Source organism: Bufo gargarizans, chromosome 2 (genome assembly GCF_014858855.1).
Source record: "Bufo gargarizans isolate SCDJY-AF-19 chromosome 2, ASM1485885v1, whole genome shotgun sequence".
Classification (NCBI taxonomy): Eukaryota; Metazoa; Chordata; class Amphibia; order Anura; family Bufonidae; genus Bufo; species Bufo gargarizans.
Window position 1 is genome coordinate 311,476,314 of NC_058081.1, and position 55,703 is coordinate 311,532,016.

Consider the following 55,703-nt stretch of genomic DNA (forward strand, 5'->3'; position numbering starts at 1 on the left):
TAACCAGATTTAAATTTTGCACTGTTCTTAAAAAAATATTTGAACTGATTAGGCCTCAGTGATGTTAAAATATCGTCACATTCTTTTAGGATTGGTGCTGCTACAGAAGCAGCTAGGTGTGGCCTAGATGAGTCATTGATTTGCAGAATTGGGCGTTGGGATTCCCATAGAGTTAAGCTTTACGTTAGACCTGATTTAATTTTGTCAGACTAATTTAATTTTTATTTTGCAGGTAGTCATTTGGTGGTATGGATGGTAGGCCACTCATTTATTTTTTGGGCTGAGAAGCGAGCTGAACAAAGAGCTCATTCACCAAATTTATCATTCGACAGCTCGTCTTTGCAGGTCTTTTGATGGGGTGTTAGAAGTTTACTTTGGAAATGATTAATTGTGGAAATTCGGAAATTAATTGCTAAATGGCCTGCCCCTGATGTTCTGTTAATACATGTGGGTGGTAACGATATTGGGAAATTGAAGACCTGTGATTTGTTATGGGAAATGAAACGGGATTTAGCTTTAGTACATTGCATGTTACCTAATACCAAGTTAATTTTTTCAGAAATTGTTCCAAGGTTAGTTTGGTTCAGAGAGGATGCATTCTTTTATAAAAAAATAAAAAAAGCGGGTAAACAGGGCTATGGAAATTTTGTGGCCATTTTATTCCAAAGAAGTTGTTGTGTATTTATTTTTACCGTTAAGTTATAGCATTGTAGAAGCGTGCCATTTGCCTCCATGTTAAATGCCAATAGATTTCCATTATTTAATGTAGTAACCTTCCTATGTATAGACAGGCCTGTTTAACATTGATGAACTTTGAAGCAAAGTAAGACTGTAAACAGCAAAAGTGATTCATATAATCACCTGCAAAATAAAGGTCTGCAAATAACTATTAGTTAAAGGGGCTTTTCAGGCTCCTGATATTGATGACCTAACCACTAGATGGGGTCATCAATATCCAATCAGTGGAGGACAGACAACCCGCACCCCCGCCAGTCATCTGTTCCCTACAGCCTCTGAAGCTGGAACTAGGACTGTGAACAGGAAGCACAGCTCAGTTCAAAGTGTAGTGGCCGTGCCGGGTTACTGCACCTCAGCTCCCATTCACTTTGTGGGAGCCGAGCTGCAATGACCAAGCACAGCCAGTGCTTCCCAAGCCACTCAAAATGCTAATTCTAAGTGTTAAGATACCCAATAATCGCTAGAATTAGTAGAGAGAAGTGCTTGTATATAGTGTTCTCTGTCTCCTTGCTACAGAGGACAGAATTGAGAAAGGCACATAGACCTCTACTGAGTCCATCTCCTGGACTGAGGAAAGAAAGCACAAAATACGAGTGCGTCTCTTGCCTTATTCGAGCAATAGGTGGGGGTCTCAGAACTCAGACCCCACTGTTCAAAACTTTTCATGTGTCTCTGTGACATATCAAACGGTTTTTTAAACCAAGTGTTTGTGTGTGGAGAGACTTCCTAGACTAGATCACATCCACTGTCGAAGGGTTTTATAAAGTGCTGTGTGTACTAAATTTACATATGGTTATGCAGCATTTTTATGAATGTGGCACACTGGATTTTATTTATGCTCAGTGGAATACAGATCAGTCGAGCCTAATACATATTGACTATTGCTGAGCTTCAGGAGATTGCTACAGATTCCAGTGCAAGGGAGCCCTCTGCAGGATCAAAATGGTAATTTATAATGCAGTAAAAATAGTCCATCTCACCCTTCACCGTAATATGTACATGTATATTTCCCAGTTTTTGTAATACGCATTTGGGGGGGAGGTGATCAGGGAGTGTATATGGGGTGATCACCCCCCTGTCATGCTCCATTCAGATGTCCGTATGTGTTTTGCGGATCCGATCCATGGATCCGTAAAACACATACGGACGTCTGAATGGAGCCTTACAGGGGGGTGATCAATGACAGGGGGGTGATCAGGGAGTCTATATGGGGTGATCACCCCCCTGTAAGGCTCCATTCAGACGTCCATATGTGTTTTGCGGATCCGATCCGTGGATCCGCAAAAAACATACAGACGTCTGAATGGAGCCTTACAGGGGAGTGATCAATGACAGGGGGTGATCAGGGAGTCTATATGGGGTGATCACCCCCCTGTCATTGATCACCCCCCTGTAAGGCTCCATTCAGATGTCCGTATGTGTTTTGCGGATCCGATCCATAGATCCGTAAAACACATACGGACATCTGAATGGAGCCTTACAGGGGGGTGATCATCCCATATAGACTCCCTGATCACCCCCCTGTAAGGCTCCATTCAGACGTCCGTATGTGTTTTGCGGATCCGATCCATGTATCCGTAAAAATCATACGGACGTCTGAATGGAGCCTTACAGGGGGGTGATCAATGACAGGGGGGTGATCAGGGAGTCTATATTGGGTGTTCAGGGGTTAATAAGCGACAGGGAGGGGGGGGGTGTAGTGGTGTTTGGTGCTACTTATTACTGAGCTGCCTGTGTCCTCTGGTGGTCGATCCAAGCAAAAGGGACCACCAGAGGACCAGGTAGCAGGTATATTAGACGGTCATCAAAACAGCATCTAATATACCTGTTAGGGGTTAGAAAAATCGCATCTACAGCCTGCCAGCGAACGATCGCCGCTGGCAGGCTGTAGATCCACTCGCTTACCTCCGGTTCCTGTGAATGTGCGCGCCTGTGTGCGCGCGTTCACAGGAGGTCTCGCGATATGATGCGTGACTCGGCCTGAGACAGCCGCCTCCGGACCACGATCCTGCGTTAGGCGGTCCGGAGGTGGTTAAAGGGAACCCGTCAACTTTATGCTGACCTTACTGAGGGCAGCATAAAATAGTGACAGAATTGCAGATTTCAGCGGTGTGTCACTCATGAGCTAAAAGTAAGTGGTTGCGGAGAACCAGCATCATAATCATTGTAGCCCAGGCCTTGAAAAGAGTCAAATCTACTTGAGAAGAGTCACGGTTATTTATAATCTCCTGCTCTCCCCCCATCTGCTGATAATTGGCAGTTCTCTCCTAGAGAGAAAACTAGGTAGAAGGCGGTCAATCATCAGCAGGTGGGCAGGAATTTATGAATGACCATGACTCTTCTCAGGTGGACGTGACTCTTTCCCAGGCCCAGTCTGCAATGATTGTGATGTTGGTTCTCGGCAACCACTTTTAACTTTTAAATGACCGACCGGTCGCCTGTCACTACTTTATGCTGCCATTAGTATGGGCAGCATAAAGTTGATGACAGGTTCCCTTTAATCTTTTTAAGATGCCGCTGTACTTATTCCTGGGTCAGACAGGGCACTTTAAATGGGGAATTAACTTTTACATTCTGCATTTGACCTGACAGTTTATTTTTTTTCAGTGAATACAGTGGAGAAAAAAATATTTAATAGCTTTGCTTTCTTCTCATCGCTCTCTGCAACTCCCCCCCCCCCCATCACTCTGTAAACTTTGGCCGCTTTTATTTGTTTTTTACATATTCTACTTTTTTCAGTGCTTCCTCACTACCCTCCGGTTTTAGTGATTTAAATGCTTTCTTTTTGTCATTTATTACCTCCTTCACAGTTCTATTTATCCACATTGGTTTCTTCTTTTGCCTTAACCTTTTATTCCCATAAGGTATGTCTCACAGTTAGATTTTAGGATGCTTTTAAAAATATCCCATTTTGTGGCTGTATTTTTATTTTTGAGGGCCTTGTCCCAGTTAGTTAAGCCTATGGCCTCTATTAGTTGGCTAAATTTAGCTTTTGTGAAGTTTGGTATTTTTGTTCCTCCCTGAAGAAACACTTTTTTGAATGATAATAGGAAGGTTATTACTTTATGGTCACTGTTTCCCAGGTGTCCCCCAACCTGCACGTCTGTTGTTCTGTCAGAACTATTGGTTAATACTAAGTCTAGTATGGCCGTCCCTCTAGCCGGGTCCTGAACCAGTTCGGAAAGGTAATTGTCTTTGGTTATTGCCAAGAATCTAATTCCTTTATGAGATGCACAGGTTTCAGTTTCGCATGCTTTATTAAAAGGGAATCTGTCACCTGCTTTTACCATTTTAAGCTGACACCATCGCTATGTTCACTAAAGTACCTTATTTCCAGCAGTCTTCTTTTTACTTTATTTAGTTTTGTTCTTTTGATATAAAAGCGCTTTTTATGATATGTTAATGAGGCTCCAAGGTGCCTGGAGGGGCGTTTTTTTCCTTCTCTGGTGCCCAGTGACGCCCCCCTGCAGTGCCCAATAACGCCTCCTGATCCTCAAATAAGGCTACTTTCACACTTGCGCTTGATCGGATCCGTTCTGAACGGATCCGATCATATTAATGCAGACGGAGGCTCCGTTCAGTACGGATCCGTCTGCATTAATAACTTAGAAAAATTTCTAAGTCTGAAAGTAGCCTGAGCGGATCCGTTCAGACTTTCAATGTAAAGTCAATGGGGGACGGATCCGCTTGAAGATTGAGCCATATGGTGTCATCTTCAAGCGGATCCGTTACCATTGACTTACATTGTAAGTCTGAACGGATCCGCTCGCCTCCGCACGGCCAGGCGGACAGCTGAACGCTGCAAGCAGCGTTCAGCTGTCCGCCTGGCCGTGCGGAGGCAAGCGGAGCGGAGGCTGAACGCCGCCAGACTGATGCAGTCTGAGCGGATCCGCTCCATTCAGACTGCATCAGGGCTGGACGGAGGCGTTCGGGTCCGCTCGTGAGCTCCTTCAAACGGAGCTCACGAGCGGACCGACGAACGCAAGTGTGAAAGTAGCCTAACCTCCCACAGCCCCAGCAAACGGTTCCACCCCCTCCCCACGTCATAGTCTACCTTCTAGAAATGCCATGTCATTCTTCCTGTCGGCGGCCAGAAAACTCGCGCAGGCCGCAGGCAACAGCGCTCAGGTTACATCACTGGGCTCAACGCATGCCCAGTGGGACTTTTGAGGCTGTTGCCCTCAGGAGCTTGATGATCGCGAAGGCGCAGGCCGCAGGCGGTACTGCGCCGGCGCGAGTTTTCTGGCCGCCGACAGGAAGAAGGACGGGGCATTTCTAGAAGGTAGACTATGACGTGGAGAGGGGGCGGAACTGTTTGCCGGGGCTGTGGGAGGTTATTTGAGGATCAGGAGGCGTTCTTGGGCACTGCAGGGGGGCGTCACTGGGCACCGGAGAAGGAAAAAAACGCCCCTCTGGGCACCTTGGGGCCTCATTAGCATATCATAAAAAGCGCTTTTATATCAAAAGGACAAAACAAAATAAAGTAAAAAGAAGACTGCTGGAAATAAGGTACTTTAGTAAACATAGTGATGGTGACAGCTTAAAATGGTAGAGCTTTCATTTGGTGGTATTTCATTGCTGCTGACATTTTAACTTTTTTTGTTATAAATCGAAATTTACCGATTTTTTTTGCAAAAAAATGACATTTTTCACTTTCAGTTGTAAATTTTTTCAAATAAAACTACATTTCTATATACATTTTTCTCTAAATTTATTGTTCTACATGTCTTTGATTAAAAAAAATGCAATAAGTGCATATTTATTGGTTTGCGCGAAAGTTATAGCGTTTACAAACTATGGTACAAAAATGTGAATTTCCGCATTTTGAAGCAGCTCTGATTTTCTGAGCATCTGTCATGTTTCCTGAGGTTCTACAATGCCCAGACAGTAGAAACACCCCACAAATGACCCCATTTCGGAAAGTAGACACCTTATTCGCTGATGGGCATAGTGAGTTCATAGAAGTTTTTATTTTTTGTCACAAGTTAGCGGAAAATTATGATTTTTTTTTTCTTACAAAGTCTCATATTCCACTAACTTGTGACAAAAAATAAAAACTTCCATGAACTCACTATGCCCATCACGAAATACCTTGGGGTGTCTTCTTTCCAAAATGGGGTCACTTGTGGGGTAGTTATACTGCCTTGGCATTTTAGGGGCCCTAATGCGTGAGAAGTAGTTTGAAATCCAAATGTGTTAAAAATGCCCTGTGAAATCCTAAAGGTGCTCTTTAGAATTTGTGCCCCTTTGCCCACCTAGGCTGAAAAAAAGTGTCACACGTGGTATCATCGTACTCAGAAGAAGTAGGGCAACGTGTTTTGGGGTGTATTTTTACATATACCCATGCTGGGTGAGAGAAATATCTCTCTAAAAGTCAACTTTTCCAATTTTTTTTATACAAAGTTGTCATTTTAGAGAGATATTTCTCTCACCCAGCATGGGTATATGTAAAAAGACACCCCAAAACACATTGCCCAACTTCTCCTGAGTACAGCGATACCACATGTGACACTTTTTTGCAGCCTAGGTGGGCAAAGGGGCCCAAATTCTAAAGAGCACCTTTAGGATTTCACAGGACATTTTTTACACATTTGGATTTCAAACTACTTCTCACGCATTAGGGCCCCTAAAATGCCCAGGCAGTAGAAACACCCCACAAATGACCCCATTTCGGAAAGTAGACACCCTAAGGTATTCGCTGATGGGCATAGTGAGTTCATAGAAGTTTTTATTTTTTGTCACAAGTTAGCGGAAAATTATGATTTTTTTTTTCTTACAAAGTCTCATATTCCACTAACTTGTGACAAAAAATAAAAACTTCCATGAACTCACTATGCCCATCACAAAATACCTTGGGGTGTCTTCTTTCCAAAATGGGGGTCACTTGAGGGGTATTTATACTGCCCTGGCATTTTAGGGGCCCTAATGCGTGAAAAGTAGTTTGAAATACAAAGGTGTAAAAAATGCCCTGTGAAATCCTAAAGGTGCTCTTTAGAATTTGGGTCCCTTTGCCCACCTAGGCTGCAAAAAAGTGTCACACATGTGGTATCGCCGTACTCAGAAGTAGGGCAATGTGTTTTGGGGTGTATTTTTACATATACCCATGCTGGGTGAGAGAAATATCTCTCTAAAAGTCAACTTTTCAATTTTTTTTATACAAAGTTGTCATTTTAGAGAGATATTTCTATCACCCAGCATGGGTATATGTAAAAAGACACCCCAAAACACATTGCCCAACTTCTCCTGAGTACGGCGATACCACATGTGTGACACTTTTTTGCAGCCTAGGTGAAAGGAGAGGTTAGCAGCAGCTCTGTGTGAAAGGGCCCTAATAGCCCTGTGTGCCTGTCCTGTGAGATGCAATTCCTATGCTAAGTGTACCTGTGTGTGGTACTTCCGGAAACACTCCCCTAAGCATAGGGCAGGGTAGTCAGGACAGAAATAGCATGTGTCACGCCTTATTCCACTCCTGCTACAGACACAACATCTTTTTCGGGGTGGCGCTTGGGTTGAGGTACAAGAAACGACATTGGGGAAATGTCACTCGTGTAGACGGCTCACTACACTGGGTGGATGGGGCCACGGAACCTCCTGGATACAGGAGGTTCTCGATGAGCTCTTCCTGAATTTGAGGAAGGATCCTGTTCTCCCAGCCTTACTGTAGAGAACAAAACTATTGTACATAGCCAATTGAATTAAATATATAGACTCTGTGTATCCAATAACAGTGTGTATGTTTAAATATCATCTGCCTCCGATATGAGACAATTTTTGAAAGCTTTGGAATATGAAGAAGCAGGGGCGTAGAGAGGGAGGGGAGGCAGCCGGGGCACGTGCCCTGTAAGCCAAGGCCGGGGGGGGGGGGGGCGCTGGGCTTCGCTTACCTTTGCTCCCCTGCAGGCCGCGTATTGCACTGCTGGCTGTGTAGGAGAGGCCAGCAGAGGTGTGTGTGTGTGGAGAGCTGTGCTGCTACTGGGAACACAGGACGGATGTGCCGATCATCAAGGAAACAGGTAAGTATTTTATTTTTTTCATGGAGCAGGAGAGGGGTCAAAGGGGGCACAGGGAGGACATGACTAAAGTGAGAGGCCACAAAAAGGACAAAACTACTGTGAAGTAGCACAAAGTGGGCAAAACTACTGTGAGGGGACCCAAGGACATTACTACTGTGAAGGGGCACAAAGATGGGCATAACTACTGTGAAGGGGGTCACAACTACTGTGAAGGGGCACAAAGGTAGGCATAACTACTGTGAAGGAGTTACAAGGAGGACATAACTACTGAGGGGGCAAAATGTGGTATTAGTACTGTGAGGGGACATAATATGGGCCAGCATAACACCCCCTTGTAGATATTTAACATTGACAGTTACTGTCCCTTTCTTATGTGAGTATTCTTTTTTCTCTATCACCACAGCCACCTTGTTCCAGATCCACTAGGACATCACGCCGACGCCAGTAAAACCCTGGATGAGGTAGGACCAGTTGGTTCTTTAATTTATTGCAAGTTCTACATTGGGAGGAGTGGATTAATGCTCTGTAAATTAGTGTTATGTGGCTTAGTGTTATGCAAATTTGAGTGGCAAGTGTGCAGCGGGGTGCAGGAAAGCCTAGCTACACCTCTGAAAAAGCATAACACGTGCAACAGCGCAGTGTATGGTTATACACGCTGTTTGTTAATGCCGTCAAACATGCACTCACCCATAGCTGTGTATGTTGGTGTCACTCAGACATGATTTACTGAGTCTTCAAGAGTTTAGGAAGGGGGAAGAGAAAAAGCAAAAAACTCATTAAAAATTAACAAAAAGAGATAACATGTTTTTCAAAAAAATCCTAGGAGTCCTAGGAGGCTTGAGGGTGTTATATACCAATTTCCAGGGCAATTGGAGTCACTTTGGTTTGGGTCCGAAAATTCGGCAACTCATGACCGAATCTTGAAAGGTTCACTCATCTCTAGTAAGATCCATTTGAAGTTTTTTTCCTTAAAATAATTCTGTACCAACATATGAAAATGGGTCTGCCTACCATTAACTTTCATAATTTTTTTTAAATTTACTTATAAAAAGATGTTAAACATATTTTTCTGAATTATTGGTAATGATAAACCTCCTGTTCCGTAGAGATAATTTCTGTAGACATCACTTTTCAGAAGTCGTTTCAGTATCATTCCAGGCAAGATTACAATAAAAGTTAACACATCTGTTAGCGGGAAGCGATGCAAATGACACAGGGTCCAGCTATCACAATAAGAGTTCACATCCTCCTATCCCATAGAAGTCAATGAGCCACCTCCAGTCTATGGTTCCTATGGTCCATATGGCTGTTAATAGCAGTTCAAGCAACATGAGCACCCCCATAATCATGTACAAAAAATAGAAAAAAATAATAATCAGAAAGTAAAAAACTATTTAAAAAAATCTAAGTTAGAAAATTTCACAAAAAGAGTTGCATAATATGATAAGTTTTAATATTCTAGATATTTATTGGATTAAATAGGTCTTCCGGGGAACAATTAGATATAAAATGGGCCAGGGACAAAGTAGGGGGCATGGTTTAGTGACAAGAGGTGCAAATGATCTTCATTTTGGCTTTACTTCTCCCCTGTACACCACTGGTGCAGGTGGTGATGTAACAGTATGTCATAATTACAGATGAGAGAATCAAATCCATGAAAGTGGAATTCGATCAAAATTTCAGGATAAACTCGATTTGCCGCAAAGCCGAATTTCTTCATGCTTCATGGTAGCGAATCGATATAACCTGAAATAGTGTAAAAAACTAACAAAACAAAAATCATATTTACCTTCTCCATTTGCTCGCAATAGGCTGGCTGCCGCGATCTTGATTGAAGATCTAGACCAGCGGTTCTCAACCTAGGGGTCGCGACCCCTTTGGGGGTCGATCGGCCCTTTTTGGGAGGGTCGCCTGAGGCTTCCTATTGTAGGGCGCCCGTGTAGCGTTATACTACCCTACCTCGTGAGCAGTGGCGTCGCCAGGGGGGGCCAGGGCCCCCCCTACATCATGCTGTGCCCCCCCAACTAAAATGCCCCCGTTCCCGCCCCCCAAGTGAGCCACCGCCGCAGTCAAGCACAGGGAGATGAGCGCTTCCATTGCGCTCATCTCCCTTGTAATCTGCCTGTGCTGCGGCGGTGCAGGGGAGGGAGAGGTGTGTCCCCTCCCCTTCCTCTGATAGGCTGCCGGCGCACTAGGCCGGCAGCCTATCAGAGGCCGGCGCAGGCGGCGCGATGACGTCATCACGCTGCCTGAGCCTTACAGCGCGGGACACAGGCCAGAAGAGGCCTGCATCGCATCGCTGACACTGAGGTAAGTATAAGTGTTTTTTTTATTTTATTACCATACTGGCACATGATGATGATGATGATGGGGGGGACTTAATACTGGCTGGCACATGATGATAATGGGGGGGGGGGGACTTAATACTGGCTGGCACATGATGATGATGGGGGGGGGACTTAATACTGGCTGGCACATGATGATGATGGGGGGACTTAATACTGGCTGGCACATGATGATGATGGGGGGGCGACGACTTTATACTGGCGCATGATGATACTGGCACATGATGATGATTGGGGGGCGACTTAATACTGGCACATGATGATGGGGGGACTTAATACTGGCACATGATGATGGGGGGACTTAATACTGGCACATGATGATGTGGGGGCTTAATACTGGCACATGATGATGGGGGGCTTAACACTGGCACATGATGATGGGGGGGCTTAATACTGGCACATGATGATGGGGGGGCTTAATACTGGCACATGATGATGGGGGGGCTTAATACTGGCACATGATGGGGGGTATGTAATGGGGGTCACCACAACATGAGGAACTGTATTAAGGGGTCACGGCTTTAGAAAGGTTGAGAACCACTGATCTAGACCGAAATCCTGCGTGCGGTGATGTATGATGCCACCACGCTGGCTGGTGTGATGAAGTGATCTCGGGACGTGTGAGATTTCGCCCAGATCTTCAAGCAAGATGGCGGCGGCTGGCCCGTCACGAGCAAATGGAGGAGGTAAGTTTGATTTAAAAAAAAAATTATGTAAATGTTACACTCAGATGCCACGATCATGTATGAACATATGAACACGGCATCTGAGGGGGGTACAATGATGGGGGGGGCGGGTGGCGCTATCGCAGCTCCCTGTCATTGCACCCGCTACTTCCCCCAAAAAAGTAATTAGTCATAAAGCAAATTTTTAATCCGTAGGCTAGGTTTACATCTGCGACTGTCATAGAACAGCCTGCTGGAGTTCTCCAGATCTGGCATTGCCGCAAACTGCTGCTTGTCCCCATTGATTATAAAGGGGTCCGGCAGAGATCCAGCTGCTACCACGCAACTATGTCAGGAATCGGTCAGACAAAAAAAAAAAAATTCTGAACGCAGCATTTTTTGTCAGGCTGATTCCCGGCATTCTATACAGAGGCAGCCTGCTGGAGAGGACAGCCGCAGGTGTAAAACTAGCCTTAGAAATACGTTTTATTTTTATGAAAGTAAGGTACTCGGTGGACCATGGGCGCGGCTCTTCCATTTGTTGCATCTGGCTTCCCATGTATTATCACTACCGGCTCGGAAATCTTAGGGACTGTCAATCAAATAACAGTGGGAGGTATTACTGGCAGTGCAATGGTGCAGCAAACAGAGCTACCCCACCACAATGCACCAAGAACCTTATATGCATAGAAATAAAAAGCATTCCTCAGGATTAGGCCTCTTGCACACAAACGTTTTTTTTCCGTTCCATATACAGAACTATTTATTTCAATGGATCCGCAAAAAAAAACAGAAGGTACTCCGTATGCCTTCCATTTCCGTTCAAAGATAGAACATGTCCTATTATTGTCCGCATAACGGACAAGGATAGTACTGTTCTATCAGGGGCCAGCTGTTCCGTTCCGCAAAAAAACGGAATGCACACGGACGTCATCTGTATTTTTTGCAGACCCCAAAATACTGAAAAAACCATACAGTCGTGTGAAAGAGGCCTTAGCGAACCGGATATTCTCAGGTAAGGTATGGTAATATTTCAGGATACCTGCCCTACATCGTGGTAAAGCACTGGGACCCACAGTTAAACACAGTGCAGGCAAATGGAATAGATCCTCAAGGTTCAGTAGCATTTGATGTCATCACAGACATAGCTTGACTGGAGCAAACATTAATTACTTGGTGAGATCGTCTGGCAGTAGTCAGAAATGTGTGCTGGCGTCTCCTCTGTAGGTCACTAGTACTGCACTGGGTACAGGAATGTATATAAAGAAAACAAAGACAAAAACTGGAATGTTTTCCTGGGTACAGGAATGGGTGTACCATAATGGGCACTGGCAATAAGATTGCCTTTAGAACCCTACATGTTACTATAAGTTATTATAGCACACACCCTATATGCTAATTACCCTTCAAGAGTCATCTGGGCAGAGCCATCATGGTGAAGATTCACACACTCAACTCCTGGTTTGGTTGACAATCCACGGGCCAGGATACATCACTTCTCCGTCATGTGTACAGCCTCAGCTTCATCTGTGTACCGCATAATGTCTAGCATATATATGGACATGCTGCACAGCAATACAACACTATGGTAGTAGTTTCTATAGGAACATCAAGTGACTCTGCTTCTGCCTCTCAACTATTGGGGTGCTACAGCGGTCACTTTTAGGGTATGCTCCCACATAGGGGTGCACGGGAAAGCTGATGTGAAGTTTTGTATGCCGTTTTTGATCGGTTTTCTGCAAATAAAAAAAAAATCTAAACAAGTCATTTGTTCAGTGTGTGAATGGAGTTGTAAAACATCATCTCATTGCAATATAACTTCTGACTATAGCAGCCATACCACAGTGACATCGCTGCGTGCGAACGTGCCCTATTAGCGTGCCAGACGACGCTGAAGGTGGTTTCTTATTCACATCATTTTTTGTATTTTGCGTTTTTGTTTTTTATTTAAATTTGAGGAAAACTTTTTACCAGAAAAAAATAAGTTGCAGTGAACCGTCCTAAAGTAAAATTAGTTGAAAGAGGCATAAAAACAGGAGTGATTTGCACACAAATGGGCTTCAAACTTGGCACAAAAGTTTTATTTACAGGGTTAAATTAATTCAGGCCACTTCAGTTTTTTATCACGCGTGTGAAAAACGCATTGCACCTGTGCGGAAAAAACTGAACAACTGAACGCAATTGCAGATAAAGCTGTCTGAACTTGCTTGCAAAATGGTGCGAGTTTCACTGACTGCATCTGGAGCCAATCCGTCACGCTCGTGTGAAAGAGGCCTAAGGCTAAGTTCACACTTCAGTTATTTCCATCAGTTATTGTGAGCCAAAACCAGTAGTGGAGCTACTCAGAGATCAGGTATAATGATTTGATTTCCTCCTGTCCTGTTTTTTACTCACACCCGGTTTTGGCTCACAATAAGGGCTCATGCACACAAATTTATTTTCTTTCCGTGTCCGTTATATTTTTTAGGCGGACTGTATGTGGAAGCATTAATTTCAATGGGTCTGCAAAACAACACAGAAGTTACTCCGTGTGCAATCCGTTTCCGTATGTCCGTTCTGCAAAGAAACGGAACATGTCCTATTATTGTCCACATTATGGACAAGGATAGCACTGTTCTATTCGGGGCCAGATGTTCTATTCCGCAAAATATGGAATGCACACGGACATCATCTGTAATTTTTGCGGATCCGTTTTTTACAGACCACAAAATACACACTGTCATGTGCATAAGCACTAACTGATGGAAATAACTGACATGTTACCTCAGCCTAAGGGCTCATGCACATGACCGTATGTATTTTGCGGTCTGCAAAACAAGGACCCGCACCTTACGGACAAGAATAGGACATGTTCTATTTTCTTGCGGAAAGGCCTTGCAGAAACGGGAATGAACTCAAAGTAATTTCAGATTTTTTTGTCCGGACCCCTTGAAGTGAATGGTTCCGCATACGGGCCACAAAAAAAGAAAAAAGAAAAAAAAAGAATGGAACGGACAAAAAATACATTCGTGTGGATGAACCATAAAATTTTTATGAATTGGGACCACTGATCTCACACTGCCAACATACAGGGGCTGACGCCCCACATTATATGCAGTTGAGCCCAGTGGCCCAAATTCACTTGACTCTTTAAAGGGAGTCTGTCACCACATTTTAGCATGTTAGACCGTTAAAATAGGGTTATGTGATCCAGCCAGAACATAAAAACGGTACCTTTGTTGTAGAAAACAGACTTTTCCTTTTTGCCAAAAATTAACTTATAAGATTATGTTCTGAGCCCTCTCAAGTGCCCAGGGCGGTCTCTCAATCCTCGGAGCCCCAGGCAGGCACCTCCTAAACGGCTCATAACCCCGCCCTCCGTGCGCCTCTGTCCGCCCGTTTACTCCCCTCCCCTGTCCTTTTCCACTGCTGCTGTGTGCGGTCCAAATCGTAGCGGGCGCATGCGCAGTAGGTATTGCGATGCCCTGCCAGGAGCGGGCATCGCATTGCGCATGCGCCCGCTACGATTTGGACCGCACAGCCACAGTGGAAAAGGACAGGGGAGGGGAGTAAACGGGCGGACAGAGGCGCACGGAGGGCGGGGTTATGAGCCGTTTAGGAGGTGCCTGCCTGGGGCTCCGAGGATTGAGAGACCGCCCTGGGCACTTGAGAGGGCTCAGAACATAATCTTATAAGTTCATTTTCGGCAAAAAGTCCGTTTTCTACAACAAAGGTACCGTTTTTATGTTCTGGGTGGATTACATAACCCTATTTTAACGGTCTAACATGCTAAAATGTGGTGACAGACTCCCTTTAAAAACACCAGTTATTCTAAATAGGAAAAATTGTCCGTCTGCCCATTTTGATGCCGGTTCTTGTGCCCAGAACCTGTTCGGACCAGGCTGAACTCAACAGAATTTGGTGTGGGCACCAACTGAGTGCAAGATCAGTGGCCTGAATTGTTTTAACCCTGTAAATCACAGTGTTTTGTGCCAGCTTCTATGCCCATTTGTGCGCCAGTCATTTCTGCTATCGTGCCTCTTTCATTTGATTTTACTTCAGGACAGTTCATTGCAACTTATTTCTCACCGGTGAAACAATTCTTAAAAATGAAACCTACAAATGACGCAAATAGGAAAGCGCCTTCAGCCGGGCTTGCAGCTATTTCGGGCGTAGTGCGGGCCACAGCACAGGGAGCAGCCTGGCTCCGGCCAGACGAGCAGCCGCAGTGACACAAGCGCCAGACTGGCTCCCGGGTGAGCGGCTGGTCTAGTTCACAGTCTAGTTCGCTGACGTCACTTCCGGGGCACAGCCAGCGTGTGTAGGGGGGCAGATAGCCCAGGCGAATGGTCAAAATGGCGGCCGCGCAGTTAACGGACGAGGAGCTGGTTTGTGAGCTCAAGCGCTCTGGCGTGATGCCGGGACCGGTCACAGACAGCACTCGGCCGGTCTACCTGAAGAAACTTAAGAAGCTCCGGGAGGAACAGAGGCCCCGACCGGGAAAAACGCGCCTAGCAAACAGCCAAGCTGTGGATGGGCACTCGGAAAGCCTGGGAGGCCGCCCGCTTTCTAGGGACGTGACGCACAGGCGAGGCGGCCGGCACTACCAGCAGGCGGAGGCCGCTAGGCAGTCTCCGCTCGTGGGCTTCAGCTCCGATGAATCGGATGTGGACGCTGCCTTGGGGGCACATGGCGGCCGCCGGGAGAGGAGCAGCACACCCCAGACAGAGAGGAGCCCGGCCCAGCGGGACTGTATGGACGAGGTAGACGGGCGGAAGGCGCCTGTCTGGAGGGGGACGTGCAGGCCGCACAGCCCCCAGCTTCGCCACGACACTGGGGACGAGGCGGCCAAGAGCAGGGCAGTGAACGGCAGCCGCCTCTCCTGCTGCAGGGATTACTCGGACTCCGACGAGGAGGGCTATGTGGACGCTGAACTCCCAAGCCGCCGGAGCAGGCGGCTGCTGACTAAACCAGCCCGGGGTAACGGCATGGACCCCCCGGGGGAGCCGGGCAGACCGGCCTGGGACAGGGAGGAGCCTCGGGTGTCTCCCAGGCATCGAGCAGCCGCCAGGAAATCTCCAGACGTAGAGACGAGCAAGAGCAACAACCACCTGGGGGCAGCGTACGGCTCCGACGGCCTCTACCTGACCGGCAACAGCCTTCCCAGCCGCCTGTCCCCGGCCAACCACGCCGGCTCCAACCACAGCTACTACCCGCACAGCAGCGGCAAGGAGCGGCCGCACAAGCTGCCCGAGCCCGAGGAGGCGCTGCTGCAACAGTTCCGGAGCGCCGAGACGTCCCCCAGTGCGGCCTTCAGTGCCCACTACCTGTCCATGATCCTGCTCACTGCCGCCTGCCTCTTCTTCCTGCTGCTCGGACTCACCTACCTAGGCATGAGAGGCACCAGCCTGACTGGAGAGGGGAGCAGTAAGTATACAGGGGGGGCTGTGGACCTACCCCGAGGACCACAGTCCCCTTGCTGTCTGTACACTTGTAATGTGGTGATGGTCCCTTTTGGCTAAGGGTCGTTTTGAGTGTGAGCCTACCCCTTAGTGTGTGGGGGTAAGTATTGGCGGTTCTTTCCTCTTGCCCAGTGAATGGCCAGCTTTAAAGGGGTTATCCCATCTTAGACAATGGGGGCATATCGCAAGGATATGCCCCCATTGTCTGATAGGTGCGGGTCCCACCGCTGGGACCCGCATCTACAAGGAGAACGGAGCAGAGAAAGTGGAGGAGGGCGCACTGCGCATGCGCAGCTGCCCTCCGTTCATTTCTATGGAGCCGCCGAAAATAGCCGAGCGCTGGCTCGGCTATTTCCGTCGGCCCCATAAAAAATGAATGGGAGCGTTGGCCGCGCATGTGCGGTGCGCTCCCATTCACTAAGATGGGAGAGACGGGGAGCTGTGCCTGGTGGTGGTCGGACCCTGGGAAACCCGGGGTCCTCCAGCCACAACTCTCCCCGGCTCCGTTCTCGTTGTAGGTGCGGGTCCCAGAGGTGGGACCCGCACCTATCAGACAATGGGGGCATATCCTTGCGATATATGCCCCCATTGTCTAAGATGGGATAACCCCTTTAACCCCCTTGCAGACGAGCGGGTCCGCAGCACAGCTCTCAGCGCTGACTGGGTCAAATAGCATTATATTGATTTGACACGATGTAACCCTTACAGTTCTGGAATGTATTGGATAACATTGGCATAATGCTATGTGAATCCCGTCAGGCCGGGTGCTGCGATGCGGACTCGCTGCGGGAGGAACGCTCGTCTGCAAGGGGCCTTAGAGTTTGGTACATTGTCGGGGTTCTATCAGACATCTCTAGAAGTGATCTGCTTTCTACAGCATTTTTAGGGCCCATTCAGACGGCTGTATGAACTGGTCCGCTCCCATTCCGCAACTTTGCGTAACTGATGCACACCATGTGATGTCCGCATCCGAGGTTCCGCTCCGCGAAAACGATAGCGCATGTCCGCAATTATAGACAATAGGCGTTTTCTCTTATGGTTACGGCCATGTGCGGTCTGCAAATTGTGGAAAGCACACCTCCAGTATCTGTGTTTTCCGAATCTGCAAAACACTACGTCATTTTGTATGCACCCTTTTTGTGTAGGAGAATGGGGTTCTTGCACACGGTACACCCAAATATTTTCTTCAGGCTGGCAGCAGCAGGCTATAGATACACGCCACAAATCTGCCATCCAATGTTTATGGGGGGAGCACGGCTGTTCTCCAAGGGTATGTGCCAGGGAAGTTCAGGGTGTCTCCTTTTGGATTTTATTCTCTGAGGAGTCTGGTACAGCTCTTCTTTCAGAAGACATGTACACTTGGCTGAGCCCAGCCTGCATGTGTATGGGGAGGGGTGTGGAAGCAAGGGCTTGGGGTTCTGCATGCAGTGGATGTCTGTAGTAACATTATTTCTGACTCTTTCCATGTCACTGGTCATCTGTTATGAAGTGGACTAGCAGTTTGTGGGTCCTCTTCAGATTTGGTTGTCTGGCCGGGGCGTGACCACCATTGCACGCTCCTGTAGGGCCACAACTGTAGCTTGCTGAGCAGTTGCCTCCATGGAGCATGAAATGCAGCAGCCGGGCATGAAAACACTTATGCTCAGTCATGCTGACTGGTCTGGCACGTGGGCACATTTTAATGGAGATAGGGGACTGACTTGGTGCCAACCGACATTAGCTTATTTCATAGGTTAGCACAAGATCAAACATGTTGGAAGCCCCTCCATCATTAGTATGGTGGGTGGTCCCCTTACCCTCCTCGCCTATATCATTTGCATTTAGCAGTTTGTGTGGTGCTCAGGCCAGCGCACCTTCTTGGAAACTCAGAATTCATGAGAATGAAGAAGGGAGTGTTGGTACATTCCAGTGAATGAGAGGTACCTGTGATGGGTGGGAGATTTTTAAAGGGGTTTTCCGGGTTCAGAGCTGAACCCGGACACACCTCCATTTTCACCCAGGCAGCCCTCCTGACTTGAGCTTTGGAGCAGTTCACGCAGGGCTAAGGCATTTTCTGGAGTTCCGGTGACGTACCGGGCTCTCCATGGGGCTGCCAGGCGGAGGCTTCCGCTCAGCAGTGAGCCCGGTGATGTCACCGGCACTGGGCGGGCTTTAGCGCTGCCCTAGCCTGTAAAACAGCCAGGGCAGCGCTAAAGCCCGCCCATCAGAGCCAGTGACGTCACCGGACACACTGCTGGGCGAAAGCCTCCACCCGGCAGTGTTATTGTAAATAAAAGAGCCCATGAAATGCTCCGATGCTAACATCAGGGGTCCTGCCTGGGTGAAATTATGGGTATGTCTGGGTTCTGCTCTGAACACGGACAACCCCTTTAATACTGATGACCTGTCCTCTGGCTGGGTCATTAGTACCTGATTGTGGTGGTCTGACATCCGGGATCCTCACCGATCAACAGTTTGAGAAGGCACTGGCTTCTGTGAGTGTTGCAGCCTTCTCTCTGCTTTTCCAAGGCCGAGTGACATACATGTTCAACGGACATGTGGCCTAGGCGCAGCACAGCTGTGTTCAAGTGAATGGGGCTGAGCACGATGCCAAGCACGGCCGCTATACTATGTACAGTGCTGTGCTTAGTGAGCTTTGAGAAGGCAGCAGCGCCAGTGCCTTCTGAATACAGCTGATCGGTGAAGGTCCCGGTATCGGACCTCCACTGATCCGATATTGATGACCTATCCAGAGGTCCCTTTTTGAAAGGTGTGATACTGGCAGAAGGACCAGATTCACCTGACTAAGGGCTCATGCATCCAGCCATTGCCCAGCTGTGGCCGTATTGCGGCCCGCATACAGCGGGTCCGCAATACACGGGCACCGACTGTGTGCACCCCTTATCACGGATGCGGACCCTTTCACTTGAATGGGTCCGCAATCCAGGAGGTGCGGAACGGAGGCACAGATCACAAGCCCACTATGGAGTGCTTCTGTGGGTTTTCTGTCCATGCATCCGCACCGCAAAAAGTAGTGCATGCACTAATGAATAGCACAAGGATTTCACTGCCATTCATGAGCGCTGTGAACGATAATACTGCTGGTGTCTGAAAGCTTCAATAGCAGAGCTCCGTACGGAGCTTTGTTATTAGGGAGGAGGCTGCTGATTTGTCAGTATCAACGGGCTGCCGGGCCATTGCCCCTCCCCCCCCCCCCTTCTCCTGCGCGTTGAACACACAGCGGCAACCGATTAATTATGAAAAAGGGCGGTGCGCGCCATTGCCGGCTGCTGATGAAGGAAAAGGATGGTTGGAATGGAGCCTCTGCTGAGGAAAGACAATGAGAGAAGTGTCAGGCTTGTGCCCAGGTGATGTCCCAGCATGCCCTGCAGGTTTCTATCTGCTGCTGGGAGCTCCATGTGGAGGTTTATGAATGGGAAACTAATAGCCAAAAGGCTACAGAAAACCCTTCTTCTGACCCCTGTGTTAAGGGTCCATTCACACGTCTGCATCCTTTCCACAATTTTGCGGAACAGGTGTGGACCTATTCATTCTCAATGGGGCCAGACTGTGCTATCCGCATTTGCGGATCCTCACTTCCGTTCCACAAAAAAATTGAACCTGTCCTATTGTCTGCAATCGCGGACAAGAAAGGGCATTTTCTATGAGAGTGCCGGCGATGTGCGGTCACAAAATGCAGAACGCACATTGCCGGTGTCCGTGTTTTGCGGATCTGCAAAACACATACGGACACGTGAATAGACCCTAAATCATAACTTTCATTTGATTGCTCTGATACCTAAATGCCTAAAATAATTTTAAAAACCTGCTGTTTCTCTAGATGACCTTATGTTGATAGTAGTGTTAATAGTCTCAAGGGTCTATAAAAGCCGGTACCCTACTTTTATAAACCTTTCTAACTCTATTAACACTACTTTCAACATAAGGTCATCTAGAGAAACAGTAGGTTTTTAAAATTCTTTTTTTTTCCTGTAGGTGTTTAGGTATCAGAGCAATCAAATGAAAGTTCTGATTTAACATAAGGGTCAGAAGCGGGGTTTTCTTTAGCATCTTGGCTATTCGTTTTTTTTTCTATGTAATTACCCTGCACCAGAGGTCTATTTTCCTGTATGGTTAATATATGGAGAGGACTACAGGGTACACTATATACTGTGTAACAGTCCTATATATTGTTTACGAGACTGTCCTATATCTGCCTCCTGTGCATTCGTCCCAGAAGCCACCCACTGCCACTAGACCACTACTGCTCCCTTCCACAATGACCAGACGTCCCTGTTCAATTCTTATTGCATTGAGTTTTGTACAATCTACAGCTCCGATCCCTTTTTGACAGATTTAAAGAAAAGGTAGGGATTCAGTCTTCTGAGAGAGAAATTTTAAAATGGTCAAAATTATAGCAACCTCCTAATGATAGATATTACATACATACATGCGGTCCCCAGCACAGGGTCGTGTGCATGAAGCCTAAGGGCTGTTTCACACGAGCGGATGCCGTGTGTGACATCCGCTCCGTGAATGACAGCCAAGACCCGATGCAGAAGCACGGAGCATTAACATGATTGATAATGCTCCGTGCCTCTCTATGATCTCTTTACTACAAAATCACAGTGAGATAAAGTTGTCACCGTGATTTTGTAGTAAAGAGATCACAGAGAGGCACGGAGCATTATCAATCATGTTACTGCTCCGTGCTGTTGCATCGGGTCTTGGCTGTCATTCACGCAGCGGATGTCACGCACGGCATCCGCTCGTGTGAAACAGCCCTAAGGCCTCTTTCACATGGGTGTCATGTTTTTGGCCCGGATAAGACGTGGGTGCGTTGTGGGAAAATGCGCCATTTTTTTCAGCGCGAGTGCAAAACATTGTAATGCAATTTGCATGCGTGTGAGAAAAATCGCCATGTTTGGTACCCAAACTTCTTCACAGAAGTTTGGGTTAGGTGTTGTGTAGCTTGTATTATTTTGCCTTATAACATGGTTATAAGGGAAAATAATAACATTCTTTTTTTAATCACGAAGTTTTTATTGATTATCTCCAAAAAGTAAAGTTACAATATCACATACAGGGCGTAATAGCGCCTAAACAGTAGTTATTCAATAGCCAAATTCTTAGCAATTATCACTTAAACAATAATACAAGCGTCAATTACACCGCAGAAGAGCATATCACCCCAGCCAGGGGTTCATTGAAGGAGTGAGATTTCAAGGAAAATAAATTAAAGTAAAGAAACACAAAAATATAAATGACAATGAACATGGAAAAGAAATAACAGTCTGAACACAAGGCTATCAGGTGTCTTGCTAACCGGAATCGCAGCTCGAAACCGACACTGACCTCAAGGAGGGCCTATGATCTATGGGTACTCTGGGACAATCTTCAGGAATTTAACACACATACCACTGACTGGAAATCCAAACTGACCATGCGGGCTGGAATTTTCCTAGGGACATAGTGCTAGTATGAGACATCTTTTCGTGCATACAGGTGGATTTTACTAGAGAAATCGCCTCCTGTAGGGGAGGGGTATTAGGGTCCTTCCAATGCTTAGTGATCGTTAATTTGGTTGCCATAAGTATGGACCAATACAGTCCTACAGCTGCTATCTATGGTGTCTATTCCGATGAATAGAAGTGCCAGTTTGTGTGATAGAGGGGGGAGTGTAGGCATAAGGGTGGCCAGTAGGTGCTGCACACTACTCCATAGAAGGGAAACCTTGGGGCAAGACCATAAGATATGGAGGAGGACCCCCCTGTGTCCACATAATCTCCAGCAGTCCGGAGAGGCAGAGGGAAACATCAGGTTTAGTCTATTCGGGGTAAAATACCATCTTAGGCTAGTTTTAAAAATGGCTTCTTGGTGTGTCACACATCTAAAAGAAGAGGTGGCTATTCTGAAGGCTGCATGCCATTGCTCTTTAGAAAACGTTTGATCAAGGTCTTTTTCCCATGCTTTCATAGGGGGCGGTTTTGTCCACTCACTTCCCTGAATCAGAAGATCATAAGAGAGAGATAGGTTCCCGAAAAGGGGAGGTATCAGCGGGAACTTGCCCTCCCTCCCCTTCAGAAAAGATCTTATTTGCAGGAATTTGTAGAAATCCACGTGGGGAATGTGATATTTATCATGTATATGGGAAAAGGATAGAAGATCCTCCTTGTCCATCAAATCTTGCACTGTTTGGACACCCTGGGAGATCCAACTCCGAAGGTTAATTCCCGGAATGTGATCAGCCAGACAATTCATGGATATGACCTGGGGTGGGATAGTCCCTACATTGCCAGTACTGCCCAGGTACAATTTCCACACCTTGAGGGATAATTTAACTGTCTGCAGAGGGGAAGGCCTAGTATCAAGATTCCATAGCGCGCTCATCATTGGTGAGCGGAGTGAGGAGAGGTTGAGAGACGTTCTCTCCATGGTTACCCAGTGTTTATCTTTGGAATCATTCCACCAGTGAACCAGTTGGTCCAGCAGGCATGCTGTTCGGTAGTGTTTTAGGTTAGGCACTCCCAGTCCTCCAATTTTTTTTGTGAGAGGTCAGGGTTGCATATGCTATTCTTGGGTGTTTAAAGTTCTAGATGAAGTCCATCATCTGTTTTTTAGCTTTGTTAAAGAAATGGTCAGGGATCGGGATAGGCAGGGCTCTGAAAAGATAGAGAAGTTTGGGCAGTAACAGCATCTTATACGCTGCAACCCTCCCAAACCAGGAGATCATTTGACTCTTCATATTTTTGATATCTTGCTGTATTTCTTCTAAGATAGGGGGGAAATTGGAGTGGAACGTTTTAGATGTTGGGTGGGTTAGTTGAATACCTAGGTATGAAATACTGTCCTGTTGCCAGTCCAGGGGAAATAGGCGTTTTAGTAGTAATAATTGTTCGGCTGGTATGTTTATAGGCAAGCATTGGGATTTGTCAACATTTAATTTGTAGTATGAGACCCGACCGAAGGATGTCAGTAGGTCAAATACCCCACGAAGGGAGGCTACCGGGTCTGTGCAGACTACTATAATGTCGTCAGCAAAGAGCGCCAGCTTAAAATAACATTCTTAATACAGAATGCTTAGTACACTAGGGCTGGAGGGGTTAAAGGGAGTCTGTCATCAGCATTTCACATTTTTAACCCTTCCCATAGCTTTCGAGCATGCTTACAGTTAATAAAAACGTTACCTTTAGCATCAATCCTGGACTTAAAATAAAACCGTCAAAAAACATCTTTGTAACATATGCAAATGAGGGCTCGCAAGTGCCCAGGGGCGTCGTTACCCTCGTAGGTGCCCTGCTAGCTCAGCCTTTTCTTTGCTTCCCTCCGCCCACCCATCCTTTCCCTCTGACCGCCTATCTACTAACTTGTTGTTTTCCCGAGATCTGTCGGCCGACGCATGCGCACTGCGATGCCCATTCCTTGTACGGCATCACAGTAATTAATGCGCATTAATTACTGTGATGCCATACAAGGAATGGGCATCGCAGTGCGCATGCGCTGGCCGAGGGACTGAGTTAGTAGATAGGCGGTCAGAGGGAAAGGAAGGGGCGGGGGGAAGCGAAGAAAAGGCTGAGCTAGCAGGCACCTACGAGGGTAACGCCGCCCCTCGGCACTTGCGAGCCATCATTTGCATATGTTACAAAGATGTTTTTTGTTACAAAAAGTCCAGGATTGATGCTAAAGGTAACGTTTTTATTAACTGTAAGCATGCTAGAAAGCTATGAGAAGGGTTAAAAAACGTGAAATGCTGATGACAGACTCCCTTTAAAAAAAATAAGTACATTCAATCCACTTGTTCACACAGCCCGGCTTCTTTTGTAGTCTTCTTTGTGAAATAGAACCTTTGACGTCACTGCGCTCATCACATGGTCCATCACATGATCTTTTTTTTACCATGGTGATGGATCATGTAACGGACCATGTGATGAGCGCAGTGACGTCACCACAGGTCCTTTTCCTCCTGCACAGCAAAGATAAAGACAGAAGAGAAGCTGGGCTGCGCAAACAAGTTGATTAAGGTGAGTTAAAAATTTTTTAACCCCTCCAGCCCTATTGTACTAAGCATTATCTATTAAGAATGCTAATATTTTCCCTTATAACCATGTTATAAGGTAAAATAATAATGATAGGGTCCCCATCCCGATCGTCTCCTAGCAACCGTTCGTGAAAATTGCAGCGCATCCGCACTTGCTTGCGGATTCTTGTGATTTTCACGCAGCCCCATTCACTTCTATGGGGCCTGCGTTGCGTGGAACACGCACAAGGAGGAGCATGCTGTGATTTTCACGCAACGCACAAGTGATGCATGAAAATCACTGCTCATGTGCACAGCCCCATAGTAATGAATGGATCCGGATTCAGTGCAATGCGTTCACCTCACACATTGCACCCGCGCGGAAATCTCGCCTGTGTGAAAGGGGCCTAAGTGTTTTGCGGTCCGTAGATCGCTTCCATGCAGGCACTCCTCAAAAGATAGTATATTACGTATACTTTGCCACAACATGGGGATCATGGACCTGTTGAAGTCAATAGGTTCTCATCATAACGCTGCGTGCACACAGCCAGTAACTAGAGATGAGCTAAGCGACATTGGATGCTACATCCGAAGCCGCTTTGCTAAAAAGTTTGTTATAATGCTGTACCGAGACAGATTAGCATTAGAATGAGGCGAAGTCTGTTATTCACAAAGTAGCGTGGTAATTAATTATTACAGTGAAAAACCTTGGAACCGAAGCAGTTTTTCTGTGACCTGCAATTATTTTCCTCTCTCCATGGTGTTCGGAGTCCTAGATCTGTGTGCTGCAAGCGTAAGCAGTCTCTTACATACCACGTGTGCTGAGGATAGGGGCAAGGATTAAGCCTGTATTACACAGGATGATTGAACAAGCCATTGTCGGGAGGGAAGCATTCCCTAGTGGAGGAGACCACTTCTATTATAGGCAGCAATCTCCTCTGTTGCATGGGGAGGAGCGATCGCTATGCCATCTCTCATCCCCCTGCTGTATAGTAGGTTTCCAGCAGCAGATCGCTAATGGGCCCCTTGCAGGCGAGCGTTTGTCACGCTGCAAGTTCGCAGCGCAGCTCCCAGCACTGAATGGGTTTCATAGCATTATATTGATTTATGATGCTATGTAACCCTTACAGTTCTGGAATGTATTGGATAATACTGGCAGCATTATGTCGGTGTCATCTAATACATTCCAGAACTGTAAGGGTTGCATAGCATTATATTGATTTTTGATGCTATGTGACCCCCATCAGTGCTGGGAGGTCAGGCCTGGAGCTGTGCAGTGGACTTGCACCGTGACATGCTCGCCTGCAAGGGGCCTTAGACAGCACTATCTGCCCTATCTGCCTCCAGCAAGCACTGATGGATTTTTTTTTCTCTTATGCATGCTTAAAAATCAGAATTGCCCGATGAATGAACGTTTGCTTGTTCATCGGGCAATCAGTGGCAGTATTGCACTGCTAGATGATTGCTCATACGAATGCTTGTGAGTGGCCTAGAAGTATGCATGTGTATGCAAATGTATTTTATACATTCCTTGAAGGAAAGAAAGAAGTTCTTCTAAGCTCTTATAGCAGAGAGAGGTAGTTGGGCAGAAGCTGCTGCCTTCTCCTTTGTGTGCTGATCTTCTGCTGAAGATAGGGCAGTGGGAGGATCCAGGAAGGGGCATTTATTGTAAAACATGATTTCCCCAGTAGAATCCCATAGTCATGTTTAAAGTTTAAGCTAACAATCTGAGTTTACAAGTTTTTATAGCCTAAGGCCGCATGCACACGACCGTGGTGTGTTTTGTGATCCACAAAACACGGATGGCGCCCGTGCAAGTTCTGCAATTTGCGGAACGGCACGGACAGCCTTCGTTAAAATGCCTATTCTTGTCCGCAATACACACTTGCTGTCCGTATCTTTTGCGGCCCCATTGAAGTGAATGGTCCCAAAATGGCGGCTCGTATGCGGACCCAAACAACGGCCGTGTGCATGAGGCCTTAGCTGAATGACAGCAGTTTTTCAAATGGTTTACAGCTTCAGTCTTGAACTATTGACTATCCTTTCCCTTCACTTATATAAGTGTCTAGTCCTGCAAAAAACATATACTTAATCAGTTATCAGTGAGAGGCTAGGTTAACCATGGGCGTTGCGTTCCCTGTAACAGCGGAACACAACACAATGGCAAGTATAAGTATTGCTGCTCCTTAACTGTGTGTTGTGTGCCATATAGTGAAGCATATGAAAAGCATGCTTCTTCATGGTCACTTAACGTGTTCGTTTTGCGGTAATGTGATGCACTGCATGCATTGGCCTTTATTCTTACAGTAGAGAAGTAATTATAACTTTTTGTGCATTGGGACATTTAGACTTGCGCTTTATTTATTTTTTTATTACTATTTAAATTTAGTCGGAGTCGGTTTATTTTTGCTGACTCCAGGTAGCCAAAATTGCCTCTGACTCCAACTTCGACTCCACAGCCCTGTAGAAGTCAATATAAGCAGACCAGAGCACTGGAGGAGGCTGGATCCTCACATGGTCCCCAGCAAAAACATAAGTTAGGGCTCATTTAGACACCCGCATGCTGTCGTCAAAAATGCGGATCCGTTTTTTTGTGGATTAGTTACTGTCCCATTCACTTCTATCGGGCCTTTTCTTCCATTGCACAGCTCATCAAAACAAATGAAACCTGTCCTATAATTGTCAGTGAAAATCAGGACATGGCCCTACTGAAGTCTATGGATCAGCAAAAAATGACACGCTGAACTGTCCGCAAAAAACAGATCTGCGTTTGTGCCGTCTGATTGAGCCCTTAATTTGTGAGGAGCTCTAAAACTCGGTTACCCTTTAAATACCAAAATAGGTTGCGTCCTTAAATGGGGTATTCTAGGATTTTATTGATGGCACATAGGTATAATAGGCCACAGCGGCTTCAATATAGCTGGCTCCAGAAATACTCAGCGCTGTCTATTGACTATTGGATGGGGCTGGTAAGTGTAGCTTTGCTCCCACTCAACCACTATTGATTGATTGGTGACAGATCCGTTTTCTATTGCGTCAGTGAAAACGGATCCGTCCCCATGGACTTACATTGTGTGCCAGGACGGGATCCGTTTGGCTCAGAATCGTCAGACGAACACCAAAACGCTGCAAGCAGCGTTTTGGTGTCAACCTCCAAGGCGGAATGGAAGCAGAACAGAGCCAAGCTTATGCATTCTGAGCGGATCCTTTTCTATTCAGAATGCATTAGGGCAAAACCGATCCGTTTTGGATCGCTTGTGAGAGCCCTGAACGGATCTCGCTAACGGAAAGCCAAAACGACAGTGTGAAAGTGGCCTTAGATGCACACTTTTTGTTTCAGGAACAATGGTGGTCTGTGGGGTTATCCACACGGATGTCAGATGTCAGAAAAATAGTTGTATTTTGTCAGTTTTCACTGATCTGCAGCTCCCATACAATTGGGACAGTTTTAACATCCGTTTCTCTTAAAGGCATCGGTGAAAAAAAAACTTCTGTGAAAAGTGGACCGTTTTGCCTTTTTTAACAGACTACGTGTGAACGTAGCCTTATGGGGCCAATCTATGGCTTTTTAATGTAAAATCTGCGTGAAGATTGAACATGCTAATTCATCTCATGTATTTTTCTTTTCTTTTTTTCTTGTTTGGAGCTTGGGACTATCATATGAAATACCCGGTCAATTGCATTGCATGTGGAGGGTTTGAGGATTTAGGTGTTGCCCATGTGAACAGGTCCTGAGTCAGAGCCTGAGCTTATACATATCATGCAGGTATATTTTGCATGAGCTCAGTACATATGCCTGCAAATATAATTTATGTATTTGTATTACTAATGGTGTTCATGGATTTATAGCGTATCAGTTTAGACATGTGCTAAATCTGTTCTGTATTGCTATATTGTGAGCTTATACTAAATCTTAGGCTACTTTCACACTAGCGTTTTTACTGGATCCGGCAGGGTTCATCAAAACCGCTTCCATTACTGATAATACAACCATCTGCATCTGTTATGAACTGATCCAGTTGTATTATCTTTAACATTGCCAAGACGGATCCGTCATTAACTCAATTGGAAGTCAATGGAGGACGGATGCTTTTTCTATTGTGGCAGAGAAAACGGATCTGTCCCCATTGACTTGCATTGGGGGTCATGATGGATCCGTCTCGCTCCACATCCCAGGACAGAAAGCAAAATACAACATGTTGCGGTTTGCTCTCCGGTATGGGAACGCAACTAAATGGAACGGAGTGCATTTTGGAGCATTCAGTTCAGTTTTGTCCCCATTGGCAATGAATGGGGACAAAACTGAAGCGTCTTTTTTACGGTATTGAGCCCCTATGACGGAACTCAATAACGGAAAACTTTAATGCTAGTGTTAAAGTACCATTACATGTCTGCGGCTTTATGCTGCTTTTTAAAGAATAATAAAAAGTGCTTCGTATTTAAAGGGGGTGGCCAGTTTGTTGAAATATTCAGCATTAGCCCATAATCTGTTAATGAGACCTGAATCTGTAGGAGCTGCGTTCTCTTCAAGAAGAATGTATGTTTCTGACAAGTGTTCCCTTAAAGTATGTGGACTTATAGAGCTTACCCATCGCTTGCCTTATAGATCTAAGCTTAAAGGGGTTGTCTCATCATGGACAGTGGGGGGATATTGCCATTGTCATATAGGTGCGGTACCACCGATAGGACCTGCACCTATATTGAGAACAGAGCCCTGCAAGTGAAGGAGGACACATGCTCAGCCTCCTTCCATTAATTTTTTTTATGGTGCCGGTGAAAATAGCCGAATACTGGCTCGGCTATTTCCGTCATGGTACGCTCCCATTCACTTTTATGGGGAGCTGGCTTGGTGGTGGCCGGACCCGAGTCCTCCAGCCACCACCTTGCGGGGCTCAGTTCTCGATACAGGTGCCACCTTCCCACCCCCTTTTGGGGCATATCCTAGCGATATGCCTCCATTGTCCCTGATGAGACAATCCCTTTAAGCTTTCATTTTTGGTTTGCAATGTTTAAAGGGTTTCTGTCACCACAATTATCCCTAATAAACAGGCTGACATTATACATGTGCAAATGTAAGCTGAATCTAACAGTGCTATTCTTTTTATTAAAATTAATTTTTATTATTTTTTGCGTATGCCCCCGTTTTTGTGCAATTCTAAGTTTTACTATATGCAAATTAACCTCTAGGAGCATGTGGGGTGTTGCTCCTGCTCCTAAAGGAGGAGAGTGCTGTGACGTCGCTGGATCCTCCTATATGGTAAGTATTTTCCGAATTGGCCAGTGCTTTATTCCCACTGATACCACCAATGATCAAAGGGGGCATTAAATAAAGCAATGTTTTATATTAAAAAGCAGTACTAATAATTATTTGATTTATGAACACTAGAACACCAACTAATCAAATTAATTTGTCCACCAGATAATATATACGGTACATTATAAAAAAAAAAATATAGAGAGAGAGAGAGATGTATACTTATTTTTATTTATTTGAAAGGCGTAGAATGAGGCGGGAGAACAGAGCAATGCCCCTTCTCCTAGAGGCTAATTTGCATGTAATAAAACTTATAATTGCACAAAAAAACAGGGGCATACGTAAAAAAAAATATAGATGCAGCTGACATTTGCACATGTTTAATTGGGATAATTGTGACGGAAACCCTTTAACTTTGGCCCATGCAAGAGCTGTTTGCAAGGAGAGACCATAATACACATTGAAGTGCTTGTCTCATTAAGGGATTATTCACACGTGCGCTGCCCATTGCCATATTGTGCACCGCACTGGCACCGTTCCATGTACCACCGCATCAAGGATGCAGACCCATTCACTTCAGTGGATCCGGAAGCACTGCAGAGTGCTTTCTGGGGTTCCGTGCCTCTGCACTGCAAAAAGATAGAGCAAGTTCTATCTTTTTGCGGAGCGGACTGATTGTGGACCCAATCAGTCTGCCCCACGGGTGCCCGTGCATTGCGGACTACAGCATGGGCTTCACACGGTTGTGTGAACTAGCCCTAAGGCAACTTATCCCGTAGCCTCAAGGGATGTGACCACCTCTGGGGTGGGTCTTCCCAATTGAATGGGGCAGCAGACTCTCAATCATGTCCGCCACAACATTCAACTCAGACATGCTACTTAGCCACTATCCCGTAGATAGGAGATAAGTTGGGATAAATGGGACAACCAATGTTTCCCTATGGGCATGGTTTTCACCTGAGCGTTTTATAGCACGTACGAAAGCGCTGTAAAACGCCCTACGCCCCAAGAAGTACAGGAGCTTCTTTGGGACGTATTGTGGCAGTTTTTCATTGGATGCATGTGTGGTTAATCACACATACGCGCGTACTACGTGCGTTTCCAAAATACAAAAACGCCTATCGAATACGCTGAGGTGTGAACCCAGCCTAAGTCTACTTTCACACGACCATGTGACGTCTGTTTTTAGAATATATTTAAGTCGGTAACGCTATTCACAGGGCTGTTTTTTGTGGCAGTCCAAAAATGTAATAGATTTTATTTTTTGTCTATTTTTATCGTCAGATGTACCACATTGAAATCAATGAGACCAGTTTAAATGGCTGTTAGGCACGAGTGCAAAATGGCACGTTATGGGTTTAAGTTTATTCACCTCATTCACTCCCACGCTTAGAGGCAATGGGTCCTCACTTGGTGCTAAAGGACTTGCGCTCAAACGTGATGTCATCATGCATTAGTACAGGTCCTTCGGCATCAAGAGAGGAGCTTCTGCATGAGAAATATTGTTTTGCTAAAAAGAAAAATCCACATTACAGATGGGGGCCACTTTATATACTGCAGAGGTTGGAATTTCATTAAAAAAAAAAAGCCAATGAAATCTGTTTTTAATGGCCGTTAAAAATTGATGCCAAACTACCATTAAAGGGGTTGTCTCATCATAGACAATGTGGGCATATCGCTAGAATATGCCTCAATTGTCTTATAGGTGTGGGTCCCACGGGACCCCGCAAGATAGTTGCTGGAGGACTCAAGTCCAGCCGCCACCAAGCCGGCTTCCCATAGAAGTTAATTGGGAGCATATACTGCGCATGCGCGGCCCCTGCTCCCATTCATTTCTATGGGGCTGACGGAAATAGCCGGGCCAGTGCTCAACTATTTTCGCCGGCCCCATAGAAAATGAATGGAAGGCGGTTGTGTGTGCGCCCTCCTTCACTTGCGGGGCTTCGTTCTCGATATAGGTGTGGGTCCCAGCAGTGGTACCTGCACCTATATGACAATGGGGGCATAGCCTCCATTGTCCATGATGAGACAACCCCTTTAAGGGCTCGTTTGGGTGCAGACACATTCATTTCAGTGGGACGGCAAACTGCGTGCTGTCAACATCTGTTGTTCCCACAGCCCCGCAAAAAATATAGAGCATGTCCTATTCTTGTCTGCAATTGCGGACAAGATTAGGCATTTTCTATGAGAGTGGTGGCCACGTGCGGTCCGCAAATTGTGGAATGCACATAGGCAGGTATCCGTGTTTTGCGGATACACAATTTGTGGACCACAAAACGCATACGGCCATCTGAATGAGTCCTAGAAACTTCCAGATGGCCAGAAAATGAATGCAAAACTTCTGAAAAATGGCATGAAAAACACTGTGTGTGTGTATATATAGCCTTTATCCAGACGTAGAAAACATGGCTGCTTTCTTCCGAAAACAGCACAGGTTGTGATATTACAGCTCGGCTTCATTCAGGTCAATGGAGGTGTACTGCATTACAATCCATGACCTGTGGACAGGTGTGGTGCTGTTTTGGGAGGGAAAAAAAGCAGTCATGTTTTACTACTCCACAAGACACTTTTTAATGTGTGGTTGACTATTCTTGCAATGCATACGCGTATTTACAGCCTTTATTTCTTATTTTTATTTTTTCCTAGTAAGAAGTCCTGATGATCTTCCTGGTGATGTAAGTATTTCAGTAAAGTATCTTTCGTATTTTAAATCTGTAATCTAAAAACTTAGTGTATTTTATTGTAATTTTATGGGATAGACCAACGCAAAGTAGAAAAGTATGTGTGACGTGAAAAGAAAATGGTGGATCGGTTTCAAAATTCCTAATAGAAAGCTGGAAAATGTGGCGTGTATTTGTATTCAGCCCCCTGTACTCTGATACCACTAAATATAATCCTGTGTGACCAATTGCCTTCGGAAGTCGCCTAATTAATACATGGGGCCCACCTATGTGTAAGATATTCTCAGTATAACTAGAGCTGTTCTGTGAAGGCTCCACAGGTTTGTAGGTGAACAATAGTGATCGAGCAGCATCATGAATACCAAGGAACACGCCAGACAGGAATAAAGTTGTGAAATGTAAAGCATAGTTAGGTTATAACAAAATCATGGAACACTGTTCAGTCCATCTAAAAATGGAAAGTGTATGGCACAACTGCAATCCTACGAAGAAATGTCCACCAAAATTGATAGCCCAGGCAGAGAGCAGTAATTAGAGAAGCATCGAAGAGGCCCATGGTCACTCTGGAGGAGCTGCAGAGATTAGGGTTGAGCGAATCGACTTCGGATGAAACATCCAAAGTCAAATCGCATAAAACCTATTTTCGATACTGTACGGAGCGAGTGCTCCATACAGAATTAAAATGTATTGGCTCAGATGAGCTGAAGTTGTTACTTTGCGAAGTCTCACGAAACTTTGCGTAATAACTTCGGCTCCTCTGAGCCAATACATTCTAATACTGTATGAAGTGCTGACTCTGTACAGTATTGAAAGGAAGTTTTATGCGAATCGACTTTGGATGTTTTATCCGAATTTGATTTGCTCATCCCTAGCAGAGATCCACAGCTCAGATGAGAGACTGTCCACAGGACAACTATTACTCATGCGCTCTACAAATCTGGCTTTTATGGAAGTGGCAAGAAGAAAGGCATTTTTTTAAAGCAAGCCATAAGAAGTCCCTTTTACAGTTTTGCACAGGCCATGTAGGGGACACAACAAACATTTGAAAGAAGGTGCTCTGGTCAGATGAGACCAAAGTTGAAGTCTTTGGCCTTAATGGAAACTGCTATGTGTGGCGGAAAACTAACTGCACATCAGCCTGAACACACCTTTTCTTCAACAGAGATGGGAAGATGGATGGAGCCAAATACAGGGCTATCCTGGAGGAAAACTGGTGAAGGCTGCAATGGACTTGGGCCGGGGGCAGAGGTTCACCTTCCAGCAGGACAACTACCCTAAACATACAGCGGGAGCTACAATGGAATGGTTTAGATCAGGCAAGCTCAACCTGCAGCCCTCCAGCTGTTGTAAAACTACAACTCCCACAATGCCCTGCTGTAGGCTGTTCTGGCATGCTGGGAGTTGTATTTTTGCAACAGCTGGAGGGCCTGCAGGTTGAGCATGCCTGGTTTAGATCAAAGCATATGTGTTAGACTGGCCCAGTCAAGGTTCAGACCTACATCCCTTTGAGAACTTCTGTACAGACCGTTGGAGTATTTAAAGTATGTTGAACTGTGCGCATTATGTCTAGTCAATAAATGCCTGATTTATGTGCGCTAGTCATATGGTATTTGATGTTGAAAGCTTTTTAAACGCCCTGGTGGTAGGGAGTGGACTGTGCTCCATGTAAGGGGATCTGGTGAGCTAACCCAATTGTTTATTCAACTCTTTGAGAATCTGTGACAAGACTTAAACTTCTGATCGGACACTCTCCATCTAATCTGACTGAGCTTGAGTGATTTTTATTTTTTTCAAAGAAGAATGGGCAAAAATGTCAGCCTCTAGATGTACAAAGCTGGTAGAGACATACCCTAAAAGACTTGCAACTGTAATTGCAGTGAAAGGTGGTCCTACAAATGCATGCCTCGGGGGCTGAATACCAATGCATTCCAGATTTGTATTTGAGAATTTTAAAAACCCTGTATTTTCTTTTCAGTTTACCCATACTTGCTACTTTCTGTTGGTCTATCACATAAAATCCTAATAACATACATATGATTACAACTTTAAGAACGGTCGCTCACTCTGGGCGAGATTATGGATTAGGTTCTACAAAACCCAAAATGGAGGGACACCCACCCTCTAATTGTACATATGGAAAATCAAGGAAATGGGTGAGCACTCTGCATTTGGTCTTGATAGTAAAGGTTTAATCAAACTTCAGAAATAAAATAATTATATGCCATAAAATTGACACGTGTATGGCATAAATAAAATACAATTCACATAATATACAATCCCCATGCATTTACAATTTATAAAGTCGCAGGTGGGAATAGTCCCTTATGTCCACCAACTCGCTGAGAGATTCTCTTCTGCTACAGAGTGGTAAAGTGCTCTGTAGTTGTTTAAGCTCGAATATATAAGAGGGAAATGTCCAGTCTGATCTCTGATTTGCAAGCAGCCTTAAATAGTAGCCTACTCCATATAATATAGCACATATAGTAAAGTTCTCTTTGTCTTCATAAAGAGACTGTTAGTAGGTAATCTGGTAGATCATATATTGCATTTGTTTAGTCTTGTGCCAGTGGTTTACAGGCTTTTGTAAGATCTTCTTACCTTTCTTTTTATTCTTGCGTGCCTCTGGTTTGGCGAGGGTCGGGCTGCGTGGGACAGAGCCTGCGTCTCGCTGCGCACTCCTCGAGCCAACTACCAGGAATCTCGCGGGAATTGAAGCGGTGTTTCGAATTTGTCTGGATCACGTGACTTATCCGGCGTGATGAGAAACGAGTGTCTATCTCAATTCTTACTGTTGGTTATGATCTTTTGAGGCATTCATATGTTCAATTGCTCAGCATGGCCATGCTTATTGTTGCGGAGGTGCTTCTTAGGTATGCGATCCAGCCCAGACGCGTTTTGGGAACTCTCCTTCCCTTCATCTGTGGGGAAGGAAGAAAGTCACGCGATCCAGGCGAATTCGAAACACCGCTTCAATTCCCGCGAGATTCCAGGTAGTTGGCTCGAAGTGCGCAGCGAGATGCCGGCTCTGTCCCGCAACACCCGACCCTCACCAAACAGAGGCACGTAAGAATAAAAAGAAGGTAAGAGGATCTTGCAAAAGCCTGTAAACCACTGGCACAAGACTAAACAAATGCAGTATATGATCTACCAGATTACCTACTAACAGTCTCTTTATGAAGACAAAGGGAACTTTACTATATGTGCTATATTATATGGAGTAGGCTACTATTTAAGGCTGCTTGCAAATCAGAGATCAGACTGGACTTTTCCCTCTTATATATTCGAGCTTAAACAACTACAGAGCAGCAGAGAATCTCTCAGTGAGTTTGTGGACATAAGGGACTATTCCCACCTGCGACTTTATAAATTGTAAATTCATGTGAATTGTATTTTATTTATGCCATACACGTGTCAATTTTATGCCATATAATTATTTTATTTCTGAAGTTTGATTAAACCTTTACTATCAAGACCAAATGCAGAGTGCTCACCCATTTCCTTGATTTTCCATAACATACATATGATGTTTGTGCGTGTAACTTGAGAAAAATGTGTACATATAGACCTTGAGTCCCAAAAAATATTCTGGCTCGTAGAGTTGGTCCCAAGCATGGAGCTCCCCTCTACCATGTCCATATTCCCTGAGTGTGCTAATGGACTGGGGTTGTCAATCTATGAGGATGGGTGCATAAATAAGTGAAGTTGTCTGCTTCCATGCATCCGAGTCGCAAATTCTAGAACATGTCCTATTCTTGTTTGGGGCACACGGACCACATCCATATTTTGTGGATCTGCGATTTGCGGGCCACAAATTGGACACGTGGAATGCACCCTTAGTCACATCAGCACTGGTGTCCATTCACGTTCAAGGGACGTTCCAGACCACTAAAGCACTTGGTGTATAGGGTAGCTAATTCCAGAAGTTGCAATTTTAGTGCCAGTTGTAATTACACCAGGACTGGTGTCATTTAGAATACGGTAACGCTGGAAAGATGCCCCATTCTGCTTGGTTAGTAATGTCCTAGTGTTCTTTGTGTAATACTGCTGTAAGCAGTCCTAAAGTATTGTAGACTGGTATATACAGTGCTGTGCTAAATTCTTTAATGCACAGGTACGCTATATAAAATTACTATTTGACTGCATATAGTGATATAATGTTCTTTATAAAAAAATAAATAAAAAAAGTGCAATATAACATTACAGGTACTTACACACTTAGTTTCTTGATGTTGGTAAGGCTTTAAAGTTCCAGAAATGTTTGCACCCTGTGATGGTACTATTTAAAAGGTGACAACATATTTCCTACTGCGGTTGTGCAGTGAGGCACAGAGCCTAGTTTCACACTGCCAGAGAATCTCTGGGTCTGGCATTGCCCAGTGTTACTGAAATGTCCTCCGGCCGTCTTGGTTATAATGGGGTCCAGCAGAAATCTGGCTGCTACCTGGATTCAACTGGACAAAAAACCGCTGTGTGCTGCTGGAATTACTAGGACAGTGTAAAAGTCTAAGCACAGTAGCAAATATGACAGCGCAAAAATGTCATAAACTGTAAGCGGTTTTTAACATAAGCTCCGACGTCATGCTTGGTGCATGATTATTCCAGCACATACCTCCTGAATGTCTAATCCATGAAACAAGTGTACAAAGCAGTAGCAGAATTATGCCTTTTTGGAGTTTACTATTACACATATTGCGTAGTAACATTAAAGGGGTTTTAAGTTGTGTGTTTGTTTTTTATTTTATTTTTTTAACTGATGTACCCTGAGTAGTCTGACACTCGGGGGGGGGGCGGCGCCGATCAGCTGTGAGCGCCGCGACAATCTCTCTGGTTTTCCTAGGCCAGTAATGTCACGTTCAAGTGAATGGGGCTGAGTGTAATACCATGCACAGGCGCTATACAGTGTACGGCATTGTGTTTGAGCTGCGAGAAGGCAGTGGTGCTCACAGCAGAAAACCCTATTGACTACAATTTGATTGCCCTCATGCCTAAGGCCTGTTTCAGACTTGCGTTTTGGATTCCGGTTTTGAGTTCCAGCAGAGAATCTCAAAATTGGCCCAAAACGGTTCAGTTTGATAACACATCTGGATGAATGTGGTTGTGTTGCATCGAAACTGAACAAACCGGATATGGCACTAAAATAATCGTAAATGAATGGGTGACAGATACGGGGGAAAAAAAATATTGTTTTGTGTCTGGTCAGAAAATGCAACAGGATGGAATGCATCCTTATTGGTTTTGTCCCCATTGACAATGAATGGAGACAAAGCAACTGTTTTGGCATCCTCTGCCAGATCTCAAAACTGGAATGCCACAACTCAAGTGTGAAACGGGCTAAACCCTGTTTGTGTTCCTGTGTTTTTGTTTTGTTAGTTTTTTTCACTTTTGTATTTTTGCCATTTGGAGCTCATCGACTTTATGGTCAATGTATTTTTGTTTTAGACAGCTGAGAAAAATCTCCTGATGAATACACTGCATAAACTGCATGATAAGTTGGCGAAGAAAGCAGGTAAATTTATATGATCTGCACAAAAATGTCACATATATTACATCATAAAAATCAACTTTGCAGAGTAAGCCAGCGGTTTGACAGTCTTGTTTGCAAGATGGCATTCTGTGACATTGCCATGTTGTTAATTGCTGGTTTGATAAGGTGGATATAGTCGAAATTGGGCACCCACTACTGTAAATGACCAAAATATATAAAGTGGTTGTCCATTTCATGCTACTGATCACCTATCTTCAGGAGAGGCCATCAATATCAAATTGGCCGTGAGATCGTGCGTGTTTTTTTTCCAATGTGTAAAACTATAGTCCTTTAATTCCCTTCTGGGACACTGACGACATATCGCCCTTTATGTGCCATTATTGTAAGAGGTGCGGGTCCTACCTATGGGACCTTCTCCTATCTTCAGAACAAGTCCCCTGAAGTGAAGTAGAGCAGCTGAGCATGTGGGGCTTGCTCTCTGTTCACGGCTATGGAACTCCTTTAGTGGCGAGTGAAAAGTGGCCACATATGCACAGGTACTCTCCCTTCACCTCTGGAGCCCCTTTTGGAAATGGGTGCATGTCCCACCTCTGGTTCCTGCTCCTATCTGACATTGATGGCATATCCTAGCAATATGCCATCCGTGTCACAAATGGGAATCTGCTTTTAAACAATGTAGACTCCATTTTACTGAAAATATTTAAAAGTTGTGAAATTTAATTTTATTTAATTTTTTGTTGCTTGAATCCCATTGTAGGAGATCACATATGCGGTGATGCTGACTACAGTCATATTTCCGTCCAGGAGGCAACAGAGTATTTACAGGTCAGTGCTTTTTTACTTTTCATCCTCAGTGCAGTGGGACACGCCTCCTCCTTACAAAGTCAATGCTCTAACAGTGGGGAGAATGGTGCTCCTGTGTCCCTTGTGACTTCTTTAAAAAAAGGGGGAAAAGGGTAGGAGAGGCTTTTGGGCTCGTGGAAATAGCCAAGAGCACTTATTCTGATATCTTATCTCCCATAAAAGTCTGATATCATGTACAAAAAGCAGTGTGTGCGCTTGCTCATTTTTATTATTGACATATACACCTAAATAAAGGCATAACAGAATCCACTGGTATTCTGCCCTGTGTTTAGAGAATTGTCAGGGGAATGAGAGGAAAAAAAAGTATGCTCCGAGGGCTTTTCCATTACGAACATTGATCTAAGCATAGGATAGGTCATCAATATCTTATGGGTGCGGGGCCAATTCCTGGCACCCCTTCTGATCAGCTGTTAGCGGCAACTACAGTTCTGCAAGTAGAGTCAGAAAACCACAGCACTGTGTAGTGGCAGTTTCAGGTACTGCAGCTGAGCTTCTATTTGTTTGAATAGGTGTATGGCGCTGTGCTGTTTCTGCTCTATACACTGTACTTTTTGAAGCATGGCCACTACTTGCAGCTTGATCAGTGGGGGTGTCGGGCCCCCCACCAACCTGAGAACATGACCTCCTCTTTTATGCTGATATGCAGCATATAAGTCATATCATGGACAGAAATGGTGCCACTTCTCATATGTTTAGAACGGTCACCTGAAACGACGGGTACACTTTAATTCATTGTATCTTAGTGCAGTAAAATTGTGTCCTGTTGTATTTTACAAAATGTGGTGACTTTATTTACAGGGTTTTGGTCCAGAATATGTTAGTGAGCTGAGCAATTCTTTAACATGGATTTTACATTCTGGAAAAGATGTTGGAATCAGGTGAGTACACTTAAGCAAACAAGGATGCGTATGGCGCAAAAGTGAAATGTTATATTGGGGTCAAGGAAGACATAAAAATATAAGCACCTTCGACCTATTAGGCTGACTAGACCAAAACGTGCTTGGTCATGAAAGGGTTAACAACCAAAACCATATTCCCAGCACAATGCTCTGTTTGCACTTCTGTCACGCCTTCTGTTCCATAATAGGCACAGACAAAAAAAAAAAAAAAAAAAAACTTAAAGGGAATCTGTCACCTGGTTTGAGCATATTACATTTACAATAAAATACATTATATCTTGCTGTAGTCCTTCATTTGTTTTTCATGGCTTGATTAGCGATAAAATCCACTTTTTGTTATGCAAATGGATGTCCAAGGTGCCCAGAGGGGCGTTATTATCCTTCTCCGGAGCCCAGTAACTCACGTGTACAGTGCCCAGCCCCCCTTCCTTTAGAGCACAAGCACGCCTCTTCCAGCAGAAGTAACTGCCCACACCCGAACTCTCTGCCGCCACCCCCTCCGCTATGTGAAATCTCACGCAGGCGCAGTACCGTGGACTGCCTGCGCAATGTAGAAGCTCCTGAGGGCAATAGCTTTAAATTGGTCACTGGGCTCGGCACATGTAGTAACACCTGAATATGTTCAAACCAGGTGAGATTCCCTTTAAAGGGTGCCAGATCCGTTATGTGAATGACACCAGTGCCACCTGACAGATTGCATTGCCTTTTGTGTCAGTATGACTGGAAGAAGTGTGTTGCATGAGGTCTTAATTCTTTTCATATTTTTGAATCTGAGCCTACGATGGAAGTGTGAACAGAGTCTTGATGTTAGAGCTTGGGTAAATATTGGAATGCTTTCAGTAACTGCATCAAGGGTTTGTCACATGAAAAAAATGTATCCCCTATCCAAAGGAAAGATGATAAATCTTTGGTCGTGGGTTCTACTGCTTGGAGGAGAGCTTCAGTGTCCAACATTTGAATGGAGCTGTGGTCATGTGGACTGCCAGACTGCTGTTCTGATCGGCAAAACACTTGTTGCCTATCCTGAGCTAGTACCTGAGGGGTTAACTGCAGTGGATCGCAGCTCCCGGTCATAGGTCGGGTGTCAGCTATTTGATTCCGGCACCCACCTCCTGTATTTGTATTAACAGGTCAGTTATCTTCACTGGTGGCGCAGTGTGTCCCCCCTTTGTATAATAAACATTAGCTCAGTGCCCCCCCCCCCCCCCAGTATAATAAACATTGGTGCGCAGTGCCAATGAGGGTTAAAAAATAAAAAAATTAACTCTCCTCCAATTGATCGTGTAGGTGCCGGTCTCCTGTTTTCTTCAGGACCTGTCAATGGTGATGGGTCATGTGATGTACCATGTGATGAGCACAGTGATCTCACCACAGGTCCTGAAGAAAACAGGACACCGGCACCTACATGATCAATTGGAGGAGGTGAGTAAATTATTTTTTTTCTTATTTTTTTTTACCCTCAATTGACCTACTAAGCATTCTGTATTAAAGAATGCTATTATTTTCCCTTTTAACCATGTTATAAGGGAAAATAATACAGGGAATAGACTTTCATCTTAACAACCATGCGTGAAAATCGCACCGCATCCACACTTGCTTGCAGATGCTTGTGATTCACTTCTATGGGGCCTGTGAAAAATGCACAATATAGAGCATGCTGTGATTTTCACGCAACGCACAAGTGATGCATGAAAATCGCCACTTATGTGCACAGCCCCATAGAAATGAATGGGTCCGGATTCGGTGCGGGTGCAATGCGTTTACCTCGTGCATTGCACCCGCGTGGAAATCTCGCCCATGTGAATAGGACAAGGGTTCCAGCCCCTAAGGGTAAGTAAAAAAAAAAAAAAAAACACAAACGCTAAGGCCTCTTTCACACGGGCGTCATGGTTTTTTTTCCTGGATAAGATGCGGGTGCGTTGCGGGAAAATGCGTGATTTCTCAGCGTGAGTGCAAAACATTGTAATGCGTTTTTCACTCGCATGAGAAAAATCGGCATGTTTGGTGCCCGAACTTCACAGAAGTTTGGGTAAGGTGCTGGGTAGATTGTATTTTCCCTTTTTATAACATGGTTATAAGGGAAAATAATAGCATTCTTAATACAGAATGTATAGTACAATAGGGCTGGAGGGGTTAAAAATAATAATAATTTAACTCTCCTTAATCCACTTGCTCGCGCAGGGCGACTTCTCTTCCATCTTCTTTTTTGCTGTGTGCAGGAAAAGGACCTGTGGCGACGTCACTCCGGTCATCACATGATCCATCACCATGGTAAAAGATCATGTGATGACCGGAGTGACATCGCCACAGGTCCTTTTCCTGCACACAGCAAAAAAGAAGACAGAAGAGAAGTCGGGCTGCGCAAGCAAGTAGATTAAGGTGGGTTAAATTAATTTTTTTAACCCCTCCAGCGCTATTGTACTATGCATTCTGTATTCAGAATGCTATTATTTTCCCCTATAACCATGTTATAAGGGAAAATAATAATCGGGTCTCCATCCCGATCGTCTCCTAGCAACCGTGAGTGAAAATCGCACTGCATGCGCACTTGCTTGCGATTTTCACGCATCCCCATTCACTTCTATGGGGCCTGCGTTGAGTGATAAACGCACAATATAGAGCATACTGTGATTTTTCACGCAACGCATAAGTGATGCGTGAAAATCACCGCTCATGTGCACAGCCCCATAGAAATGAATGGGTCCGGATTGAGTGCGGGTGCAATGCGTTCACCACACACATTGCACCCGCGTGGAAAACTCGCCCATGTGAAAGGGACCTAAGGCTGCACTTACGGCAGTGTACTCCGGCAAGCGGTTCAGTCGTCTGAGCTGCCTGCCGGATCCGCCGATCTGGATGTGACTGAAGGCATTTGTGAGATGCGGCACTAACAAATTCCTATGGGGAAAAATGCCGGATCCGGCATTCAGGCAAGTCTTCCGTTTTTTCGCCGGAGATAAAACCCTAACATGCAGCGGTTTTATCTTTTGCCTGATCAGTCAAAATGACTGCACTGAAGACATCCTGATGCATCCTGAACGGATTAATCTCCATTCAGAATGCATAGGGATATACCTGATCAGTTCTTTTGCGGTATAGAGCCCATGTGACAGAAAAGAAAAACGCTATTGTGAAAGTACCCTAAAATATTAAGTTTCAATTCCCCCCCCCCCTTCCCAATTTTACACACAAAATATATAAACAAAAATAGGATAGGACTGTTCTATTATGGGCCGAACGTTTCATAAAATGTGAAATGCCCTTTTTTTTTTTTTTTTTTTTTGTCTGGAGCACTGCATAGTCATAGTGTATCCAAAGAGAAGGAAAAGTATAAAAGAAGGACCAATACTGCATATGTAATTGCAGCATAAAATGGGTAAGATTTTTGAAGAAGGGTATTTGAAGGGATAGGAGATGGGTATGATTGCCTTGGAGACACTGTCCATCACTACATTCAGTTGTATGGGACTATCAGAAATGGCATAGTACAAGCGCTCGCCTATCTCTGGCAGCCCAATAGAGCTGACTGGAGAAACGGCATGCATGCTCGGCTCCTCCATTCAAACTGAGGGGAATGGGCTGCAGATATTGGATAAGTTCTCAACAGGTTTAAGACGTTCAAGGGGAACTTTATAAATTTCCCTATGTGTATATACATCTATGTTGTGCCAGAAGCTGTGTTAAAAAGTTGCAAGCTGTATGTTTGATACTGATGACAAACTTTCTATTTTATTTTTATTTATTTTCAGGTGCTTTGGAGATGTGGAAGATGCTGAGTTAAATATAACTGATGTGAAATATTTGGAATCCACACGACCACAAATGTCCTTTGTATGTCGTATCCGCCGCGCCATTGTGACTGTAGCTTACAGATTATCACTCTTGCTTCTAGGTAACTTCCCTCAATGTAAACTGCATGATAGGGATGTGCGATGTACAGTCTGCATACTGTTGATTTTAAAATGGCCATCGGCAACCTGTCCTAGAACGTGAGCAGTACTGGTTGCCACAACTTGCAGAGCTGCCTAGGTGGGTAAGGGAGTTGATCCTCACTACACTGCTCTACAATAGAGGGTAATGATGGGATCCTACCTGTGATTTGCCATCATGGCTGAGCAGCCTGACAGCAAAACTGCAGTATGTAGTATATGTAAGTGCCGGTGCATGGTATATAGTAAGGTCCTGCTCCCTCAGCTCCTAGGCACCTCTGCAAGTGGTGGAAAACAGTCTTGCTTACACTCTAGTGCAGGTTGCTGGCCATTTTAAATCTCGGAGAATGCCTTTAAACTGGTATACAGATTTGTATGTTTTATTTGTTAGAGGGAAGGAAATCGGACGTGTGTGAACTCCAAAGTAATAAAGCTAAAGTTTTGCTAAACATAGGATTAAGCATGTTTTCATATGAACCACATATCAACTAATGGCAGAACTGCAAAACTATATGCTTTTTCTATGTACGTAAAGGTGTTGCCGTGGTATTTGGAGTGCTTCAGTATATGCGATACCGCTGGAAAAAAGAAGAGGAGGAAACTAAACAAATGTATGACCTTGTGGTGAAAATTATAGGTTAGTATTATAATTCCAGATAATTAACAATTATTGTATTGTCATTTCTCTTGTAATGTACTAAAATCCATTGAAATTTTGCATTATGTTCAGCACATTCAATGTCCTATGAATTATAATCTTTTGTGGCTGTAGCAGTCACTTAATGGTCACTGTGCTGACGTTAGGAAAGCTGACTTGTTACCACTAATACAACTAGTTAGTGGCAGAAAGCACACAGAAGAAATGTCAGATAATTGTGCATTGGATTCAAAGGACACGTTGTCTTGAGGTTATTTCAAGTACAGTGTGTATATATAGTGATTCTTGTGAGTTTGCTATTCCGATTTTCTAGTGTCTGCCATTGTACATTTGGAGCTGGCAGGTTCAGTGTTGGTTTAATGTCTATTGCAATGCACAGTTACCTATGTAATTGTACCTTCAGATGTTTTAAAAAGTCACAACGAAGCTTGTCAAGAAAACAAAGAACTAGAGCCATATAGACCAATTCCCCATGTGAGAGATTCCTTGATCCCTCCGTCTGACAGGTATGTTTCCAGTTTTGATCTTATTTATTCCAAAATGAGTGACCATACACGTCAGTCTAAAAGAGGTTGCCCCACCAACATTTATGGCATTGCCTGGATATGCTATCAATGTCGGGCAGGTGCAGGTCAAACCTCTGGGAGCTGCTTCTATCTCCAGAACCATGATCCCTGAAGGGAAGGTAGAGCAGCTGCACATGTACGGCTTGTTCTCTGTTGTGGGTGGGACGTGATACCTGCAGTAATCTGGCATTTGTAGCATATTCTAGTGATATGTTATAGATGTTGAGATTAGGCCTTTAAAATGAAAGTTGCCGTTTACTACTATTAACATGATGTGTCGCATGAAAGTGGGTATCCGATCCTGTAAACACACCCTGAAATGCCCAGGTCCCTGGTGTGATGTGACGCTAGGGGGAGCAAGTCAGTCGAGTCTGGGTGTTGGCTGCACCCCTGTTGCCGAATGTTGTGATCTGCATGACTGGGAGATGCAGCGATCCAGAGGGACACAGGCCCCAGTGACCATATAAGGCTACTTTCACACTAGTGTTCGGGGCTCTGCTTGTGAGTTCCGTTTGAAGGCTCTCACAAGCGGCCCCGAACGCATCCTTACTGCCCTAATGCATTCTGAGTGGATGCGGATCTGCTCAGAATGAATCAGTCTGGCACCGTTTGTATGCCGCTCTGCTCAGCAGGCAGACAAGGTGTCCGCCTGGCCGCGCGGAGGCAAACGGATCCGTCCAGACTTACAATGTAAGTCAATGGGGACGGATCCGTTTGAAGTTGACACAATATGGCTCAATTTCAAACTGATCCGTCCCCCATTGACTTTCAATGTAAAGTCTGGACGGATCCGTCTGAGCAACTTTCACACTTAGAATTTTTTCTAAAATATAATGCAGACGGATCCGTTCTGAACGGATCCCATCGTCTGCATTGTAGGAGCGGATCAGTCTGTGTAGACACCAGACGGATCCGCTCTGAACGCAAGTGTGAAAGTAGCCTAAGTAGCCGTGTGTGACATCCGCTCCGTGAATGACAGCCAAGACCCGATGCGGACAGCAGAAGCACGGAGCATTAACATGACTGATAATGCTCCGTGCCTCTCTGATCTCTTTACTACAAAATCACAGTGAGATAAAGTTGTCACTGTGATTTTGTAGTAAAGAGATCAGAGAGGCACGGAGCATTATCAATCAGGTTAACGCTCCGTGCTTCTGCTGTCCGCATCGGGTCTTGGCTGTCACGCACGGCATCCGCTCGTGTGAAACAGCCCTACATATGTTCTGTTTGAGGGAGCCAGGCATTTGGGGGTTGTTTACAGGGTCAGATAACCACTTTAATATTAACCCCTTCTACCCTGGGCCAGTTTTCACCTTCCTGCCCAGGCCATTGTTTGCACATCTGACATCGCTTTGTGGTAATAACTTGGGAACACTTATCCAGCTATTCTGAGATTTTCTCATGACATGTTGTACTTCATGACAGTGGTAAATTTGAGTCAACTTTCATTTTGAATTAAAAAAAAATTCTGTAACACAAAAGTTAACAGCCAAACAAAACTCAATATTTATTACCCAGATTCTGCAGTTTACAGAAATTCCCACAATATGTGGTTGTAAACGGCTGTATGGGCACACGGCAGGGTGCAGAAGGAAAGGAGCGCTATATGGTTTTTGGAGGGCAGATTTTGATGGCCCGTTTGAAGCCCCCCCCAATGCACCCTACAGTAGAAACTCCCAAAAAGTGACCCCGTTTTGGAAACTAAGGGATAAAGGTGACAGTTTTGATACTATTTTGGGGTACCTATGATTTTTGATCATTCTATATTATGCCTTTTGTGAGGAAAGGTAACCAAAAAATGGCTGTTCTGGCACAGTTTGTCAATTTTTTTTTTTATTCTTTTTTCCTCCAGTTTCCGTTTTTGCTATGTTAAAGATAATACAAACAGAACGTATGCATTCGGTTGTATTATCTGAACGGATGCGTTTGTGCAGATCCATGACGGTTCCGCACCAAACGCGAGTGTGAAAGTAGCCTTATGTAGGGACAAATTATTTTATTTTTTTGTGGGATGTGGTAACTTTTTTGATCTCTTGGTATTGCATTTTTTTTTGTGATGTAAGGTAACCAAAAAGTTTTTTTGCCGCAGTTTATTATTCTTTTTTTTTAATGGCATTGATGTGGTAGTTTGATATTTTTATTAGGCTGGTTGTTACGGACACGGCGATAACTAATTTATATATTTTTTGCAACTGTGTATGTTAGGGTAAAGTGTTTTTACTTTGACAGTTGTCTAGCAGACTCAGAAAGGGGCTGGATTTGCTAGGCCTCCTTAGAAGGAAAGTCCCGATGCTTGTGTAAGGCATCTGGCTGCCTTTTCACGCATCGGGTCACAGTCATCGCAGTGCTGGGACCATGTGGAGACCCTGACCGCTGCATAGAAGGGGTTAATGCATCGGCTTTTACAGTGATGCCGGCGGATACAACAGGGGCCTGGATGTCGTTGACTGCCGGGCCGCTGCACCGGAGCGGTACGCGCCCGATCAGCATGATGTACTAGTACGTCAAATTGCTTGAAGTCACTTCCCGCTATGATGTAATAGTATGTCATGTGTCAGGAAGGGGATAAAAATGTATATACTGAACATTTAGTCATAACATTGCCAAAGTTACTGAGCATACGAATACAGCATTGAACCTTTGTTTATATCCAAAGTTGCATCCAACATTCTCCTCATTTCTGCTAAGTAGTAGACTTTGTCGATGTATCACCAGCAAGTGTAGTTCAGCCTTCAAAATGTGTAGTCTTGTAGTATGATCTGTATGACAGCAAACTTTTTATTACATTGGTAAATCCAAGATGGATTTTTGTACAACTGTTGTGATGCAGTTGCAGCATGTCGCAATGTGACACAATAGACTAGCATTATAAAATGCGTGGCATCGCCATGTAGCACTAGCCTTAGATCTTGCAGGTAACCAGTAGCTTTTTAAATGTAGCTATACATGTAAATGGAGATGAGAAATCGTTGTAGGATCAGTATTGAATGCCCTGTCAACATACTGTTTGGCACTTATTTTATTTTTTTATTTTTTTTAAGTTTATTTTTAGTATATAGTTCAGAAATGCTTGTGGATAGGCCATATTGTAATACTGTGTGAAAAGTCACAGAGACAAATTATGTTTCATCTCCCTCAGAAAAAAAATGAAGAAAGTTTGGGAAAGAGCAGTTGAATTCCTGGCTGCAAATGAATCTCGTGTACGTACTGAAGGAAAGAAAATTGGAGGAGCAAATTTCCTTGTATGGAAATGGACTCAGCCTTCAACATGTGAAAAACCTTCAGTTATCCCATCCAAAGTGTGGCAAGGACAAGGTGGGTATTTTAGACTGTTTTTCCATAAAACATGGGAGAAACTGTAGAAATCAGAATTCAGCTTTTTCTAATTCGCAACTTTTTGTCAGCGTCTGACTTCTTTATATAGTTGTTACTATAATCTCAGTTACTAGACAACTTTTCTTATTAACCAGGGCACAAATAATTTGTTTATTTTCCACCCACCCAACAAATCCTTCTATATGTCAAGATATTGTCCTCCAGGTCAGATTATCTAAGTATTATTATTATTATATTTTTTTTTTAAATAGCCTTCCATTTGGATAAAAGAAATTCCCCTCCAAACAGCCTCACGCCTTGTTTAAAGATCCGTAACATGTTTGATCCAGTGGTGTAAGTATATGAACATTTTAAAACTAATTGGGAGTGCTATGTTGGCCAGGTTCATGTGACCATCAACCTTATTTATTTTTTCCACTAAATTGGTTCTGTGTTAATTATGTTCTGAATCTGTCACTAGCTTCCTGCTGCTTTATCTGAGGACTGCATAATCTAGCAACAGACTGGGTTTTCAACAGAGGCTCACTTGCTATTCTTTGGTCAGGTGCTCAATTGGCATTCTTTGCTTAAAATAATCGATGAGAAACACCCTCAGGTCCCAAGCACTAGAGCAGGGGTCAGCCACTTCCAGCACTCGGCTCTTGTGAAACTACAACTCCCAGCATGCACACTCGCTCAGCTATTGTCGGAACTCCCGGCGCATACTAGAAGTTCTAGAGTGCTAGCCCCTGCACTAGAGTCCTGGTATTCATGACGCAAGTCGCCCTACGTTGTCAGGCAGTCACCATTTAATGCTGTTTGATTTGCAGGTAGTATATTATAGAGCAGGAGGAGCTGAGCAGATTGATGTATAATTTTGTGAGAGAAGTCGGTAAAACCTGTAATTTATCAATTTAAATCTCTGCTTTTTGTGAACTTAAAACCTCCACCTTGTGCAGCTGACTGACAGCTATCAGATTAAATGTACGATTTATAGTTTGTTAAATATTATGAACCAGCACTCTGATTACATAAAATAAATAAGAAAATATATAAACTAATGCTGTACTCTGTATATAAATGAAAGTGAGATTATTTGCAAACATATTTTGAGCAAAATGTTGTGCCCATCCCCCACGGCAAAGCCATCTTTTGGACAGGAACCTATGCTAAATGCTACCTTTACTGGTGTCATATGGCCTCCGTGAGTTCGTGAATCCTTGTATTGTTTCATAATGACATTTTCACTAATTAGGACTTAATGGAGTTATTTAAAATGGCCGCCACCAACCTGTCTCAGAATGTGAGCAGAACGGTTTACTTCCTAGCGGTGTGAGAGGGTGAGGCCTCACTATACTCTGGCATTTGTGTATACTACAAGTCGGTGAGTTTCCCTATCGGGCTGCTCAGCCAGGAAGCTCAGCAAATGGAGACCAGTCCTGCTCACATTGTATGACTGGTTCCTGGCAGCAATTTTAAATCATTCCAGGAGAACCCCTTTAACTTCAAGGTCTGGTGTGATGTAGAACAGATTTTGCTAATTATTTATTTGCACCTTAAAGGGGTTGTGTCCCTTCAGCCAATAGTATTTATGTATAGAAAGTTATTACAAGGCACTTGCCAATTTATTGTGATTGTCCATACTATATTGCCTCCTTTGCTGGCTGGATTAATTTTTTCATCACATTACACACTGCTAGTTTCCACGTTTTTTTACCACCCTGCAATCCAGCAGCAGCAGTTGGGCTTGCACACTATAGAAAGTGCCGGCCTTTCTGGTGGCCAACACCGCAGGAGCGCACATAATGCGGTACTTTTTTCCTATAGTGTGCAAGCACAACCATGCTGCTGGATCGCAGGGTTGTTGTAACCATGGAAATGAACAGTGTATAATGTGATGGAAATATGAATCCAGCCAGCGAAGGAAGCAATATGGACCATCACACTACATTAGCAAGTGGCTTTTATATTAACTTTCTCTACATAATGTCACTTGCTGAAGTAACGCAACCCCTTTAAGGCCAGTTTCACAGTGTTGATTCTAGGAAACGCTGTGTGATGGCCATATTTTCTGAACACTGCTCCTGTGACTGAACTCACACTGTCAAAATGATATGATGCTGTGAATTCCTGCCTGCGGGTCTACTGTACTGTACTACTCACAGCATTGTTAGTACAGAACACACAACCTGCAGTTCATGTGAAACTGGCCTAAGACCTCTTTCACACGAGCGGGTTTTCCGCGCGGGTGCAATGCGTGACGTGAACGCATTGCGCCCGCACTGAATCCTGACCCATTCATTTCAATGGGGCTGTGTACATGAGCGTTGTTTTTCACGCATCAGTTCTGCGTTGCGTGAAAATTGCAGCATGTTCTATATTCAGCTTTTTTTCACGCAGCCCTGGTCCCATAGAAGTGAATGGGGCTGCGTGAAAAATGCATTGCATCCGCAAGCAAGTGCAGGTGCGATGCGTTTTTCACTGATGGTTGCTAAGAGATGTTTGTCAACCTTCAGTTTTTTTATCACGCGCGTGAAAAACGCATCCAAACGCATCAAAAAACTAAACTGAACACAATCTGACTGAACTTGCTTGCAAAATGGTGTGAGTTTCACTGAACGCATCCGGACCTAATCCGTCACGCTCGTGTGAAAGAGGCCTAAAGGTGTTGTCCCAGAATTGCAACTAATCACCTATCCACAGGATAGCTAATAATAAGTGTCTGATTAGTCCGACTGCTGGGAAAAGGAGTCCTCACAGCTGTAGTCCTGCAGGGAAATGCAGAACCCCTGTTCTCGTAATGGTAGTTTCACTGATATATTTATTTATTTATTTTTAGAACGTACTAACTGCCCTGTGGATAGGTGGTGATGTGCTTGTATGTCACACATGGCCACCTTTGCCTATACTGCTGAGGCTAGGTTTTTAGAAGTCATATCAGACTGCAGGCTTTTTAGATACAGGTGGACTTGCTTCACAACTACTATTTGTGTGGGACTAACCCAATAGAAAAAAAACATTTTTTGTATTTCTCCCCAAACAATGCATTATTAGAGCTGTTGATCACCACTCCAACCTGCTCTGTATTTTCTCCTGTTATATTTTGAAGCGACGAGATGTTTATTTAGTGCAGAACATGTGATCTGTTTATATTCTGATTTTTTTCATTACCCGATTTACATATTAGAAGTAGTCACATTTTTCCTTTGTCTTCCCACCCTGTACAACATGTAAGTGCAGTGATTTATAGTCTGACAATTGTACCTTAATTAGGGTGCATTTACACGGCCATATGTATTTTGCAGTCCACGAACACGGATCTACAAAATACGGGTTGCGTCTGTCTTTTGCAGACCCGTTAACTTCAGTTGGTTTGTGGTTCACATCTGCAGCCAAGAATAGGACACGTTCTATCTGTTATGGAAGCTGAAGGCACACGGAAGGCAACTTTTAAGTTGTTTAGGAGCGAGACTCATATTCCTTGTATTTTTTTTTTTTACTTATTTATTTTTTAGGGAAATTGGAGATCATTGGCATTTGGCAATTCAAGAAGCTATTCTGGAGAAATGCAGTGATAATGAAGGGATTGTTCACATTGCGGTTGATAAGAATTCCCGGGAGGTAGTTGCACTTTCTTTATGTTTTCACAGAATGTTATACTTCTCTTGTTAATGTTGACATTTTCGTGTTCTTCAGGGTTGTGTGTATGTCAAATGTCTCTCACCAGATTATGCAGGGAAGGCATTCAAGTCGCTGCATGGATCTTGGTTTGACGGTAAGGACTTTTGACTTTCTGTACAGTAGTACATTCGTTGTTTAGATTCTGCAAGCGTTTTTTAATCCTCTTTTCTTTCCTCAGGAAAGCTGGTGACTGTGAAATATTTGCGATTGGACAGATATCATCATCGTTTTCCTCAGGCTCTCACATGCAACACTCCTTTGAAGCCTTTAAACAAACAAATGAACTCTTTGTCGCAGTTAAATCTACGAACAGGCACATCTCATGCGTCATGAGACTGTTGTCCTAATGACTGTTCTATTTGCAGCAGGGGTGGGGGTCCTGACTTGCACCGGTCTTCCCTTTAATTTTTGTCTTGAGTTTTCCCCATCTTCATCAGTATATCAACATTTCCAGTGAGCACCGGCTGTTCGGTCTTGTGGTAAATCATCATCCAAAGGACGTTGCAAGAAAATACTGGTTTACATGACATCTTGTAATGGAGGACAGCAGGGTTTTTTTTTTTTTTTTTTTTGTTTTTTTTTACCAATTTGAGATGATGATCGTGGCTTGTTTGTGAACCATATGACTGTTTTCTTGAATTGAAACGTGGAAGATAATTTATTGAATTCCTATGGGATCCTGCACACTATTTTGTCATATACATCTATACTCTTAATAGTAAATTGTACATTTTTGAGGTTAACTCTATGACTTCTGCTGCTGTAGATAGTGATTTTTGTTACAGCTGAAGTACAGGGAATATCTGGCTTGGGAATTATGTAAGACATGTACTTTGCCTTTTGTATTTAAGTGTAATTGATGGTGGTGGCGGCAAAAGTCTTGTGCAAATGTCTGCTTACAAGCAGTAAATAAGCTTCCTATTTTATTCATAACATAATGTTATTTTATATAATAAATTGGCTGCACCATCTCATAAAGGTCAAACAGCCAGTTACCTTTAAAAGTATTAGATACAAATTTAAATATCTTTTATAGGTTTTATATGAAATGTCTGACTCTGTTTCATGTGAGGTCTGATACCAATTGTAAAGACTGAAATTATTGTGAGCAATAAATACGCAATTGGCAGATGCTGGACAATTTATTTTGTGAGATGATGTATTTATTTGAACGTGTTAGGACACGGTATGGCTGATATTGCTGTAAGTCTCCCATCCATTTTTGTTTTCCATAATGTTGGCCTCCACACTATAGCAAATGTAAAGATCAAGCTGGTGAATTGTTACCCTCGTATGCATTGGGTCTTGACACACAAATGTGTAGTTCATGTATTAAAAGGAAAAAAAAAGGAAGTTGCCTGTATTCCTGTGTTGTCCACATGCGCCCTTCCGTTCCGCGGCCCTGCAAGAAATTAGAACATGTCCTATTCTTGTCTGCAGACACTGACAAGAAAAGGCATTTCTATTATAGTTCCATGCGGAATGCACATGGCTGGTGTCTGTGTTTTGCGGATCTGCAATTTGCAGACATGTGAATATGGTCCCTTAGTGGTTTCCACAACAAGTCATGTCACTGGTAGGTCACATGTGGTTTGGGGACAGATCACCACTAAGGTCTATCATTAGCTGCAGCGGCAAGTGACCTTGTGGGTGTGGAAGTTGACAGATGGGACCATCTTACAAGGAGCAAGTGAACATAGATTTCTTTAAAGGTACCATTGTGGGTGGATTTTAAAAATAAATAATGAACAAGCTTTTTAATGCAGTTTCCCTTTTAGAAATGTAGGGTACAGTTTTAGAGGTCTCAAGACACCAGCTTTAATTTTTCCTTAAAGGGGTATTCCCATCACATGCAATGAGGGCATATCGCTAGGATATGCCCCCATTGTCTGATAGTTGCTGGTCCCACCTCTGGGACCCACACCTACAAGGAGAACGGAGCTGGGAGCGCTGTGGCTGGAGTTTCCCGGGGTTAGTCTACCACCAAGTGCTGCTCCCATACAAGTGAATGGGAGCGCACCACGATCATGCGACCCCCTGCTTCAATTTATTTCTATAGGGCAGATTTTCGGCGGCTCCATTGAAATGAATCCATTCATTTCCCCGCTTCATTCTCTTGTAGATGCGGGTCCCAGAGGTGGTCCTAGCGATATGCCCCCATTGTATATGATGGGAAAAACCCCTTAAGGCCACCTTTTTAGATTGCTGTGATACAGGTGCTCAGCCAAATCTGGGGTCTAGTTACAAAACCTTACATCTCCCTATGATAGTATGAATTTGGGTCAGTAGAACCACAGTCAGGCCAAGACACTTTTGTGCTATGGGTGCTGAAAACTACCTGTATTACAGCTGTCTGAAATTGGCCTTAGACTTTCTGTACTTTTTTCCCCTGCTGTAGGAATGTCCTGTTAGAACTTTGGATTACTGACTCCACAGCCCTGTACCAAACTCCCTCCTATCTCCGGAACAGGGCCCCCGAAGTGAAGGTGAGCCCACCGCACATGGAAGGCATTTACTGCTCGGCTATCTTCGGAAGTCCTATAGCTGTGTACATAGAGTAAGCGTGACCATATCTCCATTCACTGCTATGGGACTGCCAAAAATAGCCAAGCCAGCACTAGCAGTTACTGGAGTGTGGTCGCACTTATGTGGCTGCTCTCCTTTCACGTCAGGGGCCCATTCTGGATCTCAGAGGTGGGATCTGCACTTATCTGGCATTTGTGGCATATACAAGTAATACAGTGCTACAAGTCTTTAGATGGGGAAAATTAAGCTACTTAGAAAAAAAACACACTACAAGATTTTCTAATCCAAAAGATTGCATAAACTGTCTAGACCTGCACCAGATTTATCACAGTGGCTCAGGCTGGATGATGAATCACTTTTTACTGACTAACAACTATTGGTTAGTCTACTTTGAAACAGATTTTTACACCAGAATTGTGCTTAAATTTTGTGCAAAATGGCGTATATTAGACCTTCCCCGTTTTTACTGAAGCACCATTCACTTTCTGTGAAGCACCACCCACTTGTCCAGCTTGTTAGGAAATGGTGTAGAAACCCTAGTTTTTCAAACAGGTTTTTTTTTTTGCTCCGATTAGTAAATCTGGGCCATTGTATTCCCAAAAACTGTCTTTACAAAAAAAAAAAATTGTTCCCACTTATTAAATGCAAAGTATTACACATTTACTATGCAGAATTATTTGTATGTGTGTGTGTGTGTATATGTGTGTGTGTGTGTGTGTGTGTGTGTATATATATATATATATATGTATATATATATATATATATATGTGTGTGTATATATATATATATATATATATATTATATATATATATATATATATATATATATATATATATATATTTTAATATTTTATACAGGAAACCTCCAGGCAGCTCAACAAGCACAGCACCATGCATAGCGGCTGTGCGTGGTATTGCAGCTCAGCCTCTTTAACTTCCATGTGACTGTACAGAGACATTGCATGGTCTAGGAAGAGGACGCGGTGCTTGTGGAGTGCTCGTCCTCGTCTAACAGCTGATCGGTGGGGGTCCAACAGCTGGGACCCCCACAGATCTCATATTTGTGACCTAACCTCTTTAGTATTTGTAAACTCTATGCATGTGTCCTCTTTCATGAATGATCTCATCTCTGATCTAAATATCACAGGTTTTTTGGGGGGATAAATAGGCTTAATGGAACATAACCTTAATATGATTCACTTTCCAGCGTAAGTAAATCAACAAGATATGCATTTAATCAATATACAATATTTATATGTAATATCTTTATTTTTAAAATAATGATCGGGGACCCGATCATTATTATTTTCCCTTTATAACATGGTTATAAGGGAAAATAATAGCATTCTGAATACAGACTGCATAGTACAATAGGGCTGGAGGGGTTAAAAAAAATTATTTAACTGACCTTAATCCACTTGTTCGCGCAGCCCGGCTTCTCTTCTGTCTTCATCTTTGCTGTGCACAGGAAAAGGACCTGTGGTGTCACTTTGCTTATCACATGGTCCGTCACATGATCCATCGCCGTGGTAAAGATCATGTGATGAGCGCAGTGATGTCATCAAAGGTCTTATTCTTTAAAAAAGAAGACAAAAGAGAAGCCGGGCTGTGCGAATAAGTGGATTAAGGTGAGTTAAACATTAATTTT

At 44.2% G+C, this 55,703-nt stretch overlaps 1 protein-coding gene across 1 annotated transcript; it reads left to right on the top strand.

The window, feature by feature from the left end:
* Positions 1 to 15,056: 15,056 nt before the first annotated feature.
* LEMD3 (LEM domain containing 3) lies at positions 15,057 to 52,673 on the top strand. Its single transcript, XM_044280490.1, has 13 exons — positions 15,057 to 16,167; positions 32,099 to 32,127; positions 37,573 to 37,639; positions 38,376 to 38,443; positions 39,281 to 39,360; positions 43,131 to 43,273; positions 43,846 to 43,947; positions 44,372 to 44,474; positions 47,674 to 47,849; positions 48,122 to 48,203; positions 51,365 to 51,470; positions 51,546 to 51,624; positions 51,709 to 52,673. Exons 1-13 carry the CDS (start codon positions 15,087 to 15,089, stop codon positions 51,861 to 51,863), a joined length of 2,271 nt encoding a protein of 756 aa, XP_044136425.1. The 5' UTR covers positions 15,057 to 15,086; the 3' UTR covers positions 51,864 to 52,673.
* The last annotated feature ends 3,030 nt before the right edge of the window (positions 52,674 to 55,703 follow it).

Bases quoted from the DNA above. Each gene is read 5' to 3' on its own strand.
- LEMD3 (XM_044280490.1), top strand. From the start codon at position 15,087: ATGGTCAAAATGGCGGCCGCGCAGTTAACGGACGAGGAGCTGGTTTGT. The intron at 32,128-37,572 runs GTAAGTATTTCA...TTTTTGTTTTAG, and splicing joins CTGATGATCTTCCTGGTGAT to ACAGCTGAGAAAAATCTCCT. The intron at 51,625-51,708 runs GTAAGGACTTTT...TTCTTTCCTCAG, and splicing joins GCATGGATCTTGGTTTGACG to GAAAGCTGGTGACTGTGAAA.